Source organism: Bubalus kerabau, chromosome 4 (assembly GCF_029407905.1).
Source record: "Bubalus kerabau isolate K-KA32 ecotype Philippines breed swamp buffalo chromosome 4, PCC_UOA_SB_1v2, whole genome shotgun sequence".
NCBI lineage: Eukaryota > Metazoa > Chordata > Mammalia > Artiodactyla > Bovidae > Bubalus > Bubalus kerabau.
The window spans coordinates 83,674,017-83,746,105 of NC_073627.1; positions in this window are offsets into that span (position 1 = coordinate 83,674,017).

Consider the following 72,089-nt stretch of genomic DNA (forward strand, 5'->3'; position numbering starts at 1 on the left):
AGATGGCTGGATGGCATCACCCACTCAATGGACATGAGTTTGAGTGAACTCTGGGAGTTGGTGATGGACAGGGAGGCCTTGCATGCTGCGATTCATGGGGTCACAGAGTTGGACATGACTGACCAACTGAACTGAACTGAACTGATGATAGGAGTGTTGATTTTGAGCAGAATAAAAATTATAACATAAGGAAATGGCACTAATGGTAAATAATCTACCCTCCAATGCAGGAGATGCAAGAGATGTTGGTTTGATCCCTGGCTTGGGAAGATCCCCTAGGGTAGGAAATGGCAATCCACTCCAGTATTCTTCTCTGGAAAATTCCATGGACAGAGGATCCTGGTGGGCTAGAGTCCATGAGGAGGCAAAGAGCTGGACATGACTAAGCGACTGAGTACACAAATGTAGTTGGAGCTTTCCTTTTAAATTCCCCTAAAGGATATCTCTATGAGTCTAGGTCTAGTTCATTTATTTATATAGTATTCCAGGTTCTAAGACAATTACTTATAACTCACAGTCTCTTGGAAGTCTTTAGCGAAATAGACTCACCCTCCCTCCTATGATGAAGAATCAGGAAAGCACTGGGAGAACCACTTACCTCCAAATTTCAAGCACCTAGTCTACACAGAAATATGTTAAGGTTTATTTTTAAAAGTTTACCTGTCCTTAAATAAATGTGTTTCATGTATTTGTTTAAACTCTGTGTTCGTCTTTCATTTTCAATATTTTCCCACTGTCCATGATAATATTTTACACAATGGATTATTTAAAATCTCTGTGAAATTTGCCTGGAGGCAAGCTTGCAGTTCAAGAATAATTAAAGTGACAGTTTAAGAGCAACTTATGCAAGCCAGAGATGTACAGTGGGTTTGTCACTCTCATCTCTGTACTCTGTAAAAAGAAAGTGATTCAACTTAATTTTTCATCAAGTAGCATCTTCCCAGGAGGCATTATGGAAAAGTGGGGTATGAAAGAATATATCAACTTTCACAAAGTGATGACATGAATAGCATATGGTATTCATATTTGTATGTGTGTGAGTACACGTGCAAAAAAGAATGGACATAGCTCAATTTTACTTCCTCTTTGACATAATTTGAAAAAAAAAATCACATGGTCTGTGTTAACAGCAAAACAGGCCATGTGTTATATTTGTTAAATAAACTGTTTTCTTCTATTTATACTAAGAACATTCTTAAAGCTCTTGAAGATTATAATCTTTAATCTTGTTTACAATTTGATGATTAGACTGATTAAAATCCTTCTTTAAAAGCTAGACCTGTAGTCTCATCCTCAGATATTTCAGTTTTTCTAAAATTTTATTCTGGGTGAGTTACATATTCAGGTAAATGATATACTTTAAATATTTTCTGTATGGAAATTTTTTAATGAAAATAAATTATTCTCCTGAAAACATTGGGAGAATGTTTAATTTCAGTCAAAAGATCATGACCATATTTGTTGTTAATCTGAACAGTCAGTATGATAATCTTCATGATGGTCAGTCTTAATCATGGACAGATGTTTTGTAATAATTTATTTTTTCCTTCTATACTTTTTATGCATTCAGGAACTGGGATGTAAATGTAGTATCATTCAAAGACTATGACTTTCATAGGAATGACATCTTTTTTGGTTATTAGTTCTAGAAGGTTTTGTAGGTCTTCGTAGAACCATTCAACTTCAGCTTCTTCAGCATTACTGATTGGGCATAGACATGGGTTATTGTGATGTTGAATGGTTTGCCTTGGAAACGAACAGGGATCATTCTGTCGTTTTTGAGAGTGCATCCAAGTACTGCATTTCGAACTCTTTTGGTGACCGTGATGGCTACTCTATTTCTTCTAAGGCATTCTTGCCCACGGTAGTAGATATAATGGTCATCAGAGTTAAATTCACCCATTCCAGTCCATTTCAGTTCACTGATTCCTAAAATGTCAACGTTCACTCTTGCCATCTCCTGTTTGACCACTTCCAATTTACCTTAATTCATGGACCTAACATTCCAGGTTCCTATGCAATATTGCTCTTTACAGCATCAGACTTTACTTCCGTCACCAGTTACATCCACAACTGGGTGTTATTTTTGCTTTGGCTCCATCCCTTCATTCTTTCTGGAGTTATTTCTCCAGTGATCTCCAGTAGCATATTGGGCACCTACTGACCAGGGGAGTTCATTTTTCACTGTCCTTTATTTTTGCATTCTCATACTGTTCATGGGGTTCTCAAGGCAAGAATACTGAAGTGGTTTACTATTCATTTCTCCACGTTCTGTCAGAACTCTCCACCATGACACGTCCATTTTGGGTGGCCCTACATGGCTTGGCTCGTAGTTTCATTGAGTTAGACATGACCATGGTCCTTTACCTTTATCATTTATTAATTTTTATAGTGCCTACTCTGTAACATACATGATACTAAGTATTTTATTCATAATCACACATTGAATCTCAACTATATAAAGTTGATAAAATTATTACCTATAATAATAATTTCATTATTATTATTACATATGGGGAAACTAAGGCAGAAAGATTGTTTTTCCTGTGGTTCTACAGCTGGTAATGTAGAAATCCAAACTCAGGAATTTTTTTTTCTAACAGTAGACTCCTAATCATTAAGATCCATATGCATAAAGTATACATTTTTCAAGGGAAGCAAGACCTAGTTCTTTATCTCTCCTAAAATTAAAAAAAAAATAGATTAAAAAAAAAAACATTGTCTCAAGATATTTGGGAGAAAATATTCTCCATGCTAATATTATTTCCTTATTCTGACATCCTTTTAAAAATAAATATACCACTTTTGATAGTTTTGAGTGTCTTGACCTGCGAAACACATGTGTTTCATACATGTGAATATCTAAGTACTAGGAAAGTAACTTCTCTGTCTCTGGCTGCCTGTGTGCATTATCAGTTATCAGTATCCAGGAGAATTCCTTTGGAGGAAGAGAAGACCTAGACAATTACTTTAGAACAGGAAAATTGCCTTTAAAATAGAAATAAGCTAGAAGAATGTGCAGAGCCTACATATAATTAGTTTTAATAGTAAATTCAACTTATATATTTTAAACCTACAATTTTCTTGTCCTCAGAGTATCTTTATGATCACTCTTTTTAGACAGCTCAAAGAATAGAAAGGCAAAGTTTAAAATACAGAGTTTCATGTATTCCTGAAAATTGACAAAAAGTGAAGCTTTAGTAGGAGAGATTTAAGTTTAGCCCTTATTCTAGAAAAGTATTTTCTATTAGCATTGAGTGTGGGGTTAGATTTACCATGAATTATGCCACAGATTGGGTTTAGATTTGGAAATAATCTCTTCCAAAAATAGAATCCAATAAAAACTTTTCTTCTGTATAACATTTTTCTATTGGGAAAATGCTCAAGTCCAGTGAATATTTTTCTCAGGAGAATCTAAGCAGAGAATTTTGTCCATTTTACAGATGGTCATGAGAAAGAAATGCTATAGTCTAACCTATTTTCTCAATTTTATAACTTGAAATGGTGTGAAAACTTGGGCTTTGATGAATTTACTTCTTTCCTGTTTCTGAGGAAGAAGGAGGCATCTGTATAACATCCGGAGAAGGATTCACTGGTTTCTCCTCCTTTATGGGTTTCCCAGGCAGTGCAGTTCACCTGCCCATGCAGGAGCTGAAAGAGATTTAGGTTAGATTCCTGGGTCAGGAAGATCCCCTGGAGGAGGGCGTGGCAACCCTCTCCAGTTTATTGCCTGGAGAATCCCTTAGATAGAAGAGCCTGGTATGCTATAGTCCATGGCGTTCCAAGGAATGGAATACAATTGAGCATGCGCACACACACACACCCTCCCTCAGAGGAGGCTTAAGCTTGACCAGTTGGGATATAGACCTGATCTTACTGTGACATAGATTTTATTTTTCCTACATTACACATTAACTAGAATAGATATAGACTATGTAATGTAACAAATTTCACACAGTATAAACAGGGGATTATTATTCAGGTCAGTCTCCAAATTCTTTCTCCCACTGAATCAAGCTGACTTTCATCATCCTGCTTAGGAAAATGTTTGTCATGAAGCTATAGCTAAATAAAACACTAGCTTCCCTGGTGGCTCAGATGGTAAAGGAATTATCTGCCATGAGGGAGGCCTGGGTTTGATCCCTGGGTTTGGAAGATCCCCTGGATGAGGGCATGTCAACCCACTCCAGTATTCTTGCCTGGAAAATCCCATGGACAGAGGAGCCTGGTGGGCTAGAGTCCATGGGGTCACAAGGAGTCAGACGTGACTGAGGGAGTACACACATTGATCATCCACTTTAACATCGAATGTGTTATCAGGAAATAATTTAGGCAAGCCCTTGAAATGAATTCTGAGACTCAATATATCAGCAAATTTGGAAAACCCAGTGGTGGCCACAGGACAGAAAAAGTTCAGTTTTCATTCCAATCCCAAAGAAAGGCAATGTCAAAGAATGCTCAAACTACCACACAATAGCACTCATCTCACACGCTAGTAAAGTAATGCTCAAAATTCTCCAAGCCAGGCTTCAGCAATATGTGAACCATGAACTTCCAAATGTTCAATCTGGTTTTAGAAAAGGCAGAGGAACCAGAGATCAAATCGCCAACATCCGCTGGATCATGGAAAAAGCAAGAGAGTTCCAGAAAAACATCTATTTCTGCTTTATTGACTATGCCAAAGCCTTTGACTGTGGATCACAATCAACTGTGGAAAATTCTGAAAGAGATGGGAATACTAGACCACCTGACCTGCCTCTTGAGAAACCTGTATGCAGGTCAGGAAGCAACAGTTAGAACTGGACATGGAACAACAGACTGGTTCCAAATAGGAAAAGGAGTGCGTCAAGGCTGTATATTGTCACCCTGCTTATTTAACTTATGTAACTTATATGCAGAGTACATTAAAGAAACTAAGGGCTGGAAGAAGCACAAGCTGGAATCAAGATTGCCATGAGAAATATAAATAAACTCAGATATGCAGATGACACCACCCTTATGGCAGAAAGTGAAGAAGAACTAAAGAGCCTCTTGATGAAAAGTGAAAGAGGAGAGTGAAAAAGTTGGCTTAAAGCTCAACATTCAGAAAATGAAGATCATGGCATCTGGTCCCATCACTTCATGGGAAATAGATGGGGAAACAGTGGAAACAGTGGCTGGCTTTAGTTTTTTGGGCTCCAAAATCACTGCAGATGGTGACTGCAGCCATGAAATTAAATGACACTTACTCCTTGAAAGAAAAGTTATGACCAACCTAGACAGCATTTTAAAAAGCAGAGACATTACTTTGCCAACAAAGGTCTATCTAGTCAAGGCTATGGTTTTTCCAGTAGTCATGTATGGATGTGAGAGTTGAACTATAAAGAAAGCTGAGTGCCAAAGAACTGATGCTTTTGAACTATGTTGTTGGAGAAGACTTTTGAGAGTCCCTTGGACTGCAAGGAGATCCAACCAGTCCATCCTAAAGGAGATCAGTCCTGGGTAGACTGATGCTGAAGCTGAAATTTCAATACTTTGGCCACCTGATGTGAAGAACTGACACATTTGAAAAGACTCTGATGCTGGGAAGGATAGAGGGCAGGAGGAGAAGGGGAGGACAGAGGATGAGAAGGTTGGATGGCATCACTGACTCAATGGACATGAGTTTGGGTAAACTCTGGGAGGACAGGTAAACTCTGGGAGGACAAGTGAACTCTGGTGATGGACAGGGAGGCCTGGCGTGCTCAGTCCATGGGGTCGCAAAGAGTCGGATACAACTGAGTGAACTGAACTGAATAATGCCATGTTTACTTAGTTGTACTACTTTTGTCCTGTAAACATGTATGACCACGTTAATGCATGTAGTGATGAAGGGAGGATCAAGAGGACTGGAATCTTCTGTGTATAATACTATTAATATGTTTTCCAGCAAAGTCTGCTTCCCATGGATTTTTCTGTTTACCTTGTGTGCCTCTTAATGACAACTGCATGTGGCCTTTGGATAGATCAACTGATAAAAGCCTTACCCTATGTGGGCTCATGTCTGCCTTTTGTTTTATAACATTGTATAATGTTATAGATCATGCACTGTTATAACATTGTCACTCATCAGATAATCAAAGATGAAAAACAATATTTTTCATCAGTCAGGGTATGAATATGAGAGCTACAAATCCTTGGCCTTCTAATGGACTGAAATTCAGTCCAGTTGTTTTGAAATTTGGCAGTATGTATCAAGAACTTTAAAGAGTTCGTAACCTTCAACTTTGTAAATTCTTCTAGAAGTTTGACCTAAGTGATCAAAGATATTAACCAATATTCTATACACAAAGATGTTTCATAGTCATTTTTATTTTTGTGAAAAACACTGTAAATATCCTGTGTCTAGGAGTTTGGGATTGGTTAATTAAATGTATTTATGTCTTGAAAAGACTGTAGGGGAATTAGAAAATATTAATCAATTTTTTTCTTGATGGTGCGATTACAGGTGTTTCAATCTTTGTTCCATTCTGTATTTTTATCTGGTGTTTCAACCTTTTTTCTTTGTTCCATTCTGTACTTTTATCTAAGGTAAACAGTTGCTATTTTAATTTATTAGTGAACAAGTTATTTTCAAGACAGAATTGGTCAAGGTTACTTCTGATTCTCCTAGTTTTCTGTGTTTTGGAAATTGCTTCAGCAAATGTATTTGTTAATGTTGTTTTCAAGCATTCACACTAACACATGCACACGTGCATGCATGCAGGCACACCATGCACACACCAACACTCCAGTCCTGTTGTTTACCCTCGCCTTCCACAATCAATAGCCAATGTGTTTTTATAACTTTATGTGATCATATCCAGAACTTGACTGATCCTCCCACTGGAAGGAAGTATACTAGAGCATCTGTTCTGTCTTCACTGGCCTAATAGTTAACATACTAATAAGAGTTGGTAGAAATTTGATTTCTGAAGATTAGGTTAATATGCTTGAGAGAATATCCCAGGGTTTTCATGTATGCTGGTGTATGAACAGAGAATGTTGCTGTTAATTAAGTTTATAATTGAAATAGCTGTCTACTTTGAAATATTTCAGCTGTATTTTTGCGCATGAATCATAGGATAGATTTGGTTGTGTTTTGGAAGGTGATATTTTTGTCTGGTTTTTGTATCAGGGTAATATTGAAAAGTGTTTTCTCTTTTTAACCAATTCTCTGAAAGAGTTTGTGTAACACTGACGTTATTCTTAAGATTTTTGAGAGAACCAACAGGGAATTTAACTGTATCAGCATTGTCTTCATGGAAAGTTTTATAGTATCCAATTGAATGTCTTTACCAATATTAAGATATTTATATTTTCTCTTATACTTTGTGTCAACTCTAGTATTTTGTGATTTTGAGGGAGGTCTGGTATTAATATAGGCACTTCAGCTTTCTAGACTTAACCTCTTTTGTGATTTATGTTTTCTCATCTTTTTACTTTTTCTGTGTATTTACATTTAGGATATTTCTCCTAGGTACCATAAAGGTGGTCTTATATTTTTATCCCTCTGATTAAGTAATTGGATTGTTAAATCCATGTAATTTCAATATAATACTTGATATGTTAGTATTAGCTTTATAATTTTGCTATTTGTTTTCTTTTAATTTTTCCCTTATTGTCCCTTTCCACTTGATCTTTATTAACTATTTTTATTCAATTGTATTTCTTCCATTGACATTTTTGGGTAGAAGTTTGGTTTTTTAAAAATGATGGTTTAGGTTTGGGATTTTTTTTTTTGGTATAATCAACTTACAATATTGTGTTGGTTCATCTGTGACTTTTATAGATTATCCTCATATGAAACATTGACTTGAATCTCTATACATTACATCCATTTATTTTATATCTAATAGTGTGTGCCTCTCTGTCCCCTTTCCTTATATTACGTCTTCCATAATCCCTCTCCCTGCTGGTAGGTAACCGCTAGTTTCTCCTCTTTGAGTCTGATTCTATTTTGTTATATTTATTCATTCTATTTTTTTAGATTCCACATATAAGTAAAGACATATGGTATTTGTATTTCTTTGTCTGACTTATTTCACTGGTCATAATATCCTCCAGGTCCATCCATGTTGTTGCAGATGGCAAAATTTTAGGGCTATTTTTTAAATTTTATTTATTTAGTTAGTTAGTTTTGGTTCCACTGGGTCTTCTTTGCAGCATACGGGCTTTTTTGAATTGCAGCAAGGAGGGGCTGCTCTTCATTGCAGTCCTTGGGTTTCTCATTGTGTTGACTTCTTTTGTTGCAGAGCATAGGCTCTAGAGCACAGGCTCAGTAATTGTGGCATGTGGGCTTAGCTGCCCTGCAGCATGATAGGATCCTGCCAGACCAGGGATCAAACCTGTGAGCCCCACACTGTCAAGCAGATTTCCAACCACTGGACCACCAGGGAAATCCATGTCTATTTTTAATGACTCAGTAATACTCCATTGTGTGTGTGTGTGGTGTCGTATTTTTCCATTAAACTGTTGATGGACACTCAGGTCGCTTACATATCTTGAGTATTGTAAATAATGTTACTTTAAACATTGAGGTCCATGTATATTTTTGAATAATATTTTTGTTTTCTATAGGTATATACACAGAGGAAGAACTGCTGGATTGTATGGTAGTTCTATTTTTTATTTTTTTGGAAACCATATTGTTTTTCATAGTTCAGTTCAGTTCAGTCACTCAGTCGTGTCCGACTCTTTGCGACCCCATGAATCGCAGCACGCCAGGCCTCCCTGTCCATCACCAACTCCCGCAGTTCACTCAGACTCACGTCCATCGAGTCACTGATGCCATCCAGCCATCTCATCCTCTGTTGTCCCCTTCTCCTCCTGCCCCCAATCCCTCCCAGCATCAGAGTTTTTCATAGAAGTTGTACCAATTTACATTCCCATCATCAGTATTCTTGGGTTCCCTTTTCTCCACTTCCTTGCCAACACTAATTATTTTTTATCTTTTGGATGATAGCCATTCTGATACGTACAACATGATATCTCATTGTGGCTTTGATTTACATGTCCCTGGTGAAGCAGCATCTTTCCATATGCCTATTGATGATCTACATGTCTTCTTTGGAAAAAGGACTATTTGCATCTTCTGCAATTTTATAATTGTGGTGTTTTTGTTTGTTATGTTACATGAATTTGTATATTTTGGCTATTAACCCCTTATCAGATATGTCATTTGAAAAATATCTTCTCCCACCTTGTAGGTTTTCTTTTCATTTTGTTTATGGCTTCTTTCACTGTGCAAAAGCTTTTTAGTTTAATGTAGTTCCATTTGTATATTTTTGCATCAGTTCCCCTTGCCTGAGGAGGGAGATTCAAAATATATTGCCAAGTTCTATATCAAAGAGAGTATTGTCCATGCTTCTGTCCAGGAATTCTATAGTTTCAGGTCTTATATCTTTAATATATTTTGAGTTTATTTTTGCATATGGTGTAGGGAATATTTTAATTTCATTTTTTAAAGATACTATCTTTTCCCCATTGTTTATTCTTGCCTTCCTTGCCATAGATTAATTGACCATATGCGTGTAGATATGTTTTTGGTTCTCTATGTTGTTCTGTTGATCTGTACGTCTGCTTTTGAGTCAGTACTATTCTGCTTGTATACTTACTGTAGCTTAGTTGTATAGTCTAGTTGGGGGACATGATACCTACAACTTTTTTTTTTTAAGATGGCTTTGGCTTTTTGGAGTGTTTTGTGATTGCATGCAAGGGCTTCCCAGGTAGCTCAAACAGTAAAGAATCTGCCTGCAGTGCAGGATACCCAGGTTCAATCCCTGGGTCAAGAAGATCCTCTGCAGAAAGGAATGGCAACTCACCTCAGTATTCTTGCCTGGAGAATTAAATGGAGAGAGGAGCCTGGTGGGCTACAGTCCATGGGGTCACAAAGAGTTGGAGATGACTGAGCAACTAACAGACACACACATAACAAGGATTATTTGTTCTAATTCTATGAAAAATATCCTGGGTATTTGAATAAGAATTGCATTGAGTCTATAGATTGCTTTGGGTAGTGTAGACATTTAACAAAACCAGTTTTTTTCAATCCACGAACACAGGGTACCTTATTTGTATGTTACATAGTTTTTATAGTATAGATCACTCACCTCTGTGGTAAATGGGACTATTTATTTCTCTTTCTGAAAGTTTATCATTAGTGTATAGAAAGACAACAGATTTCTATATATTAGTCTTGTATTCTGCAGCTTCAATGAATTCACTTATTCTAATAGTTTTATACTGGAGTCTTTAAGGTTTTCTATTTTATATATATTATATATATATATAAAATATCATGGCATCTGCAAATAGTGACATTTTTACTTCTTCCCTTCAAATCTGGAGGTCTTTATTTCTTATTCTGGTCTGATTACTGTGAGTAGCATTTTCAATGCTGTGTTTAAATGGAAATGGTGAAGGTTGACATGCTTGTAATGTTTCTAATCTTAGAGGAGAAATGTCCAGCTTTTCACCATTAAGTATAATCTCATCTGTGGGTTTATCAAAATGGCTTTTGATATGTTTTAATTTTCCTCTTTTTTTTGCAGTTGTCATTATCTTTCAGTTCAGTTCAGTCGCTCAGTCGTGTCCAACTCTTTGCGACCCCATGAATCACAGCACACCAGGCCTCCCTGTCCATCACCAACTCCCGGAGTTCACTCAAACTCATGTCCATCAAGTCGGTGATGCCATCCAGCATCTCATCCTCTGTCGTCCCCTTCTCCTCCTGCCCCCAACCCTCCCAGCATCAGAGTCTTTTCCAATGAGTCAACTCTTTGCATGAGGTGGCCAAAGTATTGGAGTTTCAGCTTTAGCATCGGTCCTTCCAATGAACACCCAGGACTGATCTCCTTTAGAATGCACTGGTTGGACCTCCTTGCAGTCCATGGGACTCTCAAGAGTCTTCTCCAACACCACAGTTTAAAAGCATCAATTCTTCGGCACTCAGCTTTCTTCACAGTCCAACTCTCACATCCGTACATGACCACTGGAAAAACCATAGCCTTGACTAGACGGACCTTGGTTGGCAAAGTAATGTCTCTGCTTTTGAATATGCTATCTCAGTTGGTCTTAACTTTCCTTCCAAGGAGTAAGCGTCTTTTAATTTCATGGCTGCAATCACCATATGCAGTGATTTTGGAGCTCCCCAAAATAAAGTCTGACACTGTTTCCACTGTTTCCCCATCTATCTCCCATGAAGTGATGGGACCAGATGCCATGATCTTAGTTTTCTGAATGTTGAGCTTTAAGCCAACTTTTTCACTCTCCTCTTTCACTTTCATCAAGAGGCTCTTTAGTTCTTCTTCACTTTCTGCCATAAGGGTGGTGTCATCTGCATATCTGAGGTTGTTGATATTTCTCCTGGAAATCTTGATTCTAGCTTGTGTTTCATCCAGCCTAGTGTTTCTCATGATGTACTCTGCATATAAGTTGACTAAGCAGGGTGACAATATACAGCCTTGACATACTCCTTTTCCTATTTGGAACCAGTCCATGTCCATTTCTCAGTGTTGCCTGCTGACCTACATACAGATTTCTCTAAAGGCAGGTCCAGTGGTCTGGTATTCCCATCTCTTGAAGAACTTTCCACAGTTTGTTGTGATCCACACAGTCAAAGGCTTTGGCGTGGTCAATAAAGCCCAAGTAGATGTTTTTCTGGAACTCTCTTGCTTTTTTGATGATCTACCAGATGTTGGCAGTTTGATCTCTGCTTCCTCTGGCTTTTCTAAATCCAGCTTGAACATCTGGAAGTTCATGGTTCACATACTGTTGAAGCCTGGCTTGGAGAATTTTGAACATTACTTTACTAGTGTGTGAGATAAGGGCAGTTGTGCAGAAGTTTGAGCATTCTTTGGCATTGCCTTTCTTTGGGATTGGAATGAAAACTGAACTTTTCCTGTCCTGTGGCCACTGCTGAATTTTCCAAATTTGCTGGCATATTGAGTGCAGCACTTTCACAGCATCATCTTTTAGTATTTGAAATAGCTCAACTGGAATTCCATCACCTCTACTAGGTTGTTTGTAATAATGATTCCTAATGCCCACTTGACTTCACATTGCAGGATGTCTGACTCTCGGTGAGTGATTATCTGGGTCATGAAGATCTTTTTTGTATAATTCTTTTGTGTATTTTTGCCATCTCTTCTTAATATTTTATGCTTCTGTTAGATCCATACCATTTCTGTCCTTTTATTGTGCCCATCTTTGCATGAAATATTCCCTTGGTTTCTATAATTTTCTTGAAGAAATCTCTAGTCTTTCCTATTCTATTTTTTCCCTCTATTTCTTTGCATCGTTCACTGAGGAAGGCTTTCTTATCTCTCCTTGCTGTTCTTTGGAACTCTGCATTCAAATGGGTATATCATTCCTCTTCTCCTTTGCCTTTGCTTCTCTTCTTTTCATAGCTATTTGTAAGGCCTCCTCAGATAACCATTTTGCCTTTTTGCTTTTCTTTTTATTGAAGATGGTGTTGATCACTGCCTCCTGTACAATGTCATGAACCTCAGTCCATAGTTCATCAGGCACTCTATCTATCAGATCTAGGTCCTTAAATCTATTTCTCACTTCCACTGTATAATCGTAAGGGATTTGATTTAGGTCATACCTGAATGGTCTAGTGGTTTTCCCTACTTTCTTCAATTTCAGCCTGAATTTGGCAATAAGGAGTTCATGGTCTGAGCCACAGTAAGGTCCCTGTCCTGTTTTTGCTGACTGTATAGAGCTTCTCCATCTTTGACTGCAAAGAATATAATCAATCTGATTTCAACAGTATGGACAGTATGAAAAGGCAAAAAAAAAATAAGACACTGAAAGATGAACTCCCCAGGTCAGTAGGTGCCCAGTTAGCTACTGGAGATCAGTGGAGAAAAACTCCAGAAATACTGAAGAGATGGAGCCAAAGCAAAAACAACACCCAATTGTGGATGTGACTGGTGATGGAAGTGAAGTCTGATGCTATAAAGAGCAATATTGCATAGGAACCTGGAATGTTAGGTCCATGAATCAAGGCAAATTGGAAGTGCTCAAACAGAAGATGGCAAGAGTGAACAACAACATTTTAGAAATCAGCATACTAAAATGGACTTGAATGGGTGAATTTAACTCAGATGACCCTTGTATCTACTATTGTGGGCAAGAATCCCTTAGAAGAAATGGATTAGCCATCACAGTCAACAAAAAAGTTAAAAATGCAGTACTTGGATGCACTCTCAAAAATGACAGAATGATCTCTGTTAATTTCCAAGGCAAACCATTCAATATCACAGTAATCCATGTCTATGCCCAACCAGTAATGCTGAAGAAGCTGAAGTTGAATGGTTCTATGAAGGCCTACAAGACCTTCTAGAACTAACATCCCCCCAAAAGTTGTCCTTTTCATTATGGGGGACTGGAATGCAAAAGTAGGAAGTCAAGAAATATTTGGAGTAACAGGTAAATTTGGCCCTGGAGTACAGAATGAAGTAGGGCAAAGGCTAATAGAGTTCTGCCAAGAGAATGCACTGGTCATAGCAAACACTTTCCTCCAACAACACACGAGTAGAACATACACATGGACAGCACCAGATGGTCAATATCAAAATTTGATTATTTTCTTATTTCACGTTACATCATTTTACTTTTCACTTGAAGGAGACTCTTTGTCTTCTCTTATAAGGTTGGCTTCATGGTGGCTTGTCTGGGAAAATCTTTCTTTATCTTTCAGTGATCATCTTGCCAAGTAGGGTATTCTAGATTGTAGGTTCTTTTCCTCTTAGCACTTTGGTGTGTATCATCCCACTCTCCTGTGGCCTGGAAAGTTTCTGTCGAAATCAGTTGATATTCTTATGAGAGTTCCTATGTGACTCTTTCCACTTTTAAAATTCTCTCTTTAATTTTTGCCATTTTAATTATGATATGTCTTTGTATTGTTCTCTTTGGGTTCACTTTATTTGGGACTCTGTGCTTTCTAGACGTGGAGATCTGTTTCCTTTATCAGGTTAGGAAAGTTTTAGTCATAATTGTAGCAAATACCTTTTCTATGAGTTTCTCTCTTCTCCTTCTGAAACCCCTATAATGTGAATATTAGTATGCTTGATATTCTCCCAGAGGTCCCTTAAGTTCTCTTTATGTTTTACTATTCAAAAAATAGTAACAGAAATAGCATTTCTGTTACTATTTTTTAAACTCTTTATCATGTCCATTTTTTTTTTCCCAACTGTGTGCATGTTTGTGGGCTTCCCTGCTGGCTCAGATGGTAGAGAGTCTGCCTGCAATGTAGGAGACCTGGGTCAATCCTTCGGTTGTGAAGACTCCCTGGAAAAGGAAATGGCTACCCACTCCAAGGCTGTGGTGGTTTCTGTGCCTACTCCTTCCCTGGAGTATGCATGTGCACATAGGCGTTTCTTGTGACAACCTTCACCTTGGCTGTGACAGGAGCCTGGTGCAAGCTGAGGGCACACTGGGGTGATCCTGGCAGGCCATCTAGAGCAGGAGGCTGTTTTCAGTCTGTTGCTTCTGTGCTGGTACTAGGAGTAAGCAAGTCTTTGCTTATGCCTGTCATTAGAAGAGTCTCAGCTTCTCATAGCCCTCTGGTAACCTCCATTGGTCTTCAAGTCTGCTAGGAGGGCTTGTCTTCCTGGTGTCATACCCCTGGGCTGCGGTGTCTATACATGGCTCAAATCCCTCACATTCCTCAGGGAGGATCTCTGTGCCTGTGATATGCCCTTCTTTTCTGGGTCACCTTCTAGGGATGTGGACCTCAACTAGGAGAACGGATGTCTTCTCCTTCCCTTCTACCAGAGTCCATGTCCCATGTGTTTATATATATAGCCGTGGTTGAAGATTTATTTTGCTCATCTTCAGTCCATTTACCATGAGGTTGCTTTATATATAGTTGTAGTACTGATGTAATTGGTGATGGAGGTATGGGGAGAGAGAAGCTTCGATTCTTCCCTCTACCATATTGATCCTGCCTCTTAGGGGTCTATATTATGCTTTATTAACTCATTTTCATCAACTTTGAATTAGTATGATGCTACTTCAAGTACAATGCAGAAGTCACATGAGATATATATATATATATATATATATATATTTACCCATCACATTATCTGTGCTATTATCATACATTTTATTTCTACAAATGTATTAAACCATACAAAACATTTTTATTACTTTTGCTTTAGTCATTTTTGTTGCTTAGAATTTTGCATTTATTAAAATAGGTATTATAAATAGATTTTTTTGACAAGTATCACTCTTGAAAAAACAAGAAAAGAAAACAGAAGTAAAAGAAATTGGCTGAAGAATGTCTTAAGGTAATGACAGCTACATCCTGGCTGCCATCTGTCTGGCTACAGTGTTAAGACCATGCTGATTTCAGAGATGTGAAAATGTGAAATAATACAAACATAAACTTCCATGTACCTATCACATTGCTTAAAAAGTAGAACAAGTCCCCATGCTGTTTGAAGCCGTGTAAATATCTACTTTATCACATCTCCTTTTTCTTTTCATTCAAGAGATAACCACTAATTGAATTTTATATTTGTTTATCCTTTTTTTTTCTGTAGTTTTAATAAATATGTACTCAAAAATACATTGGTCTTATTCTTGAACTGTTCTATAAATGTAATTTTATCTCATATATTTTGTGATTTGCTTTTGTAAACTCAACACTATGTCAAATCCATTCATGCTTATTTTCATATCTGCTATTCATTTTCATTGTTTTATAGTTTTCCACTGTATATACACACCCAAATGTATTCATGTTTCTGTTCATGGAAATTGGGGTTTTGTTATTACAGATGATTTTCTTGCAAATATTTTTTGTCCCCTATAACACATTTAAAACTTATTCAAATTATATATTAAGGGTGAGATTGTTAGGTCTAAATAATAGATTAGCCTATTCCAATTGCCAGCAGAAGCTGCTGAACAACTGCCATTCCCCATTCTTCCTCTGAATGTCCTCTTAGGACATGAGTCTTTTCCTTCCTTGATCTGTGTACATGGTCAGTTGCTCAGTGATGCCAATTCTTTATGACCCCATGGACTGTAGCCTGCCACGCACCTCTCTCTATGGGATTTTCCAGGCGAGAATGCCGGAGTGGTTTTCCATTTCCTCCTGCAGGAGATCTTCCTGACCCAGGGATTGAATCCATGTCTCCTGTGTCTCCTGCATTGGCAGGTGGATTCTTTACCACTAAATCACCTAGGAAGCCCCTCCTTGGTCCATGGATAGAGCTAAATATCTGTATTCAGAGAACTTCAGGAAGAAGAAGAGGAAATGGTAGAGATTTATTTTTTCTGCCCTGAAATCTGTGACTTTTTGTAAGCCATTTCTTTGGAGAACAGAAGCCAGAAAGAAAATAAGATAAATCACTAATAATATCTCTGCTGGGCATGAGTGTGAGACAGGGGCTGCAGATAGAGGAGGGTGTTTCAGGCTATAGTAGAGTTAAAAATCACAAAATCTACTGTGAAGTTACTACTAGACTGTGGTATATAAAAATTCAAACAGAAGTGAACATTTCATTTTTATGAAATTTAAGCTGTGTAAGGAAAGCTGGAACTAGCTCTCTTGGAATACATCTCTGAATCTGTCTTCATTACAGCTCCCTGCTTTATTTCCTATTTAACCGGCTTCAAAGGTTACTGACTCCTTGCTCTAAGATGTGTCATTACCAAGGAATTCAGCCTTTCATGTCTCTTGTCCTCGTAATTGCCTCTATGTTGCTCCCCCAACAGTCTGAGACGCAATGCACAGTTCTCTATCAAAGTTTGAATCAATGATTTTGTAGTAAGGTTGACTGAAAATTTTCTCAAGAAAGATCTTATCCCACCAGGTTACTCACTTGAAGAACCTGGACTAGTTGTAGATTAGTTGTTCCCTCACTTGTGAAACAATTTGTAGGTCTCCAGCCGGTGCTTTTGTAAGGAGAAAAGCTGTGTCTGGTGGCCTGGGATGCAAAGCCTTTTTCCTCCATGTCATCTCCAGTAGTTCCACTGCTGGCTATGGGCCAGTTGCAGGATGCAGCTTGTCCTCCTGTGTCTTGTAGTGACTTTGACCCCTCCTGTAGTATCGAGAACTCCTTCTGCTGTGAATTCTGTCTTTCTTTTCTTTTCTCCCTTTTTTACAGGCTTCAGCATTGAGCCAGGATTCTTTCTGACTCCCATCCCATTAAATCGTGTAGTCTTCATTCTGAAAGTTTGAGACAAGGGGTCCTACTATAGAACCTTTAACTGTTTCTGCAGCATGCCCTGCACAGTGATCTCTCCCTTTGTAATCACACTTAGGCTTCCCTTTGGGAAAAGACTGACAACTTCACCAACATGCTGGAAGTACTTACCAAGGATATGCTTGCAGTACCCACCATGAATGTGTTACAGCCACTGATGACACAGTAACAGCACGCACCAGGGTCATACCAGCTGTTTCCTCCTGCACATCCACTAGTTTGCTGTTGTTGTTCTGTCACTAAGTCATGTCCGACTCTTTGTGACCCAATGGACTGCAGCACAACAGGCTTCCCTGTCCTTCACCATCTCCCAGATCCTGCTCAAAACCATCCTTTGAGTCAGTGATGCCATCTGACCATCCCATCCTCTGTCATCCCCTTCTCCTCCTGCCTTCAATCTGTTCCAGCATCAGGGTCTTTTCTTTTCCAGTGAGTCAGCTCTTTGCATCAAGTGGCCAAAGTATTGGAGCTTCAGCTTCAGCATCAGTCCTTCCAATGAATATTTGGGTTTGATTTCCTTTCAGAGTGACTGGTTGGATCTCCTTGCAGTCCAAGGGACTCTCAAGAGTCTTCTCCAACACCACAGTTCAAAAGCATCAATTCTTCAGCACTCAGCCTTCTGTGTGGTTCAACTCTCACATCCATACATGACTACTGGAAAAACCATAATTTTGATTATACAGAACTTAGTTGGCAAAGTGATGTCTCTGCTTTTTAATACCATGTTCTTGCCGTTGCTCCTGAGTGTGTCTGTCCTGGTTCTGCAGACTTGCTTGCTGCCATGCTCACAGTACTTGCTTCTGGGATTGTGGATTTCCCCACTGCTGCTACCTTTACGGCTCCTCCCCACTCTTCTACTGCTGAGAAAATTAACAGTTTATGATTATGATTGGGAGAAACTTTGAAATTATTAAGTGTCATCTCCCATTTGATTCAGGAATCTCACTATAGTACCCTTGTCAGATGGTAATCTCTGTTGTGTGTGAACAGCTTCAGTGCCAAAGTATTATTACAGTTAAGTATGCAAGAGGAGAAGGGTGTGATGGAGGATAAGATGATTGGATGGCATCATCCACTCAATGGACATGAGTTTGAGCAAGTTCCAGGAGACAGTGAAGGACAGGGAATCCTGGCATGCTGTAGTGCATTGGGTAGCAAAGAGTCGGACACAACTTAGCGACTAAACAACAATTCACGTATACTTATATTCTGCATACTTGCACTAATATTTTTATAGAAAGATTCCTATAAGAATATGTTCAAGGGATATGTACACTTTACATTTTGACAGCTACTAGCAAATTATAACATTGCTACTGTTTTGTTACCATAATTAATGCATTTCCAAGTTACTATAGAGGCTTAACACTGGCACGCACTTGGCTATGTCTATTCAGTGCACAGATGAGATGGCCTCAATACACCCATCACCCTCCACTCGTGGTCTCAGAGATAAGTGAGTTTTTCCAAGTTCTCAAATAGTCTTTCCCATGTTTCTGAAGTGGGATGCAACTGTGAATAAAATGTTTGACAACTGACAAGCTATTTCTTATGATCACAAACAGAAGTCTTTATAAAATTCAAGAGAAATTGCCAGATCAGCCCTAAGATCTTTGTAGGCTTGTACTTCTTCTCTAGATGACCCAGCTCTATCCAGCATGCTTTTTCACAGCCTGTTGTTGTTTAAGCCAGAAGCCTGACTTTGTATAATAGGAGAGGCTGGTGAATATGATACCCACAGTAATCATTTGGATATAGTTATAGAAGTCATTTGCTTCTTTTTGCTGACTTGGATAAAAATGGTTTCAAATATCTGTGTTTCTTGAATATACCATTCCTTCTGTTGTGTAGTTGTTACTGTGGATCCACTGTTGAGGTACAGAATATATCCAGCAAACCATTGCTATGGACAGAGCAGGGCAATAACATAAATGTTCATGGCTGCCTTTATCTTTCATCAAAATAGCTCTGTTTCTGGTTTTTGATTGTATAAATCCCAGCATCCATTGGAGGAGAGACCTCAACCACCTAATGCTCTACTCTTGTTATTTAGTCTCTCAGTTGTGTTTGACTCTTTGCATCCCCGTGGTCTGCAGCATGCCAGGCTTCTCTGTCCTTCACTATCTCCTGGAGTTTGCTCAAAGTCACATCCGTTGAGTTGATGATGCCATCCAACCATCTCATCCTCTGTCATCCCCTTCTCCTCATGCCCTAAATCTTTCCCAGCATCAGGGTCTTTTCCAATGAGTCGGCTACCCTATGGGTCTGCTTTTATGTTCTACTGTTTTCTGTTATGTGTTGCCGTAATAAGTCATCTTTGTCTTTATTTCTGTAGCCAACTGCTCAGGGTGGGACTAACACAGCCTCCACTGGGCACAGGTAGATCCTGCCATAAACATGAGCAGGCAGGAGTGAGACATATATGTATCTATTGATAGTTATGTTATAACCTCATTACAAAAGGCGAAACCTTTTAAATTATTCATATGTTTACCTTGGAGCTGTTATTTGTTTTGTGTAGTTGTAATAGCATATTGAAAAGCAGAGACATTACTTTGCCACCAAAGGTCCGTCTAGTCAAGGCTATGGTTTTTCCAGTGATCATGTATGGATGTGAGAGTTGGACTGTGAAGAAAGCTGAGCACCGAAGAATTGATGCTTTTGAGCTGTGGTGTTGGAGAAGACTCTTGAGAGTCCCTTGGACTGCAAGGAGATCCAACCAGTCCATCCTAAAGGAGATCAGCCCTGGATGTTCTTTGGAAGGAATGATGCTAAAGCTGAAATTCCAGTACTTTGGCCACCTCATGCAAAGAGTTGACTCATTGGAAAAGACTCTGATGCTGGGAGGGACTGGGGGCAGGAGGAGAAGGGGACGACAACGGATGAGATGGCTGGATGGCATCACCGACTTGATGGATGTGAGTTTGAGTGAATTCCAGGAGATGGTGATGGACAGGGAGGCCTGGCGTGCTGCGATTCATGGGGTCGCGAAGAGTGGGACACGACTGAGCCACTAAACTGAACTGACTGAACTGAAGTTTTCATCTGGTATCATTTGCCTTTGGGCTAAAGCATTTTCTTTGACATTTCTTATGATTCATAAGAATCTGGTGATAGATTCCCCCAGCTGTTTATCTGAAAACAAATAGATCTTGTTTCTCTAGAAATGTTTGATTTTGCCTTTATCCTTGAAGGACACTTTTGTAGGATATAGAATTCTAGGTAATTTTGTTTCTAGTACTGTAATGTCTTTATTCTTTTGTCTTCTAATTTACATTATTTCTGATAAGAAGTGAGTAATAATATTTGTTCCCCTATGTGTAAAGTGTCACCGTTTGTGTGGATACTTTTAAGATTGTTTTTTCCCCTTAACTTTGGCTTTGATTTTTAGCAATTTGACCAGAATAATCCTAGATGTGATTTTATTTGTGTTTATCCTGCTTCATATTTGTTAACTTTCTTGGATTTGTGGGTTGGTATGTCTTCATTAAATTTGAAATATTTCTAATGATTCATTTTTCAACATCCTTTAATTTTTCCTGCCCCAATCTTTTTCCTGTTTCCTGTTAGACCACTTGATATCTTCACTAGTATTTGAACAGGGACACTTTGTTTGTTGCTGCCTGTCTGTTTAGTTTTTACCTCCTCAGTTTTACTTTAATTTCCATTAACCTGTCTTCAAGTTTATTGCGTTCCCTTAGTCTGCTCTTAAACCCATTCAGTACAGGTATTGTAGGTTTACATTTAGAATTACATTTAGTTCTTCTTAATAATTTTTCTCTGTTGAAATCCTCTGTTTGCATATTTGTAAATTCTTTTAGTATCTTTAATGTATTTATTATAGTACCTTTATAATCCTTTCATCCTAAGTCCAGCATCTGTGTCAGTCATCTCTTGATCTGTTTCTCTTAACTGTTTATTTTTCCTGGTTATGAGTCACATGTCTTCTGCTCCTTTGCAACATTTTTTTTAAAATTATATACTATACATTATGGATGATACGTGAAGTGTAGATTTTCTTTAAAGAATATTGAGCCTTGTTATGGAGAGCAGTTAATTTTTTCATGGTTAGAACTCATGCTTTGTGGAGACGTTTAGAATTTGTTGGGGGCTCATCTAATGAAGTTTCTCAAAGACAATGGAAAACCTATGCTTATACTGTAGCCTTTCTGGGATCTTAACTAAATGCCTTGGTTTTCTCAGCATTTCTGACTGGTTCTAATTCTAATGCTTCCCAGTACTACATATCCTTCAAAGTTTTATTTTAGTTTGTAGTCTCCAGTAGCTGTTCTCTGCAAAACCTCACAGAGTCTTGTTTTCGGCTTGCATAGCTTAGTCTTTGGCCAAAGACTAAAGTAACTCCTATGCAGTTTTTTTTTACTTAGCTCTTTCCTCTCTGGGACCTGGACATGTAATTTTAAGCCACCTCAGCACCTCCATATTGTTATTTTGGTTTCCTTTTCTTAGTGAGATTGCTGCTCTATTTGTCCTCTAATTCCCTGTGATGTTATTTAGAAAGTGCCCCAAAGCCAATGTGAATGTTTAGAAAGTGCCCCAAAGCCAATGTGAAGGTAGAGCTCTCTATCTGTTTCTCATCTCTCAAGGATAATAGTCTTGTGCTCTTAAGGTCCAATGACTGAAGACTGTTGTGTTACCTGTTTTGTAATACACGTTGTATTACAAGTTGATGGTTGCTTATGGTTAGATGATCAATTGTCTATTACTCTGTCATGCTGTATCTTCAAACCTGATTTTGAGTCCAAACTCTACAAATTTTAAATGTTGTGACCTTAGACAAATTTCTCAGACTTTTTGCATTGTGGTTTTTTCATCTCTTAAAATAGGGTAGTAATTCCCAATTAACTATAAACCATGTAACATAGATTTGCCACCATGGTTCACTAATCACTGTTATGTTCATATCATCTTTCTCCATCCCTTTATTACTTTCATCTTGGCTTAAGAGCACTGTGGCTAATTCAAATAACTAACCCTTTCAGTTTATTCTAAATATTTCAGGACAGAGATGTAAAGAAAAGAAGGAAGCTGCTCGGGGAAGACACTCCTAAGAACTGTGTGTTCCAAGACCTAGAGTACTTAAAATCCCATGTTTTACATGTCACTGTAATACTGAGGTCATATTACCGCCCATAATTTTGCTCTATGTGTATGGAGGGTTATTATCGTCTTGTGGCTTTTGGAATAACCAGTACCATGCCCTAGGCTTAAAGGGAAGTTTTGCCTAACTATGTTTCTATGTGGAAGTCTTCAGAAGAGCTCAGGGATTGTTCAGTGGGGCAAGACAGGAATGATTCAAAAACTCTTATTTATACTCCACAGCTTTGACAAAGATCTTATTTTAAGGTTTTTTTTTTTTTTTAACTTGAAGAACAGTTCTAAGAATGAACATATTTAGAAATACACTATATCGAGACAACATTAATGCCATGTATAAATGCTTTACAAATGATTTATGATGTATTTTAAGTGATGTTCAGTTATAACACAGCAACAGCCATTTCAAATACATTTACTTTAAGTCACCCTATTGATTATAAATAGCTCACTTGAAAATGCTAAGCAATTATATTGAAATGTGACATCCTTTTTGAACAACAAAAGAGAATATAGTTCTTATTGACGTTAAAAGTGTTCTACCCTGTAAATAGATTGTTCTTAGTATTCACAGATTGCTATATACTATACACAGTGGAAAAACAAAGGAAAAAAATGATCATCCATGTTTTTTTAGAGTCATCCTAGGATTTGAGAAGAAATCCAGTTTATTCTTAATACAATAACAAGAGGAGTTTGTTTTTCTGACAACTCTAATGACTCCTAAAATGTCTGCATTGTTTATCCATTGCATCCACTCTCCCTTCCACCTGCTCATCCATCTAGCCATCCCATTATTAATATTAATTAAATAATAAATATTTATTAAGAGTTTACTAGGTGCCAGGACCTATGCTCAGCTTGGAAGATAAAATTGTTGCCAACATAAGGTTACTACTCACTTGCAGTTTACAGTTCAGCCAGTAATACAGAAACACAGGGTAACAATGCACTGTGCAAAGACTGCAGGCAGGCGTGCAGAATGTTCTAAGAACACATAGTAATGAAACATCCTGGTCTTTAGGGATTAAGGGAGAATATATTATTTAAACCAAAATATCCAAGGGAAGAGAAATGCTAAGGGTCCTCCAGGCTGAGCGAATAGCATATGCACAAGCCTGGAGGCAGGAAAACGTGGGATTGAAAAAAACATTTGGAAGTTCGTCAATGTGGAAGGTGATGCAAAAAGTGATACAGGCTAAGGCTAGAGAAGCAGATAAGGATGAGGCCTGGGGAGTCTTTTAAGGAGGGTGGACCTAATTCTGAAAGTAACATTAAGATGATGAAGCATTTCAAGCACTGAAGGAATTAATGTGATCTGATTTTAAGTGAACTATTCTGACTGGTCAGCATTTGCAAACATCTATTCTATTAAAGCAGAGATTTATCCCTACCCAGTTGCTGAATCCAGACTAACCTAGAAAGATCCACTGTCACTGGGAGAGGAGATTAGAATCTGTTTCATGGCTTTAGATTAGCTGTCCACTCTACCTATCAGATTCTCAACCGCGTTCTTGCCATGTTCTTACCTTAATGATCTACTCAGTCAAAACGGCAGGGCTTCTACCTTGATTGCTAATTAGCCTTCCTGCTTCACTGCCCCCAAACCATCGCAGCCTCCTTGAAGAGAGTGCCTGTTACTCATGTCCTTCTAACTTTTTTTGGTACTGTATGAGATGATTTGTCTTTATTTCCTATGACTAGCTAGGACTTTGAGCAAAACCAGGGACTCTCGTAAAAAGTAAAATGCATATCCACATATTCCGATCTGGGTTTCCCAAATGTTTGGACCTAAGCCTCAGAATACTTTCTTGTTTTTTTCTGTGGATCCGTGTCAGTCAAAATAATGTTTCTGATCTTTATTGTCTGGAGCTTGGATTTTTAAAAAGTAAAGTTACACTGGATATACTTTTCACATGACTCCTGCTTTTCCCTTCTGGCTGATTGTGGTATTATCCAAAACGTTGATCCCTTTTTCTTTTCAAATGCACATACTACAGACTCATGGTATATGCATGCTAAGTCCCTTTAGTCATGTCTGACTCTTTGTGACCCTGTGGACTGTAGCCTTCCAGGCTCCTTTATCCATGGGATTCTCCAGGCAAGAATACTGGAGTGGGTTGCCATCCCCTTCTCCAGGGGATCTTCCCGACCTAAGGATTGAACCTGTGTCTCCTGCATTGCAACTGGATTCTTTACTGTTGAGTCACCAACTCATGTTAAATCTGACCCTGTTGAATACTTATTTCAGACAGATAAGGCCCTAATTTATTACATATTCTTGGATACTATAATCTGGATAATTTAATAATATACCAAAACTGTAAAACCCTTAGCCCTTTAACAGTCTAGTCCTGTGTTTCTTTTTCTTTCTTTTTTATCTTGTTGTGATACAAGTTGCTTTAAATTTAAACTTATTTGAGGCATTGAACTGTGATCTCAGACACATGAAAAGATCCTCTGAGTAGCAATGATGTGCAGCGGAGTCCAAATGACTTATTTCATGGGAGATTAAAATCATTCTAAAACACTCATCAGGTTCTCATAATTTGAGTCAAAATAAAGCAACAGATTAGAAACAATGGAGCATACTAGTATGAAAGAGAAAAAATGACAGCCATCCATAGAGGATGAAGTCCAATTTACTTAATGCAAGCCCAGAAAGTATAAAGCATTATCAAGGTATATAAAACAAAACACTTACGCAGTTTAGTAATGCATCTTAACAATAAGACTGAATCACCAAGAAATAATAATATTTTGACTTATGTACTCTGTGGAAGAAACTGTAGAAATGCTGGTGCATTTTAAAATGTTTTTCATCATAAGTAGCTAAAATATAAATAGATGGCACTTAAATAAGTGTTTGTAATAACTGAGTAGAAAATGCTTTAAGGTTTGAACTATTGTTTCTAATGGCAGCAACATGTCATGTTCAACTCTGTTTCTCATATAATATTTGAATGCTGTAAATAAGACATAATTCAGTGGAAAAAAGTAGACATAGGCAATATCCAAGAGACTTGGGTATTCTGACTCTGTTTCTTATCAATTGAATGATCTATGGCAAGATATTAAACCTGAGCCTCAATTTCTTCATTGGTAAAATGAGAGTAATTAATAATCAATTTCCATAATGCTCTAAGAATTACACACTGTAAGTAAAGTACCAAATTCAATATCTTATATATGATTACTGAGTAAATGTGCCATCATAAAGGGGGGTAAAAATTGTACAAGGCTATATTTATTCTTAAGATAGCATTTCCCATCTGGGAACTTATTGCATGGATATTAGAATAAGATTTATATAAACACCACATGGTATCTCCTTAATTTCGGATGCTCTGTATGTGAAGTGTTGCCAGACTTCACTTACTAGAGGCTTTCTTAATACAACAGGAGTCGGACAGTCTTTTGAGAGTTCCAAGGTCTAGGAAGGGTAAAGAGAATTGGCTGAGATCATACAGAAGACAGCAAGTCTCTGTCCTCTGCCAAGAATATTTACTCAACCTCCAGCCCTCCAAGGTTCTCATTGGCCTCTTAAACATCTTGCTGAGCATTTCTACTTTGTGTTCTGACATTATTTGAAATTAGCCCAGAGGTAGCCCTCTTGTTTCTATGTCTGTGGCTTATAGAGAAGCATTTGATAGGGGGTATACCAGACCACCTGACCTTCCTCTTGAGAAACCTATATGCAGGTCAGGAAACAACAGTTAGAACTGGACATGGAACAACAGACTGGTTCCAAATAGGAAAAGGAGTACGTCAAGTCTGTATATTGTCACCCTGCTTATTTAACTTATATGCAGAGTACATCATATGAAACGCTGGGCTGGAAGAAACACAAGCTGGAATCAAGATTGCCGGAAGAAATATCAATAACCTCAGATATGCAGATGACACCACCCTTATGGCAGAAAGTGAAGAGGAACTCAAAAGCCTCTTGATGAAAGTAAAAGAGGAGAGTGGAAAAGTGGGCTTAATGCTCAACATTCAGAAAACGAAGATCATGGCATCTGGTCCCATGACTTCATGGGAAATAGATGGGGAAACAGTGGAAACAGTGTCAGACTTTATTTTTTTGGGCTCCAAAATCACTGCAGATGGTGATTGCACCCATGAAATTAAAAGACGCTTACTCCTTGGAAGGAAAGTTATGACCAACCTAGATAGCATATTCAAAAGCAGAGACATTACTTTGCCAACAAAGGTCTGTCTTCTCAAGGCTATGGTTTTTCCAGTAGTCATGTATGGATGTGAGAGTTGGACTGTGAAGAAAGCTGAGTGCCGAAGAATTGATGCTTTTGAACTGTGGTGTTGGAGAAGACTCTTGAGAGTCCCTTGGACTGCAAGGAGATCCAACCAGTCTATTCTAAAGGAGATCAGTCCTGGGTGTTCTTTGGAAGGAATAATGCTAAAGCTGAAACTCCAGTACTTCGGTCACCTCATGCGAAGAGTTGACTCATTGGAAAAGACTCTAATGCTGGAACGGGTTGCGGGGAGGAGGAGAAGGGGACGACAGAGGATGAGATGGCTGGATGGCATCACGGACTCGATAGACATGAGTTTTTGTGAACTTGGGGAGTTGGTGAATGACAGGGAGGCCTGACGTGCTGCAATTCATGGTGTCGCAGAGTCAGACACGAATGAGTGACTGAACTCAACTGAACTGATGTAAGAAAAATATCTTTAACATTGGATTTATATACCCAACAGATAACATACTTAGATTAAAATTGAAGTTGTATTTTCAAGGCGTAGAATGTGAAAGTCAGTGCTAAAATCTCTCCCAGCTACTCTTATCAATGCTACTTACTAAATTTGGCCATTATTTTGTCAAAATAAATCAAAACTTGGTCATCCACATTTTTTTCAGTGAGTGAACGTGCAATGCTTTGCCTTAAGTTGACTTTTCAGAGTCATCCTTTTCTTTACCTTTTTTTATTCTCATTCTCTGCGTCCTTTTAGCCATTGTTTGCTGCTGTCTCTCTGAAAATATCTGTTTTTTTTATTTATTTATTTAACTTTGTGTTCTTGCTCATATGGCTCTAGTCCAGGTGCTACATGTTTGCCAATTAGACTTGTGCAAAATATTTTAATTGGTGCCCTGTCACACATTGCTCTCACTTTGTTATTTTCTGTATTGTTTTCAGACTGCTTGTATGAAAACACCTCTTTCCTTTTGTTAATGTCTTGTTGAGAGCCCTTTGCTGGATCCTCCAGGACTAGAAAACAAAAGACAGTCTGCCTGGACCAACACACATTCTGTTTTCTGATTTCTTTGTTTCATGTATTTTGTTCTTTTCCTATTTCTTACCTCAAATACTTAGTTTCTTCATTTTTCTAAACTTTCTTCTTACATGAATGAGGGGTGTTTCCAAGACTGCCACCTGTGATTATGAATCTGGACAATATTATTTTAATGACTGTATTCAGCATATCATGCTGTATTATTACATTATTTAAATTCACATGTATAAAAGATATTTCTAAGAGTGTTATTTATTCATTGCATGAGGGTAGATTTGTTTTTTATTGTGGTAAAAAAATCTCATCATGTGGTATCTAAACACTAAAACAAATTTAAGTGTATAGTATATTGTTAAGTATTAGCACGATGTTGTACCGATATCTAGAACTTCTCCATCTTATGACTGAAACTCTATACCCTGTGAACAGCAGCTCTCCATTTCTCCTCTACTCAGCACCTAGCAACTACCATTCTACTTCTTGAAAATGAAAGTCATTTGGTTGTGTCCAACACTTTGTGAGCCCATGGACTATATGGTCCATGGAATTGTCCAGGCCAGAATATTGGAGTGAGTAGCCTTTCCCTTCTCCAGGGGATCTTTCCAACCCAGGGATGGAACTCAGGTCTCCCACATTGCAGGCAGAATCTTTACCATCGGAGCCGCCAGGGAAGTCCATAAATACTGGAGTGGGTAGCCTATCCCTTCTCCAGCGGATCTTCCTGACCCAGGAATTGAACTGGGGTCTCCTGCATTGCAGGGGAATTCTTTACTAGCTAAGCTACCAGGGAAGCCCAATTCTACTTCTTAATCTTATGAATTTGACTACTTTGGATGCCTCATGTAAGTAGAATCATATTTGGCCTTCTGTGACTGGTTTATTTTACTTAGCATAGTATCCTCAAGTTTCTTTCATGTTAAAGCATATGGCAGGGTTTCTTTTTTTATGACTGAATAACATCCCATTGTATGCATATACCACATTTTCTTTATCCTTGATTTGGCTGATAGACATTTAAGTTGCTTTCATCTCTTGGCTTTTGTAAGTAATGCTGCAATAAACATGGGAGTGCACATATTTCTTTAACATCTTGATTTCAGTTCTACAAAATTAAACATCCTATTTGTTGTTCATTCTCTCAGTTGTGTCATGTCCAACTCTTTGCTACCCCATGGACTGCAGCATGCCAGGCTTCCCTTTCCTTCACTATCTCCTGGAGTTTGCTCAAACTCATGTCCAGTGAGTCGATGATGCCATCCAAATATCTCATCCTGTGTTGCCCCTTTCTCCTCCTGCCCTCAGTCTTTCCCAGCATCAGGGAAAGTTGGCTCTTTGCATCAGGTGGAATGCGATCCAGAAATCCTACATCTTGGTATTTACCCAAAGGAGTTGAAAACTTATGTCTACAAAAACCTAAACGTGGATGTTTATAGCAGCGTTGTGCATAATTTACAGAGCTTTGACGCAATCAAGCTGTCCTTCAGTTAGTGAATGGATAAAAAAAAAAAGGTGTATCCATACAATGCAATATTATTCAGTAACAAAAAGAAAGAAGAAGCCATCAAGCCATGAAAAGACACAAGGAAATGTTAAATGCATATTAGGAAGTGAAACAAGTCAGTCTGAAAAGGCTATATATTGCATTATTCCAACTATATAACATTATGAAAAAGGCAAAACTATGAAGACTGTTAAAAGATCAGTGGCTTTCAGGGGCTGGGGAAGGGAAGGATGACTAGGTAGGCACATAGGCTTTTTAGGGTGGTGAGACTACTCTGCTGCTACTGTTGCTAAGTCGCTTCAGTCGTGTCCAGCTCTGTGCGACCCCATAGATGGCAGCCCACCAGGCTCCCCCGTCCATGGGATTCTCCAGGTTCTTGCCTGGAAACTACTCTATATGATCCTAAAATGGTGAACACATCAGTAAATTTATCTAAATCCATAGACTGTACAGCACTGAGTGATATATCTGTGATATCAAATGTATATTTTAAATTTCAATTTTATTTTTTTCTACTACTGTCCAATTACTGAGCGACTTTCACTTTCGCTTACTACTTTTTTTCAAATCCATAAACAGTATAGCACTTATAGTGATATATCTGTGATGTCAAATGTACTGACATTATTTCAATTTCAATTTCATTTATTTTTTGCCTACTATTCTGTGCTACTATTAGAGAAGTATACTAAAAATATCATACTTCAACTTAAATTTTTACCAAAATTTCCTTATAAATCTGATAATTTTATTTTGTGTATTTGGATGTATTGCTTGGTACATATGAATTTGTAACCTGACATACTTTCCTTATCACTTTCGCCTTTTCTTTGTTATAGCCTTTTTATTCCATCTAGTACTTTTAACCAAAAATTCTTCCTTTTGATAAAAAAAAATCACGTCTGATTTTTTTCTCTTAATTGTTTTTTGGTTTGCATTTGTCTGTCTCCTTCCTTGTAGCCTTCATATTCAGTATTTCACATTTCTTTTAAATGCATAATTTTAAGTAAGATAACTGAGTTTACTTTTATATTTGACCTGTTTGCCTGATGATCTCTTTCTTTTAATGAGAAAAGTCAGTTCTTTCATGTATTGTGTAGATTGATAAAATTTATTTTACTTACATATTTTACTTGATGTCTATTAATTTTTAAAGTTATTGTTTGCCTTTTTCCTTTTATGTTTTCTTTTTCCTTTTTAGATCAGCTTATTCTCATTTTTCCTTTATAACTCTAAAACTTTTATTAAGGTTACTATATTCAAATTAAGAACATATCATGTAAAAAGGAATATTAATAGCAATCTCAACAGAGGAAAGAAGACAGGAAAAGCAGTATAAGGAGGCTATGTATAAAGAGGAAATAGTAGCCCAAGCCACCTAGTTTAAGTAGCTGAGAATGTGGCATATATTACACATAAGAATTCAAGTTTGCCTTAAATCTAAATACAGTTTCTTCCCCACTCCACTATGAGCTGCCTCTCAGAATCTCTGCCCAGTCAGTCAGCATCTGGAGTGCTCCTGGTGTGGAGCCTGGCTTCAAGGGCCATTCACTGGGTACAAGGCTGGTGGATTTTATAGCTATTGAACTAAATTTTCCCTCAACTCCTTCCAGCTCAAGAAACTTTGATTCTATTAATACAACTAGCCTCATCTTCTCTGGAACAATTAAAATTCTTTATCCGCTACCTTTTTCTAAAACCTTAGTGAGAAAAATTCAGAGAAAAGATATAGCGATGTCCTTTTACTCAATGATTACTCAAGATCTTTTACCTTTATTACTTTTCTTCCAACCTGTACCTTTCCCTCTTATTGTCTGGCAACTCTTCCTGATCCATGGAGCATGCCCCCCTGGAATCAGAACATAGATTTTTACTATGAGCCTTGGGCAGCAAAGTCAAGTGGAGAGCTGGAAATTTCCAAATGAATAAACTGCAATGGTAGGAAAACAAAACCAGTATGAAAAATTATTTTTAAAATATCAATTTTAATGCAGTAGTATGAGTTGAACACATTTTGATTTCTTTAATATTTTTATTTGGATAGGTAAAGAATATATTTGTAATAGTAAGAGAGTTAAGGTCGCATCTTATGATTCGCAAACCAGCTGTAACACATCACAGTCTCCTGGGCAGGTTACTTTTAAATGCGAATTTTTAGACTGTACTCTAGAGAGTCTGACTTAGAAGATTTCATGCAGGCCCCATGAATCTGTAGTTTGAAATTTCTCCTTAAATGACTCTATTTGTAGAAAGTTTAAAGAACTACTAAGAAAAAGGCAAAACCCAGTTTGCTGTTTCTTTCTCTAAGATTCTAATGCATGAAACTTTACTCAAAAATGTTGATATTTTTGAATGAACTGTACAGCCAGTATGAATAGGTCAGAGTAGTGGTAGTCACTCAGTTGTATCCGACTCTGTGACCCCACAGACTGCAGCTTGCCAGACTCCTCTGTCCATGGGATTCTCCAGGCAAGAATATTGAAGTGGATTGCCATTCCCATCTCCAAAGGATCTTCCCAACCCAGGGATTGAACCCAGGTCTCCTGCACTGCAGGCAGATTCTTTACCATTTGAGCTATAGGGAAGTCTATGAATATGTCAAATGCAATCAAAACAAATAATTATGTAGTCCAAGTGTCACATTTAAAGCAGTTGTGAAAATTTACTGGAAATTTTCACAATTGGCTGTCCATCTAGTGACAGTCTAAAACCCAACAGAGTTTCTATCTTAATTTAATTCATCTTAGCAGATTTAGCATGATCCTTTTTTCAGTCAGATCACATATTTAGAGTACATAAGAATGTACTCTAAACATATTATAACACCAAAAAGGTAAAAAAGTGAAGGCTATGTTAAAGTGGAATAGCAAATCACCATTTACTATATACATATCAATCCTGTAAGAACCAAAACATGTACCTCCGGCTTTGATTCAAATATGTTATTGGTCACAGAGCATATACTTCTTCCAGTTTTTTACATGCCAAAATGCAGTGACTTTTTAAAAAGGAACTGGTGATAATTGATATTGCAAATTTGTATGGCCACCAAGAACATGGAAATACAAGCTAAGGTAGATTGTTGATTACTGTGGATGAGCAAGCCGTTCTTTCCATTTTGGTCTCATGTTTAGAGATTTAGAATGTTGTATACCTGTGGCGGATTCATTTTGATATTTGGCAAAACTAATACAGTTATGTAAAGTTTAAAAATAAAATTAAAAAAAAAAAAAAAAAAAAAGAATGAATATATATATATATGTATATAGAAAAATCCAATGTAGCATCAGAGATTAATGTTTGCAACTGGATTTGAACCTGCCTTTTTACTTTTAACATGTATCATGTATTCATATTTAGTTCGCAATTAGCATCTACTAGTACTCTTGCCTGGAAAATCCCATGGATGAAGGAACCTGGTAGGCTGCAGTCCATGAGGTCACTAAGAGTCAGACATGACTGAGCGACTTCACTTTGACTTTTCACTTTCATTCATTGGAGAAGGAAATAGCAACCCACTCCAGTATTCTTGCCTGGAGAATCCCAGGGATGGGGGAGCCTGGTGGGCTGCCATCTCTGGGGTCACACAGAGTCGGACACGACTGAAGTGACTTAGCAGCAGCAGCAGCAGTACATAAATAGTAATAATCCAAAATTGAAATTATATGCAAATAAAAACCATCGTTTCACCCAAAACGCATCTTTACTTTAGTTTCAGACATGAGCTTTCTATCCTGTATCCCTGAGCTGGTTCAAGGATACTTAGAATATTTAAGAATGTGAAGAGCAGCTATTAAGCCAGAAGAATAATTATTATCAAAGAAGGAAAACTAATCAAGTTGTTTGGAGAACTTGGACTTAAAAGATTTCATTGTTGTTCAGCATATCCCCACTCCTCTTACTGAGTGAAGTATTGTAACACATAAATGAGCTGTCTTGAATGGTATTTTTAGTGTTTAATATACAGGGCAGCAACTTTATAGCTTATCTTCCTGATTATTCACATCTCTGAAGTGAGTTACTCATGATTTTCATTGGCACTTGACAAGTAAGTTGATTGAAAATTAATGCTATGTATATCATATGTTGCTCTTTAGCTTTTCAATATTGCAGTTGCTTCTTTGGAGAAACTAAAGTACCTTGGATGATATATTGATATTTTAATCTACATGAGTTTCATGGAAAGTATTCCATGTTAATAAGAGGACCCGTAGTCTGAGAGTGCCAGTGGTCCACTTCAGCATCAAGTACTCTCATGTTGCCCATTCAGGGTACAGCTGGAGTAGCAGATATCTAAGAAGTATTTGATCCGATGAGAATTGCAATGATTCTCATGCTCCAGACACTACAGGCAGCAGCACAACCTGCTAAGCAAATGATGCACCAGGTCCCAGGCACCCTTTATTGTCTCATCTCTTAGACTGTATTATCGTTAATCTCTTTATGTTTTAATTAATTTATTTTTTAATTGAAGGATAACTGCTTTACAGAATTTTATTGTTTTCTGTCAAACATCAACATAAGTCAGCCATGGACTTCCATGGTGGCTCCAACAGTAGAGAATCTGCCCGCAATGCAGGAGACGTGGGTTCTATCCCTGGGTTGGGAAGATCTCCTGGAGAAGGGAATGGCTACCCACTCCAGTATTCTTGCCTGGAGAATTCCATGGACAGAGGAGCATGGTGGCCTATGTACAGTCCATGGGGTTTCAAAGAGTCAGACACAACTGAGCCACTGACACCTTCACTTTCACTTTTCAGTCTTTACTTTGACCTGTCATTTCTCCAAGCAAACAGAGCAGAAATTCACTTTGCAAGGTTGTTTACGGGGAAAAACAGGAAATTTCCAGTTCTCCTAGGGAATCAGAATATTTATGAAATAATAGATAGCAAGTGAGAGTTGTATAGACTAAGCACCAAGAGGATGATACAGAAAATTCATGGAAAGAAAGGCTTGTGAGCACAGGAATGTTTAAGAGAGGATGTGGCTCTAGTTCATCCTTTAATAGTGAAAGTGTATACGTGCTAAGCTGTTTCAGTCGTGCTTGACTTTTTGTGACCCCATGGACTGTTGCATGTCCACGGGTTCTCCAGGCAAGGGTACTGGAGTGGGTTGCCATTTCCTCCTTCAGGGGATTATCCTGACCCAGGGATCAACCCCATGTCTCCTGTATTGCCGGTGGATTCTTTATTGCTAAACCACCAGCTGCTGCTACTGCTGCTGCTGCTGCTAAGTCACTTCAGTCGTGTCCGACTCTGTGCGACCCTAGAGACGGCAGCCCACCAGGCTCCCCCGTCCCTGGGATTCTCCAGGCAAGAATACTGGAGTAGGTTGCCATTTCCTTCTCCAATGCATGAAAGTGAAAAGTGAAGTTGCTTAGTCATGTCCGACTCTCAGTGACTCCATGGACTGCGGCCTACCAGGCTCCTCCATCCATGGGATTTTCCAGGCAAGAGTACTGGAGTGGGGTGCCATTGAAGCCCCTTAATAGTGAAAGGGACTTAGGTCAATGTGTGAGAGAGAGAAGTGAAGGAAAGTCTATGGACGATTGACAGGATAAGCACAAGCACAGCAATGTTAGAACCCTTGACATATTTAGAGACAATTAAAAATCTGTTTGGGTAACTATAGGTTTTTATGACAGAAAAAATGAAAAAGCTGCAAAGGGAGGTTAATGCCAGAAAATAAAGATACGAATAGACAATTCATAGAACAAATTGACTGGAGAAGGCAATGGAAACCTACTCCAGCACTCTTGCCTGGAAGATCCCATGGATGGAGGAGCCTTGTGGGCTGCAGTCCATGGGGTCGCTAAGAGTCGGACACGACTGAGCGACTTCACTTTCACTTTTCACTTTCCTGCACTGGAGAAGGAAATGGCAACCCACTCCAGTGTTCTTGCCTGGAGAATCCCAGGGACGGGGGAGCCTGGTGGGCTGCCGTCTATGGAGTTGCACAGAGTCGGACACAACTGAAGTGACTTAGCAGCAACAACAGCAGAACAAATTGAAAATGTCAATTAGCATATGAAAAATGTTCAAAGTCATGTTGGTTAGGGAAATGCTAATTAAGTTATCAAGGTTACCATTTAAACCCTTCAGTGAGGCAACAATTTGAAAGATTAAAGTGCCTGTTCTAGAGAGGATATGGAGTAAATGGGGCTGTAATAGAAACACCTAGTGTACACTGGTGTCTGGTCTTCCTTGCTGGGCACACAGGATTGCACCCCCCACCCCACCCCTCTGGAGTCCAGATGTGGCAATTTTCCTAGTTCTGACTAATCACTGGGCAATATGGACATGTGTGAATTCTGTGTCCGAGCACTCACTTGTCCTTGCTATTAGCCTGTCTCTCTTTTCACTTGCCATCATAATTGTGGATGAGACTTCACATGATTGAGGCTTCAAGATGACTATTGAGTTGATAGCCCCAAATTCAAAGAAATCAGAGTTACTTCATAAGGGCAGTTGGCTCGGAGAATTGTCTGGGCTTATCTATGATTTTTAATAAGTGAAAGTAAACATTTTTGTATTACCCCCAGAAATTTCAGAATTGTCGTCACCAGAGCGCTGTCGAGTCTCCTCAGATGGATACAGTTGTTTTCTCACATTGATGGAAGAAATGTGAAGGGGTAAGCCTCTTCAGAAGGCAATCTAGCAGCACCTACTTTAAAAAAAAAAATACATAAACCCTTTGATTGATCAAATTCACTGTTGGGAATTTATCCCATAGAAATAAAATGCCAGTTAGTAAAGCCATTACAAGGATACTTATTGTAGCATTGTTTCTTAATGGCCAATAATAGAAAATGCCCCTAAATCAGGGAATGTTTCCATAATTGTGCTTTTCAAACCCAGCTACATATCACAGTCTCCTAGGCAGATTATTTCTAGATGTTAATACACATACCTCTTAGAATGAGTTTGAGTCCTGGGAGATTATTGGAAGAGATTTATGCAAGGTTTAACTATGTATATATTATGATCCTATTTTTGGAAACAATGACAAACAACTGATTAAAATACTTATACATATATCTCTATGGGATTATGTAAGTATGGATAAAAATAGGGAAAAAGGCATCTTATATTGTTGACATTGCTCACCTCGGTAGGGATAGAGAATGGAGTAATAATACAAGAGAAGAAGGAAGAAAACAAGTTGAGCCTATCCTGATCTCTCTGTCTCTTACAGACAACACTCATGCACACACATATATTCATATATATTTTACACATATGAAACATTCATATATATGAATACTATTTTAAAATTTAGGAAAGGTTAACTCCCCTGTGGGAATGAGTTAGTAACTGAAGGAAAACAGTCAACTGATCACAAAGGATACATTGATCACAGCAGGTCATGCTTCCATGAGTCCCATTCTTCCTGAAACAACCCTGCAAATAACTCAAGGCTGTGAATTGTATAGACCCTGAGAAAAGACCCTGATGCTAGGAAAGATTGAAGGCAGGAGAAGGGGACGACAGAGGACAAGATGGTTAGATGGCATCACTGACTCTATTGACTCAGCTCTGGGAGATGAAGGACAGAGAAGCCCGGAGTGCTGCAGTCCATGGGGATGCAGAGAGTCAGACATGAGTTAGCGACTAAACAACAACATGGAGAGTGTATATTGAAGGAAATCTGGAGGAAAAGATATTTTGGCTTCAGGGGCTTCTCCCACATGTTGTCTCTCTAGAGCTCCTATTTAACATCAATTTAATGTCAATATCCTATTTTAATATCAATGTATATTAATATAATTTTAATATTAATTTTGATATTTTCACTTAATTTTCACTTAAGATAGTTCTTGCTTCTTCTATACTTTGAATCTTAAAAAAAATTTGGTCTCAAATTCTGAACTATTGCATTTTTACATTTTTAGTCATTTTTATTCTTTGACTTCTTTCCGTTTGCATTTCAAAAATATAAATTTTTACCTGTTGTCTTCTTTTATTAAAGGATAAACATTTGATCCCTTTACCTTTATTTTAGAGGCATGATAAGAGGATTTTCTAAGTCAGAATTCTGTGTGTGGTCTCTCACAATATTCTGACAACTTACTTTGTCCTGGAACTTCTGAAGAATGCAAATGCCATATTCCCAGGACACACTCACATGCATTATTTTCCACATCTCTTTGATTTTCAAAAGGCCTCCTAATTACTTATTTTGATATGTCCCTTTCTTAAATTCACATAATAAAGGAAAACAGTAAGTTTTAATCTTCAAAGATTTACATTGCTTTAGTGTTTTTGGCCAATGCCAACTATTTGGATTTGATGAGACTTCTGTTTGATCCATTATTTTTGACTTTCCAGAATAAATAGATGGAATAAGAAACAACTAACAAAATGATTCATTATGATTAGTACATCAAGGTTTAACAGGCCCTTTGTCTGAAATTATTTGACATGCATGAGTTAATTTCTGTATCTTTCTTAAGAAGCTGACCAAGAATTTTGGTTGGTTTAGTAAATTCCAAAAAGACTGTAAGAATAGGTTACTTGGTAGCATGTGGCCTGCTGATCTACTGTTACTTGACTGAGATTTTGTCTTATAACACTCATATTGACTGTATTTGAATACATATTAACGTGTTGCTAGAGATGGAGATTGTTATGTCCATAAGAAAGTAATTTTTTTTTTTTTACTGTTTGGTTTACTATTCCATACAGAAGCTAAAGCAATGCCAGGCACATAGTAGGAACTCAATAATTTTTTTTCAAGGACATTAATACTAATTTAGGAAACACTGAAAAATGAATGTGATGAATCTGGAGTAGGGTTTAAATAAGACAAGCTCTGTGGTGGTCACTGTGTCCTGGTTTCAGTGGTTGAGTGGGATAGAGCCTTTAGAAAGTGACAGTCAGATGGCTTGAGAAAATATCCCAACTTCCAAATTGGGGATACAGTAAAAGGTTTTTTGTTTGTTTGTTTTTTAAACTGTGGTAGAGTACATATAATATAAAATTTACCATTTTAAACAATTTTGTGTGCACAGTTTAGTGTCAATAAGTACATTCACAATGTTGTACAACCATCAGCACTAGCCATCTCTAGAACTCTGTCATCTTCCCAAAGTGGAGCTCTGCTGCTGCTGCTGCTAAGTCGCTTCAGTTGTGTCCGACTCTGTGCGACCCCATAGATGGCAGCGCACCAGGCCCCGCCGTCCCTGGGATTCTCCAGGCAAGAACACTGGAGTGGGTTGCCATTTCCTTCTCCAATGCATGAAAGTGAAAAGTGAAAGTGAAGTCCCTCAGTCATGTCCGACTCTTAGCGACCCCATGGACTGGAGCCTACCAGGCTCCTCCATCCGTGGGATTTTCCAGGCAAGAGTACTGGAGTGGGGTGCCCTGCCTTCTCCGAAACTGGAGCTCTGTACCCATTAAAAAATGCCCTTTCCACCCTCCTCCAAACCTCTGGTAACCAGTATTCTACTTTCTGTCTCCACAGAAAGTAGAGTATTTGAATATTTCAGGTAGCTTGTATAAGTGAAATCATACAACCTTTGTTTGTCCTTTTGTGTCTGGTTTATTTCATTTGGTAAAACATTTGTTCTTCAACCTAGACATGATATACTTAATAGGTAATTTGTACCAGTGGAATAGTAGATCATCAGATTTTTATAAATAGAGCCCCTTAGTCCCTTCTTGGAAAAGGCGATGGCAACCCACTCCAGTGTTCTTGCCTGGAGAATCCCAGGGGCGGGGGAGCCTGGTGGGCTGCCGTCTATGGGGTCGCACAGAGTCAGACATGACTGAAGCGACTTGGCAGCAACTTAGCAGTAGCAGTCCCTTCTTAGAGTTTTCCATCAGGTGTGAGTTAAGTGGGCACTATAATTGGAATTTCTTTATTGGAGTTTATGATAAATGCCTTGTTCCTATATTACTTGAAGCATAGTAGTGGCTTATCCCTTGAGGGTGATATTGGATGTTGGTATTACTAGAACAAGGCCTTTTGGACATATTTGTCATGTCAAGAAGTTGTTTACTATGTTTAAGAATGGAAAGTTTATCAGACCTACTGACCTTTTGGAGTATTTCCCAATAAGAAAAGTTGCTCACAGTTCTTGGTAGCATTAATGTAAATTTAATTACTTGGTATGCCTGTGGTATAATTTTTCTTCCTTATAAAGGTAGGTCAGCACATTAGAAAGGTTAAGAATCTCATTCTAATTGGAGCCACAAAGTATCGTTAATTAAATCCCCACAGGAGTCCCTCCAGATTGAACTATGTATATATATTGAACTCATAGAAGATTAAACAGTGTAATCCTTTTATTTCTCTAAAGGAGTATAGCATATTTTCTTTTTCAATTATGATCTTTAAAATGCACACTTACATCCTTTTCCTAGCTGACTGTAAGACTTGTAAATCTCTTTCACGAGAAAAATGTCTCTTTAAGTGCATATTCCATTAATAATACTAATACTATTAAGAGACCATGCAATGCCTTTCACCCAAACCAAGATCCCCTATGAGTAGGTTCTCATTTTCTATTTTCTGATGGGACAAAATCATAACCAGGTTATCTTTATATATTTCAAGTCCTTTTACAATAAATCCTTGTGTAGAATATAATAAAAGAATTTCAGGGTCCCATCAGAGAAATTAGCTGATCTTATCCTGTTCCTTCTAGCAAAATTGTGCTCACAATGCCATATACCCAACTTCCCAAGTGTACTTTGAAACATTTTTACTGTAGGTAAATTCAAAGTGTAATTTTACCCTTCTTTATAGCTCCATTTGCCCTCCGGTAATCTGTATGAAGTTCAGGCAATTCTATACAGTTGTTTTAAAGTTTATATGATTTTCCCTGGAAAGAGTTTGATGTGTCAATAACTTGCCTATGGAGTTTTTTTTTTTTTTTTTTTTTTTTTTTTTTACTGTAAATTGTAGACAGAATCATCGATAGAACTCCCCTACAATTGCTGGCCACCTGTGAAAGGTGCATGTCCAAACTCGCTTGATAATACCAATAAAGCTGCTGAAGACCTTTTCAGAATGACTCAGACTGTTCCCTGGGGGTTCTGAGCCAACCAGGACACAGGCATAAAATTCAGGTTCAAAATATAAGCTTATCCCACCCCCCCATCCCCTGAAAAAAATCTGTTTTGAAGGAAACGGCTTCTATTTATGATCAGAATTGCCATCTTACTCCCTGAATCATCCAGTTACTGAGCTGAGAAACCTTGTTCCCAGCCAATCTCTGGGTCCTTACCTATCACCCCAAGATAGGAAAGCAGAAAACAGTTACTAAGGGTGCTAAAGCTTGAGCGAGAGGTGGGCTGAGTCACTCAACACGTTGCTGCTGCTGCTGCTAAGTCACTTCAGTCGTGTCCGACTCTGTGTGACCCCATAGACGGCAGCCCACCAGGCTCCCCCGTCCCTGGGATTCTCCAGGCAAGAAAACTGGAATGGGTTGACATTTCCTTCTCCAATGCATGAAAGTGGAAAGTGAAAGGTAAGTCGCTCAGTCGTGTCCAACTCTCAGTGACCCCATGGACTGCAGCCTATCAGGCTCCTCAGTCCACGGGATTTTCCAGGCAAGAGTACTGGAGTGGGGTGCCATTGCCTTCTCCGACTCAACACGTTAATCCTGCCCAAAAGGGAGTATGAGCCAGCAGATCCCAGAGTCGTTCCCTCTTGCCAATCAGATACAGGATTAGGCATGTGTTAGTTACAAAGAGTGGAAAAGGAGAAAGGCAACCCACTCCAGTATTCTTGCCTAGAGGATCCTGTGGACAGAGGAGCCTGGTGGGCTGCCGTCTATGGGGTTGCACAGAGTCAGACACAACTGAAGTGACTTAGCATGCTTGCATGCATTGGAGAAGGAAATGGCAACCCACTCCAGTGTTCTTGCCTGGAGAATCCCAAAGACAGAGGAGCCTGTTGAGCTGCCGCCTATGGGGTCGCACAGAGTTGGACACGACTGAAGCGACTTAGCAGTAGCAGTTACAAAGAGATTAGCTAAAAAGAGATGTTCTCCAATACCTCTAAGAAAGCAATAGTTGTTATTTTATGTGCCAGTCACAATTCAGGAAGAAGAAAGCAATGATGACCCCTAATGAGGCCATCAATAAACTTGACTTTGCTTTTATTTTTAATTTTTTGTTGATTCTCTTGCCCCAGTATTATCTATGTTATGGTGTGAATTAACTCAGGCATTTTCCTTTGCCTCTTATCCTATGCTCTCTTATTCTTTGCCTGCTGAACTGGTTATTATGTGTCCTTTATGACCCAGTTCAAGCACCAGTTTCTACAAGAAGCCTTTCTTGACTCCATCAAATAGACAGGACTGTTTCATATGTCCTTGTGGTACCTTTATCCTTACCTCACTCTACTTCACTAAACCAACCTGCAAATGTTTTTTATTGTCTGTCTCCCTAAATTGATTGTGAAAATAGAAAATATCTAGCATGTAATAAATGAATAAATTATAATAAATGAATGAATGAATAAGGAGTGAAAAGCTGTAAGTCCAGGGCCCTAATATTAGTTTTGCCACTAACTGTGTTATATCTACTCTTTTGTCAAATGAATGTATAAATAACCCTTTATATAATTTTCATTGTTATCTGCATCTGCCATGGATAACATTATTTAACCAATCTAATTGACACATAGTTAATGGGCACCTTGGTGTGTGTGTGTGTGTGTGCCATTGTGCTTTATGTTACATAAAATTAGTTAAGGGGGCAAGCATGGTCTTATTCACTTGAGCTTACATACTAACAAAGAATGCTAAGAAAGCAAGAATATTTCTATCAGGATAAATATAATAACTGTGAACACTAAATTGAATATGGAAGAACACTGCATATTAATACATGCTAGACTGCCGAGGTGTGGGGAACCAGGCTGTGTGAAATTCATCGTGGCAGAAGGGTAGCTCTTCTGTGAGGTAGATTATAATAGCTAGTAATCATGGATGGGCAAGGGACTCATGTGATAATCACTAGAATTCCATTTCATAGGTGAGAGCTAAAATGAGGTTGGATGTAAAATAAGGGAATGGCTGACATATAACCTTGTATCTTAAGTTAAGTGGCTTGAATTTTAGTCTGTGATAGTGGGGAGCCATTGTTTGAATTTTTTAAAGCATTATCATATTTGTTTTTTTAGAAAGAGTGGTGGCTGTGAGGAAAACACATTAGGCAGGAGAGGGCAAAAAGTGAAGTGAAGTCGCTCAGTCATATCCAACCCTTTGCGACTCCATGGACTGTAGCCTATCAGGCTTTTCCATCTATGGGATTTTCCAGGCAAGAGTGCTTGAGTGGACTGCCATTTCCTTCTCCAGGGGATCTTTCCAGCCCAGGAATCGAACCTGGGTCTCCCACATTGCGGGCAGATGCTTTACTGTCTGAGCCACCAGGGAAGCCGCCAGGAGAGGGCAAGACCTTAGCAACTCAGCAACTTACTGCCATCTTGGTAGCTGTCAGTTTAACAAAGTAGAGAGTGTTGACTGGAGTAAAGTGAAATATCAAAGAGACTGTAAGGAAGAAATACCAGGTTGGATGATTCACTGGGTGTGTGGTGTGAAAAGTAAATGTTAGCAAAATGCCTAATGTGATAGATTTGGAAGCAAATGTTACCTTTTACTGCTGCTGCTAAGTCGCTTCAGTCATGTCCGACTCTATGCGACCCCATAGACTGCAGCCCACCAGGCTCCCCCGTCCCTGGGATTCTCCAGGCAAGAACACTGGAGTGGGTTGTCATTTCCTTCTCCAATGCTTGAAAAGTAAAAGTGAAGTTGCTCAGTCGTGTCCGACTCTTAGGGACCCCATGGACTGCATCCTACCAGGCTCCTCCATCCATGGGATTTTCCAGGCAAGAGTACTGGAGTGGGTTTACCTTTTACTAGGGAATGCATAAAATAAGAAATATGGAAAATCAGGAGGTTTGAGCAGGGGAGACATATGTTTCGAAATGTTGAACTTGAGGCTCAGTGCATCACAAGTAGGAGTGTCCAGTTTGTATTTGTCTGTACAGATCTCACTACCTGCAAATGCAGGAGACTTAGGAGACCCAGGTTCAATCCCTAGGTTGGGAAGATCCCCAGAAGGGAGTGGCAACCCACTCCAGTATTCTTGCCTGAAGAATCCCATGGATAGGGGAGCCTGGCAGGCTTAGTCCATGGAGTTGCCAAGAGTCAGACACAGCTGAGCATGCACACACATATAGACCTAGAGAGACAAATGAGGAAAGAACAGTGTGACCAGTACTAGGGAACCAGTACTGTGAGAGCTCATAGAAAGAATTCCTAAGCTGTCATGGCTGGTGGCTAAACAAGGCTTTTCTGAGAACATGATCTTAAGTGAGATACAGAACGTCTCAACAGCGTGGATTTTTTTTTTTTTCCCCAAATTTAAATCAAAACACTTGAAATTTAAACTTTTCACAAGTTTTTTGATACTACAATAGGCACGCCTCAGAAATGTAATAAGAATTGACATCTGGTAGTCAGTGAAAATGACTTTGAAATGCTCTCGTACTCAAGATGCCTTCTAAAACACATAAGAAAAATCATTATATGCTTGGCATCAGTTCAGTTCAGTTCAGTCGCTCAGTCATGTCCGACTCTTTGCGACCCCAAGAACTGCAGCACGCCAGGCCTCCCTGTCCATCACCAACTCCCGGAGTTCACGCAAACTCACGTCCATCAAGTCAGTGATGCCATCCAGCCATCTCATCCTCTGTCGTCCCCTTCTCCTCTTGCCCCCAATCCCTCCCAGCATCAGAGTCTTTTCCAATGAGTCAACTCTTCGCATGAGGTGGCCAAAGTACTGGAGTTTCAGCTTTAGCATCATTCCTTCCAAAGAAATCCCAGGGCTGATCTCCTTCAGAATGGACTGGTTGGATCTCCTTGCAGTCCAAGGGTGTAACATTAAATATATTCCAATATCCTTGAGACTAAAATCTAATTTCTGACAGATATGGGAACTTTTCATCAAAATATTTGCTTAATAAGTATTATAATAGCTAGTATTTATTGAGTGCTCACAATATGCCAGTCAGTTTTATATGTTTCTTACATGGATACACTTGTGTAAGTCTCACATCAACCTCCTTTACAGGTAAAAAAGTTGAGGCACATGAAGGTTAAGAGTTAGTGGAAGAAATCCCATTAGCACTTAGGCAGATTGGCTGCAGAAACTGCACTGATATTGATGATCCTGTGGCAGGCCTCTCCCCAGTCTCTCCAAGTAAACAGCAGATCACATTCTCGGCTACCTTAAGCACTGATAAAAGTATATTAATAGTGAAATTTGAAGGCATTAATTTTTAAACATTAGCTTATCTGCCCCAAAACAAAATGGAAGGTATTTTAGTGCTTTATTCAGCACATCTAAAATAACTGGATAGTCATAATGGCTTCATGTTCTGCTGTGATTAGACTCTGGGAATCCCACAAAGGGCTGAGTTTGGGGGCACCTTTAATCACAGCAAGAAGAGTGTATACCAGAAGAGTTCAAGAAAATGTAAAGGTAATTGAAATCCCACATTAATTTTTCTGCTAAATAAATGCTTTTGTAGCAAATAACAGCCAAAAAAAAAAAAAAAACAACAAGACAGGGAAGAAAAAATGTGTTCGATCAAACATTATATATGCAGAGATGTGTTGTTGGGAACCTGAAGTTTATCAGTAAGCCTCAATCGTTTTTAAATATCTTTGTGATTACATAACATAATAATGGGGACTTCCTGGGCATTCCAGTGGTTACGACTCTGCACTTCCAGTGCTGGGGTCATGGGTTCAATCACTGGTTGGGAAATTAAGATCCCACATGTCACGTGGCAAAAAAAAAAAAAAAATGTTATTTGTTTCATTACTAGTCGCAAGAGAATTATTTGTCTGCAGCAAATGTGCTGAGTTTCAACTTCACTATAGGCTAAATAAGCTTTTATGTGTGGGCTATGGGAGCCACCCTACCACCATTTATAACACATTTTATGGGAGAAAATGCTGTGAGTTCCACACAGTCAGTTTTCAAATGAACCACTGGAGCATCACCTGTTTGTCATTTGGGAACTGCCTTTAGGAGTCTGACTGTCCTGCCTGGTCCTGGGTCTGTAATGAAAAGTCCATGTGTTTGGCTGACAACTCTCAACCTCAGTTCACAGAATGCAGTTTCACTCTTCCCCCTCAGCATATCATGCCTGAAAGCTTCTGACCAGAGCAGGAGTTTACAGGCCCTTTGCACATGACTTTAACACGAGCAGTATGGAACTGGATATGCCAATTTTTCATCTTTTAGTTGATAGATGCTTTACAGCTTCCTCTTCCTAATTTGTCAAGATCCTTAATAATTGATTGGTGTTGTCTGTATATATATGTATAAATGTGTGTGTATATATATATTTATTTATACACATACACATATTTATTGTTTGTTGTTCAGTCTCTAAGTTGTGTCAACTCTTTGCGACCCCTTGGACTGCAGCACATCAGGTTTCTCTGTCCTCCACTATCTCCTGGTGTTTGCTCAGATTCATGTCCATTGTGTTGGAGATGCTATCTGACTATCTCATCCTCTGCTGCACTCTTCTCATTTTGCCTTCAACCTTTCCCAGCATTGTGGTCTTTTCCAGTGAGTCGGCTCTTTGCATCAGGTGGCCAAAGTATTGGAGCTTCAGTATTGATGCTTCAGCATCAGTTCTTCCAACGAATATTCAGTGTTGATTTCCTTTAGGATTCACTGGTTTGATCTCCTTGCAGTCGAAGGAACTCTAAAGAGACTTGTCCAGCACCACTGTTTGAAAGCGTCGAATTGTGCTGGAGAGGCACCAGCCATTGGCGCTCAGCCTTCTTTAAGGTCCAGCTCTCACATCTGTACATGACCACTGGAAAAACCATAACTTTGACTATATGGACCTTGCCAGCAAAGTGATGTCTCTGCTTTTTAATATGCTATCTAGATTTGTCATAGACTTCCTTTCAAGGAGCAAGCATCTTTTAATTTCATGGCTGCAGTCACTGTCCGCAGTGATTTTAGAGCCCCCCCAAAATAAAATCTGTCATTGCTTCCCTTTTTTCACCTTCTGTTTGCCATGAAATATTGGAACTGGATGCTGTGATGTTAGTTTTTTTAATGCTGAGTTTCAAGACAACTTTTTCACTCTCCCCTTTCACCCTCTTCAAGAAGCTCTTTAGTTCCTTTTCACTTTCTGCCATTAGGGTGGTATCATCTGCATACCTGAGTTGGTTGATATTTATATACATGCACACATATATATGTATATAAATTTGTGTGTAATTCATGTGTGTGTATGTGTAGATGTATACACATATATACGTTGACCCTTGAAAAACATGGGTTTGAACAGTATGGGTTCCTCTGTATGCAAATTTTTCTGTAATGTGTACTACAGAAATATGCAATTTGCATTTGGTTGCATTTACAGATGCAGAGGTTTGATTGTAAAGTCATATTTGAATTTTCAATTGTGCCAGATTGTGCCTCTAACCCTTGAGTTGTTCGAGTTTCAGCTGTATAGAAGCGTGTATTGGTGTGTGTATACACATTATTTCTGCCTTTTGTATTTTGTTCACTGTTTAATTCCAGAGCATAATCAGATATTTCTGTACTATTCAGTAAGCATTCTTAGAAAAAGTCACAAATAGGCCTTAACTCAGTTGTTCGATTTATTTTTCCATATGTAGAGAGAAGTGTTGATAAAATAAGCTGTAGTAAATTGATCCACTTGCATTAACAGAGGCATTTAACATGTTTCTTTTTCTGTCATGAGAAACACACTGTAGTCAAGCAGGGGTAGAGACCAGAGGAACCATAAGGAGGGCGTTCAGCTGTAATCCATGTGCAAGATGTCAATAGCTTGAATGAAGATGGAAGTGGCAAAAATAAGTGGTTGAATTCTAGATAGATTCTGAAGGCACAGCTGTCAGGATATGGAATATGAGAGAAGAGTCAAATATTTATTCAAAAGTTTTTCCTTTAGTTCAGTTCAGTTCAGTTGCTCAGTCATGTCTGACTCTTGCAGAACGCCAGGCCTCCCTGTCCATCACCATCTCCCGGAGTTCACTCAAACTCATGTCCTGGTTTTTACCTTTACTAACTGGGAAATCAAATTGCTGAAATTCTTCATGAAGAGTAAGTGGGGTGAGACGAGGTACCAAGAAATCACTGTTAGATATGTTTCAGTCAGTTCAGTTCATTCACTCATTCCTGTCCCACTCTTTGCGACCCCGTGAACCGCAGCACGCCAGGCCTCCCTGTCAATCACCAACTCCCAGAGTCCACCCAAACTCACGTCCATCAAGTCAGTGATGCCATCCAGCCATCTCATCCTCTGTCGTCCCCTTCTCCTCCTGCCCCCAATCCCTCCCAGCATCAGAGTCTTTTCCAATGAGTCAACTCTTTGCATGAGGTGGCCTAAATATTGGAGTTTCAGCTTCAGCATCAGTCCTTCCAAAGAACACCCAGGACTGATCTCCTTTAGAATAGATTGGTTGGATCTCCTTACAATCCAAGTGACTCTCAAGAGTCTTCTCCAACACCACAGTTCAAAAGCGTCAATTCTTCGGTGCTCAGCTTTCTTCACAGTCCAACTTTCACATCCGTACATGACCACTGGAAAAACCATAGCCTTGACTAGACGGACCTTGGTTGGCAAAGTAATGTCTCTACTTTGAATATGCTATCTCGGTTGGTCATAACTTTCCTTCCAAGGAGTAAGTGTCTTTTAATTTCATGACTGCAATCACCATCTGCAGTGATTTTGGGGCCCAAAAAAATAAAGTCTGACACTGTTTCCATTGTTTCCCCATCTATTTCCCTTGAAGTGATGGGACCAGATGCCATGATCTTAGTTTTCTGAATGTTGAGCTTTAAGCCAACTTTTTCATTCTCCTCTTTCACTTTCATCAGGAGGCTTTTTGAGTTCCTCTTCACTTTCTGCCATAAGGGTGGTGTCATCTGCATATCTGAGGTTATTGATATTTCTCCCAGCAATCTTGATTCCAGCTTGTGCTTCTTCCAGTCCAGTGTTTCTCATGATGTACTCTGCATAAAAGTTAAATAAGCAGGGTGACAGTATACAGCCTTGACGTACTCCTTTTCCTATTTGGAACTAGTCTGTTGTTCCATGTCCAGTTCTAACTGTTGCTTCCTGACCTGCATATAGGTTTCTCAAGAGGCAGGTCAGGTGGTCTGGCATTCCCATCTCTTTCAGAATTTTCCACAGTTTATTGTGATCCACATAGTCAAAGGCGTTGGCATAGTCAATAAAGCAGAAATAGATGTTTTTCTGGAACTCTCTTGCTTTTTTGATGATCCAGCGGATGTTGGCAACCTGATCTCTGGTTCCTCTGCCTTTTCAAAAACCAGCCTGAACATCTGGAAGTTCATGGTTCACGTATTGCTGAAGCCTGGCTTGGAGAATTTTGAGCATTACTTTACTAGCATGTGAGATGGGTGCAATTATGCGGTAGTTTGAGCATTCTTTGGCATTGCCTTTCTTTGGGATTGGAATGAAAACTGACCTTTTCCAATCCTGTGGCCACTGCTGAATTTTCTAAATTTGCTGACATATTGAGTGCAGCACTTTCACAGCATCATCTTCCAGGATTTGAAATAACTCAACTGGAATTCCATCACCTCCACTGGATATGTTTAGAGATTCCTAGAAGTCTTCCAGGGAAGACATTGAGACAGAAATTGGATATATGGTTGTTTAAAGTTCAGTATTATGAGGTCAAAGTAGCAGAGATTCAGGACAAAGGCTAACTCTGGTAATGAAGAATGTATACTAGCATGGTATATATCCAAGACCTAAGAACAATGATAGGTTGCTGGGCAGGGAAACTAAACAGCAAAAAAGAGAAATCTCATATTTAGGAAAGTCAAAATGATTTGTTCACAAAGAATGGTAAAGTCAAGATCAAGGCCTAGATGTGATGAGCTTGGCAATCTGTTCTTACCCACTAGAGTGGTATATGTCATAACATTTAGTTTGTTTTTCTAACATTTCTCCAGTGAAGAATTCTGCTGTCTTTTTCAAGGCATTTAACAATTATTTTGAACACATATGCCCAACGGATCCATCATACACTTTTACTGTGTTACATCATGGATTCACCAAACATTTGTTTGGTACTGGTTTTGGAAGGCTTTCCTTTCTCCCCATATTCAACCAGTATTGAACCCTATCCAACATAAACACATTTTTTTTTTAACCCAGTGCTAATTACTGAACTGTTGTTGTTTAATTGCTAAGTTGTGGTCAGCTCTTTTGTGACCCCATGGACAGTAGACTACCAGGCTCTCCTGTCCATGGGATTTCCCAGGCAAGAATATTGGACTGGGTTACATTTGTTTCTTTAGGGGATCTTCCCAACCCAAGAACCGAACCTATCAACGTTGTTTTGACAGGTGGATTCTTTACCACTGAGTCACCAGGGCAGCCCATTTATTGAATTGAGTTCCTTCAAATTCATATATTGAAGCCCTAATCCCTGCGATGGCAGTTGGAGATGAGACTTTTGGGAGATGAGATTTAGATGAGGTCATGAGAGTGGAGTCCTCATGATGGGATTAGTGCCCTTACAGAAAGAGCCACCAGAGGGCTTTTTCCTTTTCTGTCTCTTTCTGCAACATTTGAACACAGTGCAGAAAGCAGCTATCTTCTAGCCAGGAAAATAATTCTCACCAGGTCCTTACTATGCTGGTGCCTTGGTCTCAGACTTTTAACATCCAGAACTGTGAGAAAATACATATATGTTGTTTAAATCATCCAGTCTATGCTGTGCTGTGCTTAGTCACTCAGTCATGTCCAACTCTTTGTGACCCCCTGGACTGTAGTCCACCGGGATCCTTGTTGATAGGGATTCTTTATACAAGAATACTAGAATGGGTTGCCATCTAGAGGGATGGATCTTCCAGAGGATCTTCCCAAACCAGGGATCAAACCCAGGTCTCCTGCATTACAGGTGGATTTTTTACCAGCTGAGCTACCAGAGATACCCTATAGTACTTTGTAAAGCCAATATGCTGATTCTCCCAGGAAATGAGATGGAGTGCTTTGAATGCTCATCTAGGTACTATGCTATGTCCTGGATTTAATTTCTCATATGTATAATGGAGTTAGCAGTTTGTAAAGCATATTCTATGTCTTTCCTTTGCATGTTTGGTTATAACAACAACCCTAGACAGTAGATTGTAGATCATGTATGTCTTAGTAGGAAAAGAACACATTTTCCCTGGTCTCAACCTTGGTAAGTGATGGAAGTGGATGGAAATGAAATGCTGCTTTTTTGGTTTTAAGCCTCATGCTCTGTCCATGATTACAGGACCTCATTACCACCTGCCCATCAGGTAGTGATGTGAGAGAGAAGTAGCAAGCAAAGCAGTTAATAGCACAGGCTGTGGAGCTAGACCCTTGGTTTAAGTCCTGCCTCTACTTCTTTCTATATTTATGATTTTAGGCAAGATGTTAAAGTTTCTGTGTATCAGTTTCTTCTTTTGAAAAAATGAGATAATAATAACAATATCATGTGGATTTAAGGATCAAGTGAGCTAATTCCTGTAGAACATCTCAAACATCTTAAAACATGGAAAGTACCCTATAATCATTAATGATGGTTAATATTATTTTTTGTTTTGATACGTTTCTTAAAGCTGTGTACAGTGCCCTCACAACATCCTTAATACAAAAAAGCAAGAAATGACTGTTAAATTTCCTCTTTCTCATCTTTTGTTTTATTTCACAATTATAGTTACATATGGTATTTATCATCCTCTATTTTAATGCCAAAGAATAATTTTCTAATTCCTCTGATGTCCAGTTTGAGAGATATTAGTAATCAATTATGGTCTCCTCTAATCATCCTCATTATGGACTGTTTGGCAGAAAACAACTAATCTCTCCCTCTCCACCTTTGCCCTCTTTCTTTCCGTAGATACGTTTTTCTATTGCTTACCATTTAATCATCATAAAATAAATCCTTCTCTCATTAAAAAATAAATTTATCTTCCCTAGCGATCATTATTTACTATTAATAACTTTCTAAAAATGAGGCCAGTTTTTCCTCTGGTTTACTTTTACCTGTCTGTTTTATTCTATAGAATATTGTCATAAAAATTGAAATCATTTTCTCTTACTCTTATCATTCAGTTGAGCTCTGTGTTTCATTTGTTATCTGCAGCATACTAAAGGTAGGATCTTTCTAATTATGATGCCAGTATTTCTGTACTATTTTCCTCAATTTTTTTCAAGTGTGCCATGATAGAAAGTGTTGACAGAAGATGGAGCAAAGCAGAGTCCAGTTTATGGCTCAGTGGAATTGCATTATAGCAGTAATTTCTCATATTGGAATGTAAAAGCAAAGTATGACTCAGAATGGACTGAGAAGCAGCTGTCTAGCACAGGGAACTCAGCTTGGTGCTCTGTGATGACCTAGAGGGTTGGGATTGGTGGGGAGGGAGGGAGGCTCAAGAGAGAATTGATCTATGTATACGTATAGCTTATTCGTGATGTTGTACAGCAGAAACTAACACATTGTAAAGCAATTATTCTCCAATTAAAAAAAATTTAAGAAGAATATTCCAATAGAAAAAAAAAATGAACTGAGTAACTTTAATACTGCACGTCAGTATGTACTGTCCTTGTGACTGTAGACATCAGTGGGCAGGTGGTAGGTAAGAACACAGTCTCTGGAGTGGGCCTGCCTGACTTTGCATCTGGCATTCCCATGCCCTGTCTCTGTGACCTGCCATTGTCTCTGGGCGTCCCTTTTCTTATCTGGCAGTTCTAAGATGATTGGAAAGATTAGTGTGTGTTACATATGTGTTACAGGAGGTGTTGCCGTACTCTGAGAAACAACTTAAAATCTGTGTGTCTTAGTGCAACAAAGATTTATTTCTCTTTATACGAAGTCATTTATGGAATGGGGTAGGCCTTGGGGGCAGTGAACATGCAGCTGCTCAGCCATCCAGCCTGCTTGAATCCTGTCCCTTGGCCATCTGGACAAGAGAAAGGTGGCCCAGGCTTTTCCCTGGCAGAGCTGAGCCATGACGTCTGTGCCACTTCATGCCTCTCTGGCTAACTGAAAGAACCTCCAAAATGAGAAGAGAAAAGGAATGTTTGATAAACATCACTGGTTCTGCCCCAAGATATAAAACCGTTAAAACACAGATTCTGGCCACAGAATCAAAGCCCAGTTCACACTCGCTGTTGCTATTTTCCATGAAAAAGAATATGGTGCTCAGGAGTTAAGCAGGCTGTGACTGAAGGGCTCTTTTTAGATTTCAGTGAAAGGGGACTAGGAAATGAATTTGCATGTTTAGAGCAAGTGTTATAGGAAAATTATGTAGGTCCAACTTGGGGTTCTCATCCTTATCTGCTGTAAATTAAATTTTCCTTTCCCATTTCTACTACCTAAAAATTGTATATCATTAGAATAGCCTTGTAACCTTTCCATAATTCAGTTATATTATCTGCAAAAGGGAGATAATTCTAGCTCCTTCCTCAGAGAATGAGTATAAATGGCTATTTGTTCTAATGTTTTAGATCACACATTGTAGGAGCTCATTTCAGTTGTTATTACTCTATGGTGTACAAATTTGGATAGGCTCTCGGTCATCTTTGTTCTCAGCTTCAAACATCTGTATCTTGAAGGTATGATTGATATTATCTCTAAGAATGCCTCTATTTACAAACTACGGAGTAAATAATTATTTTTCTAAATTGGAAAGTCTTTAGGCAGCAAGGTCCGTTTCTGTTGGGATTAAACTCACAGGATACCCAGTCTCCTGCCTTTCCCTTCACACTGAGTCACCCCCAATTCCCAGGATAAAATCTGACTGAAGAAATATGTCACTCCCTCTAGCCCTGATTTCCATCCCATCCCCATTCATGATATTAATTCTGATTACTGGGACCTACCTTTTTCTAAAATCACACCCCCGTATGTCCCATTGCTTCATCTTTCAGATGAAGCCCATTAGGTCTTGAGCACCTGTCACTAGCGTAAAAGCTGAAACTCAATCCAGTGGCCAGAGCCTGCTGCTCACTGGTAGCCATTATTATCAGAAACGGATGCCTACATGTCTCTACATCTGAAGATTACTACTTTGAATTCTTTAGAGATATGTTCAGCCTATTTGTTGAGACATGCTGACACTTCACTAACCACTGAGGACCTAGTCCATGGCAACAGTTACATGTATACTAGAGTGCTGTGCAAATCCACCAGAGTTAACTGAGGGTGTGATGCAGGGTGTCTCTTCTGGTCATTTCTTCGTGATAAGACACCCACACTGCACTGAGGCCCAAGAGGTCACATGCATGGTAACTATCAGAATATTACTGACAGCATGCGTGTGCTCTGTGCTCAGTCATGTCCAACTTTCTGCGAGCCCATTGATTATAACCTTGCAGGCTCCTCTGTCCATGGAATTTTCTAGGCAAGAATATTGGAATCGGTTGCCATTTCCTACTCCAGGGGATCTTCTGGACCCAGCAATTGAACTTGTGTCTCCTGCATAGGCAGGCACATTCTTTACCACTGCGTCCCCTACAGTCCCTTAATAAACATGCTCTATTCTCTGGGATGAGTTTATTTCTGAATTCTTTGTGGCTTTAAAATTGACTAAATTCTAATGCATACAAGCTCATATCTCATTATTTGTCATACATTTTAAGAAATAATTTTTAAAACCATGTTTTTGCAAAAGTTTTAAGTATGGAAGATTAGCCTAGATACTTACAAATTAGATGCAAATTTATATGCATAAAAATAGTAGATAGAAATCTATTTAAGTCTATTTGTTTTTATTAATTCAATTTCTATCATGCAGAAATATTCATGAATTTCACATTTTAGCTTTTTCTATTCTTCTGTATTTTAAATAATTTTTTAATGTTTCTTTTTTCTCTTGTGAACTTCCTTTCACCTTTATCCTTCTCTCTACATAAAACAGATGTTCTAATATTCAGGCATAAATTTATATTGCTTGATGATGGTGGAGAAGAAGAGAAAACAGCAGGAATCCTGATTTATTTCACTGGGCTTTTAGGAAGTTTTGAAGTATTATTTGAGTTGCCTTCTGAAAGAGGTAGTTGTGGTCAAATGTTGTTAACTGTGTTTCCTTATAATGTTACAGTTCAGACGCTTAGAAAAAGGCTCTGTTCTTATTATTTTTGTTTTTGTCATTGAAAGTTTTTCAAACGCTACACAAAGAACCCTGAAAATCTAAATGGGACAGAGTTAAACATTATACATTTTAAAGCCCAATACTACAATTATTCTAATGTAATTAAGCATCATGAATATGGTATGCAAATAAAATTGTCAAGAACTATACCAAAAAGAATTGTTCTTGAACACAGAATAGCTTGGTTCTGAAATTCTTATAAGGATCACTGTTTTATGAATTCCTAAGCAGAATATCGTTTTGTACAATGGAAAAAATACTTTAAGCACATCATCAATATTTAACCTGCACATTTTTCTTGAAAGTGGCATGTTTTGATATAAACAGGAGAAAAATTTTGTCTGTGTGCAATGGAAAGGTTTGAAGTATCAATATCTAGAAAGGGTTTAGATGTTAATCCTTTTCCCAGGTTTATGAAGATATAATTAGCAAGTAATATTATATAATTAAGTATACCTTGTGATGATCTGATATATGTATATATTATGAAATGATTACAACAACAAGGTAAGTTAACACATCCACATAACCACTACCTCACATAGGTAGCCTTTGTGTGTGTGTGTGTGGTGAGAAGTTTTAAAATTCACTCTCTTTGCAACTTAAAAGTATACCGTATAATGTTTTTAGTTATAGTCACTGCATTGTACATTACATACCCAGGACTTAGTCATCTTATAACTGCAAGTTTCTGCCTTCTGACCACTTTCCCCTATTTCCCCCATCCCCTAAACCCTTCCTCTGGTAACCACCAATCTGTTCTCTTTCTGTGACTTAGGGGTTTTTGTTTAGATTTCACATATATGTGAGATCATACAGGATTTATCTTTCTCTGTCAGATTTATTTCACTTAAAAAACACCCTTCGGTTCCATCCATGTTCTTACAAATGGCAGGGTTTCTTTATTTGTTTAATGTCTGAATAATATTCTATTATATATACACCACATTTTCTTTATCCATCCGTAAGTTGATGGACACTTAGGTTGTTCCTATGTTTTGACTATTGTAAACAATATTACTATGAACATTTCTTGGCAGTTTAATTTACTTCGGATACATATGCAGAAGTGGAGTTGTTGGATCACCTGGTAGTTCTATTTTAAAATGTTTGAGGAATTTCCACCCTGTTTTCTATACTGACTGCACCGATTAACATTCCTACTAACAGTAGAGAAGGATTCCCTTTTCTCTGCATCCTGACCAGCACTTGTTAACTCCTGTCTTTTTGATAATAGCCATTCTGACAGATGTTATATCTTAAATGTAAAGTTTTTTTTCTTCAGGTGGAATATAACCCAATACACTGTGCTTCTTGAAAAATAGCTTCAACAGAGATGTTTTATGTGGTGTTGATTTCTACCCTGTAAATATAATAACAAAAAGTCAGGCTTGTGCCATCAGAGTGACCTGAAATCCTCCAGCAGTTATTTCGTGAAGGTTATGAGGAGCCATTTGGCACGCTCAGCGAGGAGGCAGTTGACAGCAACCTGGGTTGCTTCCTCTACCGTGGCGCTTCTTGCCTCTCACGTTGGCCCAGGCCTCGTGGCTGGCGCTTCTTGCCTCTCACGTTGACCCAGGCCTCGTGGCTGGCTGCTTGCTGTGACCCCTTCTCTGTTGATCACCCCTTGAACCTTCCAGTGTCTTTAGCCTGCAGAGAATTAGCCCAGAACAGAATCACATGGAAATCAATAAAAAAAAAAGAGCTGGTTTGTTTGTGATCTTCTCAATTTTGTGATTATAAAATTAACTTTAGAACAAAGAAAAAGCTTTCCCAAATCCTATAACTCTATCACCATGAAATTATCTTTGATATCATTCTAATATTCTGTCCAAAGTTTATTGTTATCTTTTTAGTATAATGCAGACATGTCTTTTTCTTTGGTAGTTTTGGTTTTTTAAACTGAAAATCAAATCCTATGTATGTATATTCTTGTGTTCTTAAACATGGTTTTTCATATCAGCATACCATTGGCCATATGGGAATAGCTTTATGTAACTGCTCCCCTGGCATTGGCGGGGTCTGAGGGCAGCGGCAAACTGCTCCTAGGCTTCACCTTTGGATGTAGAAAAGGAAAGCAAATGAAAAATTGATCTCCTGTCATATTTTTACATTTTTTTCCCACATCACAGTGAAATAGTCTATGAATTGACTACATCTAAACAAATTAAGAGTAAAAGTAGTTCAGTTCTTTAGGCACCAGAAATTGGATTATACCATGCACAACCTGTGCTTTCTACTAATGTTTTAAAAAATTACGGATTTCACTTTGAGAAGAACGAAACTCATTATTGATAGTGTTATCTGCTCAACCAAAAATGATGATTGATTGATGGCAGTGGGTGGTGTTTGAATTAGTTACTCTACATTAGCTTAATTAAATAAATGGGTGTACTGATACAGAGCTTATGTCAATTCATTTCCACCAGAGAATCACTAGGCTGCATACCTTGACATCTCTTCCCCAACCTTCAGTTTTGCAATAAGATTTTTAAGATGAGTCAGGCACTGGGTAGGAATCTGTACCCATTCACAGCAGCCTGACCTTTGCATGAGAAGACAACATCTCAAGTGGAGACTCCTTTGCAGCGTAGCAACTCTTTTGTCCACAGATCCCCAGAGGTTTCCTTCAGTAGTTTCTGTTAAAACTTTTATTTTCATTTCGTATTGGCTCTTTGTGGTTGATAATCAAAGGATAGTTTCCTTTCCAAATGGTCTATAATGTAATACTAAGAGTATTAAAGCCTACCGCTGTTATTGTAGAAATTAGCCTCACACGGTGAAGGATGCAATAAGCAGGTGACCGGGGTGGGGACTGTTTCCTTCTTCCTCTGCATTCCATCCCCAGCCCCATTTCTCTCCTGAGATCATGCCTGTTGCTGCCCATTTTCTCTGGGTTGACCCCCTGAAGCCTAAAAACTAGCAGCTGCAAACTGAGATATATCATCAGCACCACTTAAACCAACTGTTGTTAGTTACTGTTTTCTTTTTTCCTCTCTTTCACTTGTTGGCTTCACCATCTTACCAGTCACCCAGACTGGAAAGCTGGGGGTCACATGGGTTCCTTAACCCCCTTATTCCTTGCACTTAATGAGCTGGAAAGTCCTGACATTTCCATCTCTACGTGTGTCTCAAGTTTGTCCCCTCCTTTGAATGCTCTGTTTTACCTCATCACTCAATTGTGCTATTTTCTCGGCTCCTAACTACTATCCATATTTCCAGACTTTTCTACTTTAAACCAATGGCTCCACAGTTCAGTTCAGTTCAGTTCAGTTGCTCAGTCGTGTCCGACTCTTAAGGACTTTCCAAAAAAAACACCTCATTTCTCAGGATACAACTCCTCACTCCTGCACCGTCTGTGTCTTTTTTCCCAAGGGGTAGATTGCTAATCACCTACTTCACTATTGCCTGAGGAGGGCATTGTTTAAAAATGTAGATTCCTGTACCAAAGGCTTTAGAATCTGAATCTAGTGGGGGTTAAAGTCCAGTAATCTGGATCCTAAAGAAGCTCTCAAGGTGATTTTAAGTATTCAAAGCATATGAATCACTCACCTACCTCTACAATAAAACTCAAGTTCTTGCTCAGGACTGGTTCCTGCCTACCTGTTTAGATTCTTTCAGTCTCATGCCTGTTCCTATAAGAGGGATCTGTTTTCCACCTTCCCCCACAGATCATTGGATGGTTCACGTATGCTTGCCTTCCCTCAGCTCTTGCTCAGGAAAGCACCAGTTCCCAGCTTCTTGGTGCAACTAGTCATGAAGTCAGTGGGCTGGCGTGGTGGTCTCCTCTCACGTGGACATTCGGGATGTAGTCCTCAGACTTGCAGCTACTACTTACATGGGAACTTGTTAGAAATGTGCACTCTTGGGTCCCACCCCTGATGTACAGAATACGAATCTACAAATTGACAATCCTCACGTTATCTGTATCTACAAATACCTGTAAGAAAGCCTGCTTTGGAAAAAGTTACTAGAGCTCTCCAGCTGGACACAGCTGACCTTTTGCAGAGCACTTGAGTACACTCTCTGTACATGTCTGTCTCTGCTACTAGACTGTGGGCTCCCAGAGAGCAAGGACTCTTCCTGATCATCTCTCTACTTTCAGTCCCTCTTATTGCCCCTGGCCCATGGAATGGCTCAACAAATGTTTGTTTATTTAAACTGAACTGACCTGCGTGTCAGCCTGGAACTAAAAACCTGGATCCCTGATGCAATGTTCTTTTGCACAGATTGGTTGCACTTTCATTTTTGGATACTCTCGCTTTTGGCTGAGCTGATGCTGTTTTTGCCTCATCTTTCTAAATTCACAGATGGTCTAGAGCATTTGCTTTCACAGAGTGGATTGCTGCCCGATGTGGATTGCTGTGGGCCAGGCAGCTGGGATTCCCTGTTGGTTACCAGCCAGGCCCTGCTGATTGAAACTTCCTTTAGGGACCAGGTATCTGTTCTGCTTCCAGGACGAGTTTCATTTGAGTTCAGGTGTTTGTGTGTGTGTGTTGTTGGGGGGTGGGGGGTGGACTGGTGGCTCTTGGTTATGAGGATATTGTTTACCTTCACATACATCTAGGTTATTCAAGTTGCTAAAGCTGTTTTCAGTTCAAAACACTTTAGCATGAAACCTCCATGATTTGACTCAAAATAGCTTCATAGTAAATTTCCATTTTCTCTTTCCTATACCATTAGACTGCAAACTGCATAAAAGCTGAGTCTATTTTTGTGATCATTTTAGCATGATGCTTGGGAAACGTGTGGAATGAATGAATAAATGAATGACATCTATCAAGTTGCTAATCTAGGTTATAATCTCAGGTACTCTTATATAGCCTTATATTCCTCTTTATGTATATATTTATTTAAAATAAAAATAATGTTTTGGGGATATATTATACTTGAGAAGATATTATGCTTTAGAAGAACAATCTGATTACTATTCTTAATACCAGTCAATATATATATAACCCTTTTTAATCCAAGAAATGTTTCTCTTGATTTAAATTGTACTGCCTTCATCCAGCCCCTAGCAGCCAATGATCTGTTTAATTTCTTCATAAATTTACCTTTTCCAGGAAATTCTATAGTTGGGATTATACAATATTTAGCCTTTTCACATTGACTTCTTTCACTTAGTAATATGCATTTAAGTTTCCTCTATGTCTTTTCATGGCTTGATAGCTCATTAATAAATAGCTGCAAATATTAATTAATTCAGTCATTTAAAACTCTAAAGAAAAATCATAGAATGCAGATGCTATAATATAAAATTTAAGGGACTGGATTTGGTTCACACATACTTTTTTAATCTTACATAGTTTATTTTGAGATTGAACATTTAAGTGTTTTGGATAGGCCCATACTCTGTAGTTTGATGCAGGACCAACATCCCTGACTGTCTCAAATGCAGCCTGCTTATTCCACCATTTTTTGAACTCTAAGAATGTTTGGATTTGCAATCCATGATGTAGAGGAAAACACATTTGTTTTGGAGTGTTTCTAATACTAGCTCTGGCTTTCACTAATCTTAAGGTCTCAGTAAATCACCAATACGTATTTTATATATAAAACAGATAGAATATCAGTGCCTACCTTCTTAACAGCTGTAAGAAATTAGTAAATTTATCACAGACAACACTTAGACATTCTCCAAATAGTTCCTGAGCTCCTATAATTCCTTTGCCTTTATAAAACATCTAGTGTATCTGCCTGAAATGTCCTTGCTATCTTTTTTGTGTAGCCTTCCTAGATCACCAGAGTCAGAATTCATCAATCCTAAATCTGTACTCCCAATTTATATAGAATCCCTAGTGCAAAGTTATATGTAGAACTTGTAAGTAGAGTTGAAAAACAGTATGGTGAAAAGCAGGCTTCCCTGATGACTCAGATGGTAAAGAATCGGCCTGCAATGTGAGGGACCTAGGTTCAATTCCTGGGTTGGAAAGATTCTCCTGGAGATGGGTATGGCTCTTCCCTGGGGAATTCCATGGAGAGACAAGACTGGTGGGCTACAGTCTGCTGCTACTGCTAAGTCACTTCAGTCGTGTCCAACTCTGTGCGACCCCAGAGACAGCAGCCCACCAGGCTCCCCCCATCCCTGGGATTCTCCAGGCAAGAACACTGGAGTGGGTTGCCATTTCCTTCTCCAATATGTGAAAAGTGAAAGTGAAGTCGCTCAGTCGTGTCCAACTCGTAACGACCCCATGGACTGCAGCCCACCAGGCTCCTCCGTCCATGGGATTTTCCAGGCAAGAGTACTGGAGTAGGGTGCCATTGCCTTCTCCAGGCTACAGTCTATGGGGTCGCAAAGAGACAGACACGACTGAGCAACTAACACTTTCACTTTCATGGTTAAAAGCATGGAACTTGGGAGTCTCGGGTTTTCTATGGGCTCCATCAGTTATTGACTGTGTGATGTTGGCCATCTTACTGTGAAATTGTGAAATGGGGTAGAAATAAAACCGATCTCCTAAAGAAGTCATAAGCATTAAATGAATTAATCTATGTAAAAAGTTAGCACTGGGCTTCCCTGATAGCTCAGTTGGTAAAGAATCCACCTGCAATGAATCAGACCCCAGCTCAATTTCTGGGTCAGAAAGATCCATTGGAAAAGGCATAGGCTACCCACTCCAGTATTCTTGGGCTTCCCTTGTACTCAGCTGGTAAAGAATCCGCCTGCAATGTGGGAGACCTGGATTTGATCCCTGGGTTGGGAAGATGCCCTGGAGAAGGGAAAGGACACCCACTCCAGTATTCTGGCCAAGAGAATTCCATGAACTGTATAGTCCATGGGGTTGCAAAGAGTCATACACGATTGAGTGATTTTCACTTTCACACAGTCTCATGATTTTATATATTCCTTTTGATCTTCATATTTTCTTTGTGTATGGTTACAGACTGCCAAATAAGCCACCATTGAGAAACTTGGCATTGGTGATTACCAATCCTCCCTAACGATTCCATTTCAGTAGGACTTATAACTGATATCAGAGAAGAATCGTTGTTGAAGGCAAAGCTTTAATTCAAAAACCATAAAAACATTTTTGATGGGGAGTTTAAGATGCAGAAGGTCACTTAACCATCAGGGTATTTTGGCTGCAGTTCATGACAAATAAACCTGTAATGGATAATTTATGTTGAAGCTGTTCATGTCGCATGTAAGAGGGTTCAATTTGCGCAGCACATACTTTATTACCAGATGATTCATTGGAAATCACAATTTGCAATGATCTGCCTAGTGGAAGGGTTGCTGGTCATAAAAACATCATAGAAGAAAATTCAATGATGGATATTATTTATGCCAAAGACATGCATTTGTATTAGCTACACACATCCCAATGTGTGTGCATTAAAATGATAACAGCATTGACAATTCAGATGAGACTTGGGGAAGGGTGAGTGTCAGCATTTCTGATAAGCTGTACAAGATAATAGCTTTTTATATAAAAAGGAGTGTAGCAATACATATACCAAAGGATACCTTTCTTAATGACAAAGTAACATTTTCTTATATACTACTAGTAGCAAAATAACTAAATACATAAATAACTAGGGAGAGGTAAAGGAAAGACAAAGAAGTAAAGGATGATCTTCTTTGCCAGATTTCTTGGTTTCTTGAAGGATTCCATTGTACTTACATCTACACAAGAGAGCCTATTAACTCATTCAAGCCCCAAGGCTACCATTGAGTCCCTTCTAAGAAGCAGTGGTGTGAAAAGAGGTGATAATACTTGCTAAGTAATAGTATTTACTTTGCAATTAGATTGCTGGTATAAAATATCTTCTACAGATAAAAATCTTTTTATTTTTAAACTTTAGAAAATCCCATTTTATTTTGATATGCAGCGTTTTCTCCTCGTTAATTTTATTTTTTATTGAAGTTTTGAGTTCTTCACACCTATAGAAGAAATTAGACCCATCTTAACCTGTTCTAATATGCTCAGGTGGATCCCAATATGGCAGGGGCACATGGTGGTTTTGTGAGACACAAATATATCCTGATGCACCTGAGTCACTCCACATTGTAAATTCTTTATTAGCAAGTCACTTTGTTCCCTATAGGTACAATCAGAAGTTCTGACAACTTCAGATTATAGGAAGTATTACAGCTTTATACTAGGTTAATTGTATATATTGTAGTTACATGACACTTTTTAAATTCATGTGATTATGAAAACATGGAATAATAAAACAAAAATGCAAATCAAGAAAAAAAATATAATACGTAATATTTTTTTCTAGCTGATGTACTAGTTTAAAGCTTGTCAACATTCTCTCATTTAGTCCTCAAAAAAGTCCTCTAAAACAAATCTTACATTTTTGTTTTACTAGAAATGTGTAGTTTTTTCCTTTAAATAAAGCAAGTGCAAGAAATATGAAGTGAAATTATCTCTCTAATTCTGCTCTTTGATTTTCCAGATAGAATTAACACTTTTATATAAAAGTCCTTTCTTTTTAGCATAGGTATCATTTTGCAAAAGAATATTATATGTTCTGTGATGTGCCTTTTTTTTTTTTTTTTTCATTTAGCAGTAGCTCACAAGCATTTTTTTTATGCTGGAAATATATATATATCTTATATACTTTTGGGCTTCCCAGGTGGCATTGGTGGTAAAGAACCCACCTGTCAATGCAGGAGACCTTAGATACATGAGTTCAATCCCTGGGTTGGGAAGATCCCCTGGAGGGAGGGCATGGCAACCCACTCCAGTATTCTTGCCTGGAGAATCCCATGGACAGAGCAGCCTGGCCAGCCATGGTCAATAGGATCGCAAAGAGTCGGGCATGACTGAAGCTACTTAGCAGGCACATAGCATGCATGCATATACTTTTGGTATTATATACCAGATTTATACGCAGAAAACTGATGCTTTGAAAGAATTAATTTTCCAGTAAATGGTGTAGCCGAGATTGCAACTTGCATAGTCTGATTCTAGACCCATGCTTATAATCACTACATAACTGCCTCTTGGAATATACTGGAAACATCTAATTGTGGATATTCTGAACACTAGAAAATTCTTTTTCAAATGTTTTTATAAATTATTTAAATTTTCCTGATCTCTCCAATTCAAGGTTATTAATGGCCCAAAATATATAACTTTCAGTTCAGTTCAGTTCAGTTCAGTGGCTCAGTGGCGTCTGACTCTTTGCGACCCCATGAATCACAGCACACCAGGCCTCCCTGTCCATCGCCAACTCCCGGAGTTCACTCAGACTCATGTCCATCGAGTCAGTGATGCCATCCAGCCATCTCGTCCTCTGTCGTCCTCTTCTCCTCCTGCCCTCAATCCCTCCCAGCATCAGAGTCTTTTCCAATGAGTCAACTCTTCCGCATGAGGTGGCCAAAGTACTGGAGTTTCAGCTTTAGCATCATTCCCTCCAAAAAACACCCAGGGCTGATCTCCTTCAGAATGGACTGGTTGGATCTCCCTGCAGTCCAAGGGGCTCTCAGGAGTCTTCTCCAACACCACAGTTCAAAATTATTTATAATGTGATAATAAGTCTATCAGGAATGGCACTGAACTACTCAAGACAAAATGAAATTGCTTTATCCATCTTAAGAACTGCATCTTTTTTTGAAAAAAAAATATTTTTAACAGCCTATTCTATAACTAAAATTGGTGGTGTTAAATGAGAACATTTTATTTCATGAAATAATTCTACCCTTTCCTTTATGCTTTGTCTGGATGGGATGGAGAGGAGATTGACAAGGAAGCCTTTATAGAGAGCTTTCATAAGGCCTGTTAGAATATTCATTCATCTAGTAGTATTCATTGGTTACTTCCTGTTTTCTAGGCACCAAGCTAGGCTCATGCATTTAAACTGAGAACAGTAAGGATAATCCTGGTTTCCACATTCTACTGGACAGTTACATTCCACTGGCAGTAGTTGGAGACTGGCTAAGAGCTACCTACAGCTCATTTTGAAGTTTGGTGTAAATTAATTAAATACAAACTTTGACTGATACTAATCACTTTTTCTTCAGTTCTGTTTTTTTTGCCAGATACCAAAAATTTTATGTGATATGTTAGATTAATAAATAAATTATGTCTTTAAATAACCTGAATATCTTCTCCTCATTTGTGCCAGCGAGTTGACTAAGGTCCTCTGTTAACCTAATGCTTGGTATCACTAAGTGATAAGTCTAATTTGGTATCAGTAGCCAACAGAGATTAGAGTTTTCTGGCTTAATTCTGGATCAGAAGGCCAGGAGACCCTCATAATTTATTATTTTTAAAATTTTTCTCTTAAACTTCCACTTTGGAAACAAAATGATTGAGAGGCATATTCTAAGAGGAACTCATCAGGATGGGCTCAGCCTCCCTGGCGATAATTTGGAAGTTGATGTTATTTTTGGAGGGCAGATTAAGATCTGGCATTTTGCCAAGCCAAATCCTCTGTTTAATTACAGAAGTGAGATAATTATCAGGGGAGCAGTTCGGTTAATAGTTATAGAAATCCTAATTTAGCAAGGAAAACAGGATAGAATAAAAGCTGATTTCAGCTTAACTGATTGTCAAAAACGGGAGGTTTTGAAAATTCCTTATCCATTGGAATCAAATTGAGTCACTTAATGGCAATGGCAGTGCTATTGTGGAAAATCTTCACTCGGTTTCTCCTCCTCTATTAAAACTGAGTTTGATTTGTAAAACAGTTGTAAAGACAAAGACCAGAGAGGAGGAAAACTGTATTGGCAGGTTTTCTTTATAATGAAGGTGGGTCATGTTTTACTGAAAAAAATAGAAATAATATTTTACTCTAATAGTTTACACTACTGAGCAAATTCTAGACATATATCTAAAGAGAAGATAAGGCAGGAGTCCACAAAACTATTCAAGATACTGATTTTTTTTCCCCAAATCAGTTAATTCTTTGTAGAGTTGACTTGCCAGGATCCATGTTTTCATTTCATAGTTAACATTCTTAACATTTTTGTGATTATACTGTATAATAATACCTTTGATAAGTTTTGTTTCTTAGTTTCTAAGTTCTGCCCAGTTCTTTTATGACCCCTTGAGCTGTAGCCCACCAGGCTCCTCTGTCCATGAAATTTCCCAGGCAAGAATACTGAAGTGGGTTGGCATTTTCTTCTCCCGGGGATCTTCCTGACCCAGGGACTGAAGCCACATCTCCTGCTTGGCAGGTGGATCCTTTACCAGTGAGCCACCTGGATAAGTTTAGGTTTATTTTAAACCTAAATTCTGTCTTTAGTTCAGTGGTTGTTAAATGTAGCACTTTAAAGAATAGCAAAAAGTCATGTCTAAATAGGAAAATGCCCATTTGTACTTAAAGTGTTTTGCATACTTAATTATTATATATACACATTATATGTAACTGTGTATAATAATATAGCATTTCCATAGGTAATTAGAAATATGTTATTAACTTCTGTCTTAAATTAAGGAAATTAAAAATTTTAAAACAAAATTTTAAAATATTTCCTCCTACTTTTAGGATACAGTTAATTGTAGCAACTTTTTTTTCTATTTTCTTAATTAGAGAAAACATTATATCACTTCACAGTTTTATTGTTTTTGAATATTTAAAAAGTCAGAGTCAATTTGAAAGAATTATATATAACTACCTATGGTAGTTAGGGATCCATTTAAAAAAGATATTAAAGCTGAGCCAGAAAAGAAAAAAAAGAAAAAAAGAGATTCTTCAAACCTTCTCTACAATATTATATAGAATATTTGAAATAGGGGTTATGAGGGAGGGACACAGCTCTGGCATTGTGCAATATAATTTTATTGTAATGTACCCTTCCAAAGAAAAATATAAGTCACTTCTGGTCATTTCTCCTCAAAATCATTTAATGGCTTCATGTTGGTTTGGGTTATCAGTTCAGTTCAGTTCAGTTCAATTGCTCAGTTGTGTCCGACTCTTTGCGACCCCATGAATTGCAGCATTCCAGGCCTCCCTGTCCATCACCAACTCCCGGAGTTCACCCAAACTGACATCCATTGAGTTGGTGATGCCATCCAGCCATCTCATCCTCTGTCGTCCCCTTCTCCTCCTGCTCCCAATCCCTCCCAGCATCAGTCTTTTCCAAAGAATCAACTCTTCTGCATGAGGTGGCCAAAGTACTGGAGTTTCAGCTTCAGCATCATTCCTTCCAAAGAACACCCAGGGCTGATTTCCTTCAGAATGGACTGGTTGGATCTCCTTGCAGTCCAAGGGACTCGCAAGAATCTTTTCCAACACCACAGTTCAAAAGCATCATTTTGATATTTGGCAAAACTAATACAGTTATGTAAAGTTTAAAAATAAAATAAAATTAAAAAAAAAAAAAAAGCATCAATTCTTTGGCCCTCAGCTTTCTTCACAGTCCAACTCTCACATCCATACATGACTACTGGAAAAACCATAGCCTTGACTAGACAGACATTTTGGGTTATAGGAGATGCTTATAATGGGAAATGCTTATAAGGCTGTTGCGATGGGCCTTGTGTGACTTGTGCACACCCACTTTTCTCTTCATACTTTGGATGTCATTTTAGCTTTTGAATGTGCCAGCTTTATCTCATTGTCAACTGTTCAGATCCTCTGTCTCAAACATTCCCGGCCTGCCTCTGTACAGAGCTAATTCATACATATTCTTCAGAATTGAGCTTTACTCACTGTCAATACTTTGTGGGACCTCTTCTGAAATCTTATCTCCCTCTTTCCTGCCCCTTTACTTGCACAAATAGAACAGCAATGAAAAGCTGGGGTAGGTACTTTTATTTGGAGCTGTCAGAGCATATGTACTTCTTTAACATAGGAACTTACAGTAATTGTTCATTTAATGATCTACCTTCTCTAGTTTAGACAGTAATTATAGTTTAAAATTAGAGTGTATTTCTATTAGGTGTATCAATGTATACTAACAGTGTGTTGAAAATACTTCCACAGTGCCTGACAGAAAATGGGTGTTCAACAATATTTGTTGAATGGTATTATATGGGTCTTGTTCATAAATATATAAAAGCTAAAGGGGATAATTCCTAGCTCAAAGGCTACTTTGAAGTATAAAACAGAAAATGCCTAACACAGTGCCTGACTCCCTCAAAATGTTACTTCCATAGCTTTTTCTTTCCTTCATGGAAAATACTGTTCACTCTACCAGATGATATGTTAATTTGGTTGACGTAGATCTCCAACAAATGCCAGTTACCATCTATGGAAAAGAAATGGGGTGTTTAATTTTTACTTGAAACATATTTAGAATTTTGGATATGGCTAGATAAAACCAGATGATAGGATCTTTACAAAGGAAAAAAAGAAATCTTGGACTGATTTTATGTCTTAATGTTTTATCAGTTTGACTAGTTATATAGTAATGGACTTGGGGGAAAACTCCATTTTAAATAGCCTATTTCTGTTTTCAACCAACTCTAAAGACCTCATTTATATGCATCCTTTGTCCTTAGGCTGCATAGTTACTGAAAGGAAATGGGAAACTCTTATAGGAAAGGAATTTGATAGTGATATTGATGGAATTAGAAATAGGGGAGGTTTTCATCTATTGGCATTAACTATCATTAGTCTTGCTACAGCACCAATTCTTAAAAAGATATATATTTATTTTAGATTTTATTTATCTTACATTTTCTGAATGTAGAATAAGCCTACTATTTAATGATAATTATAAAATCAATAAAAGATGCTGCATTCTTACAAACAGGTTAAAGAAATGGCAAACTCAGCTAGTGCTGTTGTGTCATAAGAAGAGTAAAAGTTTTCCTCTTCACTACACAAAAGCCCTTAAAGATTCACTGGACAGTTAAGACACTCTAAATTTTTTCTCATCAGAAAAATGACCAGCAAACCCAAATGATTTGAAATGTTTAGGACCAGATTTATAGAGTGGCAAAAAATCTTGCTAAGAAAGACAAACTGTGCACACATGGTAGGTAATCTTAATTGCCACATAAACTGAAGCTTTGATTTCATACAGATACTTTTTAGTGGCATGTCCATAGTAGGCAGGGGATTCTTTCCTTACTTTTGTAGGAATGATCCATGATGGATGAGTATTGAAGACTGAGATCCTCTCTGGCTTTAAAAAGTATTCTGTTTAAGTCATATGCAAATTATTTTAAATTATGTGGCATTTAAACTTAAAGGTGAAAATATAACACTGATTACCTGCCTGCTTTTCCCCACATTCCCTACCTCAATAAATGGCATCACATTTCAGTATGTGATGAAATACTGAAATAATGAAATACTGAAAATATGTTTTCTTGTCTTTAGTTTCCTAACGTTTAATTATAAGGTGTCTTGGTATAAATTTCTTTGGGCTTATTTTATTTGGAGTTTGACCATCTTCTTGATTCGGTAGTTTTGTGCTTTCCATAAAATTTGGAATGCTTTTAGTTATTAATGCTTTGAATATTCTTTTAGTCCCCTCTCTTTCTCTTCTTCTTCTGAGATTCTGATGATATGAATGTTGGATCCTTTGTTAGTCTCATTCAAATCTCTAAGGTTCTGTTTAATTTTTTTTTTTGTCTTTTTTTTTTTAAAGTCTATTTAGATTGTTTGATTCTCTTTATCTGTTCTCCAGTTCACCCATGTATCCTCTTTCATTTCTACTCTCTACTATTGAGTGTATCCAACAATTTTTTATTTCTATTGTTGTCTATTTTAGTTCTGTAATACCATTTGGTTCTGTTTTGATGACTTTTTTGGGGGGGTTGTGCTGGGTCTTTGTTGCCGCACAGACTTTTCTGTAGTTGTGGCGAGTTGGGGCTACTCTTCCTTATGATGTGCAGGCTTCTCATTGCAGTAGCTTTTCTTATTCTGGAGCACAGGCTCTAGACTGTTTGGGCATCGGTCGTTTCAGCATGCGGGCTCTGTAGTTGTGGCTCCCTGGCTCTAGAGCACAGTCTCAATGGTTGTGGTCGTGGGCTTAGTTGTCCCACGGCATGACATGTGGGATCTTCCTGGACCAGAAATTGAACCATTGTCTCCTGCATTGACAGGCAGGTATTCTTTGCCGCTGAACCACCATGGAAGTCCAACTTCTTCTTCTTTTTTTTATTTTTTACACAGGATTTTCTACTTTCCCATCTATATCAGAACATGTAATTGGTTGCTGAATCATTTCTGGGAAAGCTGCTTTAAAATTCTTGTCAAATAATTAAAACATCTGCTCCATCTCAGTGTTGGCATCAGTTAACTGTCTTTTTTTTTTTTCATGCAAGTTATGTTTTTTTGGTACTTCTGTATCACAGATAATTTAGTGGTTTTCTGTTATATCCTGGACATTTGTTCATTATGTTTGGAGACTCTGAGGTGTATTTAAGTTTTTTTTTTTTTTTTAATTTAAGCTTTATTTACGTTGTTTAGTTTTAGCAAGCAGGTCCTGGCCTAGTTTTTTGTGATTCCAATGAGGGTTTAATTTTAGAGAACTTGCATTATTATTTTGATCTGCTTTGCTGTTGCTGGGGCTCTTACTGGTCCCTATTGTTGCTGCTTGGGGTGATGGAAGATGTTTCCCCAGGAAGGGCTCATGGAAGATCAAACTGTAGGAGAGGGGACTCCCAGGCAAGTAATGGCATGTGGCTCCTGGGGCCACATGCTCATTGTGGCTGAGTCCCTCTTGATGATGCTGCCTGCCAGCCACAGATTTCTTGAAGGAGGTGGCGTATCCCAGGCTCTCATGGTTTCTTGTTGGTTGGGCTGCCAGTTCATCCCCAGCACCAGTGGTGTCAGGAAGCTGATTTCAGAGGAGTTCCTTTTCTTTCCCCAGAACTGGGCTGCTTTCTGTTGTTTTGTTGGAGTCCAGGAAACACTGTTCTTGGTTCACCTTCTATTGGGCTGGGCGACAAGACACTCTGCTGCTGTGTTGTTCTTTTAGACTTGGAGTCAAAACTAGTTTGGCTTCTCCTTTCATTGTTCTTTTCTGATTGTCTCTTGCACAACTTACAGGGTTCATAGTCATTCTTAGAGTGGAGGAGGAAAGATCAGTGGAGGAGAAAAGATGGGAGGGAAGACCCCATTTTATCTAAACTGGAATTCTTATCCTGTGTTTTTATTTGCTAAATACAGCAGCCTTAACTAGGCCACAGGTAACCTGGATATAAGGAGTTATATCCAGGTTTCCTTACTTTTTTTGGTTTACTTATGCTTCGTGATGAAAGCTGATTCAATGAACTTAAAACAATCACTAATATAGGACTGGGGTCCCAAACTATATCCCCTGCCCAAGGGCCATACTTGCCCTATAGGCTGTTTTGGAATGGCCTTCAAGTTAAGAATGGCTTTCCATTTTTTAGGATTAAAAAAAAAATGTAAATACTCCATATGTGGTCAGTAAGACTTAAACCATTACTCTCAAACATTATAAAGAAAAAAAAAATTGCTGACACCTAGTCCAGGAAAATGGGGGGAAAAAAATTAAAAAACACTAAACTTGGGATTCAGAAAAGGAATGTTTGGTTCTTATCTTTGAAACTGATAAGCTCTGTAATGTTGAGCAAGTCATGAAAATTCCCTGGGCTACATTTTTCTCTTTATAAAATAAAGCTTTATATAAAGTAATTCCTGAAATTCCTCCAGTATGAAGTTTTCAATTACGCTGTCATAGAACTGTCAGGTAAATTTCTAAGTGAGGCTTATTTTTACCCCCCCTCTATGTTTTTATTTTGAAAAAATTCAAATCTGTGAAAAAGATGAACAAATACTACAATGAGTATTCATACACCTTTCACAAATATTCAGCAATTTAAAATATTTTGCCACATAAGATTTTTTCCTAATAATTTGTGCATTTATTTGTCTATGTATAAATCTTATTTTTTCTGAAACATTGAAAATACACTGCAGTCATCATAATGCTTTGCCACTAAGTACTTTAGTGTGTATTGTCTAAGAGCAACTTGAAAGGAGGTGGTATCTCTTAAATCTTGGTGGTATGGAAAGAGAGCAACAGTGTAAATTTTTGGCCCTCTAGAAATGAAGGAGAGTAAAAACAGAATGCATATAAAACAAATTCCAAGAATTAAGAGTGTAATCTTAATTCCACTAGAATTAAGAGTACAATTGCTAGAATTAAGAATGGAATCTATATATTGAAACTGACAAAATATCATACATCAGAAAAAGCTGACGTAGAAGCAACATCTCCAAGACATATCTTAGTTAAGCAATTAGACTTTGAAGATTAAAGTCAAAATACCATGTTCATTACTAAGTAAAGAATACATTGCCATCAAATTTCTCAGTTGCAAGATACAAAGCAAAACGGTATTTCAGCAATGGGTCTGAAAAATCAAGCAATGGAAGTATGAGACAAGAATTTCATATACTATCAGGCTACCCATCAAGTACTGAAACTATAAGGGAAAAAAATGGAAAAATGGAGTTTTAAATATGCATGCTGTAGGGTAAGGGAGTTAGAGAAGGCGAGGTTTAGAAAAAGAATGAGACTGGCACTTTATAGGAACAGATCACCTTTAATGAGGCGAGAAGGGCCAGCAGTCAGATTAGTGAGCTTCTACACTAACCCAAGAACAGAGTAAATAATATAGGTATATATGTGGAAATCTACTGTCTTAAGGGGGCCTGTTCTTCTCCAAGGTTGTTCGGAGTAGTTATCTCTTAAACGGCTGGGGCAAGGAATTCTGGAGATCAGCCAGAGGCTGGGACCAGCTGGGCCCAGCTGGGAGCTGGGCATAATCAACCTTAATGTCCATTTTTTTTTTCCTTCTGGTGAGAGAGTTCTTTGTTTTGCATAGAATGGTGCGGAGGACCCGGAGGGGAGTTTAACTCCAGGCTATTTTGAGCCGTGTAATTTTCCTTCACATGGAATTGAAGTTGGCATGTTAGTTA